The sequence below is a fragment of the Quercus lobata genome, chromosome 8 (assembly GCF_001633185.2).
Source record: "Quercus lobata isolate SW786 chromosome 8, ValleyOak3.0 Primary Assembly, whole genome shotgun sequence".
NCBI classification, from domain to species: Eukaryota; Viridiplantae; Streptophyta; class Magnoliopsida; order Fagales; family Fagaceae; genus Quercus; species Quercus lobata.
In genome coordinates this window covers 57,461,304-57,531,896 of record NC_044911.1, presented here as the reverse complement: position 1 = coordinate 57,531,896, position 70,593 = coordinate 57,461,304, and the positions used below count along the sequence as shown (strand labels likewise).

The window sequence follows — 70,593 nt, the reverse complement described above, 5'->3', positions numbered from 1 at the left end:
TCATTGAGTCATGAACCATAATATTCTCGTGTCAATTTGCGTTATATCATGACATTTGATAGTAAGAATAAACCATATAAATATCATCCAAGTATTTGATAGCAACTCTGTCACTGAAATAATCATAAGCCCAAAAACTAAATTCCAAATTTTCAAAATTGACTACACAGGTGAACTTAAGGCGACAGGAAATGTAGAGCCACCAAACATGAATGAGGTGAAAAGACTACATAAGCGATTAAAATCAACATTCTCCAGTCCTCGAACATCATAAACGGTATAAAAAAAATATTATAGATTGCAACTCAGACAAATAGCAGGACTCACTTGCATGGACAGAGAAAGCAAACAAAATAAAAAACATTCCCTAATATATTTAAAATGTTAAAATTATGGTTAAGTGATTAAATTTTCCATTTTTGAACAACTTAAATTTTGGGGCAATCAATAATTTATCATGATAATAGAGTAACAAATCTTGAGTTTGATCTATGTTTCCACTCTACCTCCTATTTAAAATGTTTAAAATCCACATAATGGGCTCCACCTATTAACACTCCACTTCTTTCAACATTAACATTTTTTTGGAAAATAAATCATTTTTCAAAAAGCATTTCCTGGGAAACTATCTCATTTTCCTATGTTTGATAGCAATCTTAAAATTAGTTGGAATACTATTTTTTTTTATTTCCCTTATTTAGCTTGGCGTGAAATAGAGTTGTTTTCTAGAAAATTTTAGTAGAAACTGGAGAAAAAAAAATATATATATATATATATATATATTTCATGTTAAGCTAAATAAGAGAACTCAAGAAATAGTTTTTCTTTGACTCATATTTTTTTATACCACCAAACACAAGAAAACGTGAAAAACTATCTTTACATAAGGCTTTCCATCAAAACAAGTGGAGCATGAGAGGGAGTTTGGGCCCACATGTGAGGGGACGTGTTAAGATTATGGTTAAGTAATTAAATTCACCATTTTCTAACGACTCAAGTTTTGGGAACAATCAATAATTTATCATAAATAAATTCAAGATGTTGTGTTGATTTTTTTTTTTTTTTTTTTTTTGGATAGTTAAGAAAAATGTATTAAAAAGAAACTACTCCATCAAAGAAATGAAGTAGACAAAGAAGATATGTACAAACAGCGAAGAGAAACAAAACAACTTATGTACAAGAAGAAAAAGAAAGTGAATCTAAAAACAGCAGAATGAATTCCTTGTCATACAATGCCCTCAAAGAATTAGAGTTTAGAAATGTGAACAATTAAACAACAAGATTAGAGTTTTAATTTTAAAATGCCCATCATACAGTGACATCAAATAATATGCCAGAAGAACATACTGCATCCACTATAATAATCCTAATCAATACCTACAAAACCAAAAACCAAAAAAAAAAAAAAAAAAAACCATCAACCCAAAAACTTGCAGCTCCACAGGTTATGGTTCCCCAAACATTGCATTGCAAGACTTATACCTCCAAGGAAAATATACAAGAATCCAGCATTAAGAAAATATACAATGCCTTACTTTAGCAACATTAAAATCTACCCATTTCCTAAAAACATGGCATCACAAGATTTGTACCTCAAAGAAAATTAAACAAGCTTCCAGCATTTGAAAAAAAAAGGAATATATCATGCAATTCCTTATTTTAGCAAATATATCGTTCTATATCTGCTAAATCTTACATTATTTATAATTAGAAAATAAGCAATTGCTAAAAATTACTTCAATTGATGGTAATGGTCAATATCTACAGTTGATCTTGCAAAAGTTCCACAGATAACATTATTGAAAAGGCATCAGTAAAACAAAGCAGGAGTCTCACCTTAAGCATAGAATCAGCAGCATCATTAGACAATACTTTCTCATTTGCCTTTGGCTGTGAAACACTAATATAAGCAGGTTTTACTGCCGCACCAGTTGTAGAGCTATCCTTGTCGGTTTTTGGTAAACCAAAAGTCAAATTTGAAGCAATTCTTGGGTTTGTTGGAATCTGCAGTTTGCTTACCCTTCGTGTATCCGAAGATGGAACAATTTGTGCAGGTGCTTGATAACTTTGGGGCACCTGCTGATTAGCAGGTGATTGATAACTTTGGGGCACCTGATGAGTAGCAGGATATTGTAAATTATGTCCTTGAGAATATGCAGCTTTCTGTTGATCCAGAAAGCTATCATAAGAAGTTTTTGGATCCAAAGGCTTTTGAGATTGTGGTTGCATAGGACTAGTAATGTGAATTTGAGAACTTGGAGCCCCATGTTGCCAGTAAGCATCACTGGCACTGCTAATTCCTGCAGCAGGCTGACAAGAAAAAGCCAGAGAAAGACAACAACATTTTTTACTACCAAGCATTATTGCCAAACAATTAATTAACCCATGAGAAGACTCAGTGTCTCTGTCATGAAAAAATTACAGCACAAGCATCTGAAGTGATGTGATTGCATCGCTTATTATAAGTTTGCACAACCACCCAATAGAAGATATAATGTGTGCGTGTGTGTGTGTGTGTCATGCATCAAAATATCAAACACAGCCAAGTACTGGTGAAATAACATCTTCTAAATCCTATCTATCAAAAAAAAAAAAAAAATCTTCTAAATCCTGTATAGAAGGAAATAAAAACCTGCACTGAAGAGAATTCAGATGAACTAGATTCCGGCATCCAAGATGGGGTGTAGGAAGGTGGTGCCTGGCTAGTTGATGTTGAATATCCACTACTAACACCAGGAATTGGACAACCAACATTAGATTTACTAGCAACTGTCATATTCTCTGTCCCAGGAGCACAGCTGACTTCTGTCTGACTGTAATAGTCCGCCCATTGCTTGTACTGCTGCTGTTGATAATGTGAGGAAGGTGCAGTCACAGTACCAGAACTATAAGCACTGGTACTTGAGTCTGGAGTGTAGTTTGCATATTGATGGGGAGTATAATTTGCATAACTGCCATCGCTCCAAGTGGTAGTCTGATTACTGTAACCGCTACTTGGGTAACCTCCAGCTGTCTGATAATCACCAGGATTGTAGTAAGTGCTTGAATAACTTGCAGACCCAGCATAAGATCCAGTATTCTGAAATGAGGAAAGAGGCTGATAAGGAGCACCTGTGTTTTGATATGCTCCCACAGGTTGTGAATAGGAAGGGTTAGAGTGCTGCTGCTGGTAGCTGGAATTAGGCTGCTGCTGGTAGCTGGAATTAGGCTGCTGCTGATAGCTGGAATTATTAGGCTGCTGCTGATAGCTGGAATGATTAGGCTCCTGCTGATAGCTGGAGTGATTAGGCTGCTGCTGATAGCTGGAGTGATTAGGCTGCTGCTGATAGCTGGAGTGGTTAGGTTCCTGCTGATAGCTGGAGTGATTAGGTTCCTGTTGATAGCTGGAGTGGTTAGGCTGCTGCTGATAGCTAGAATGGTTAGGCTGCTGCTGCTGCTGCTGCGGATAGTTATTATAGTAACCCGGGTATCCTGTAGTTCCATAACCATATGGATCAGTAGAATTAGGGTATGATGCATAGCCATTGTAATCTTGTGATACATTTGTTGCTCCCACACTCGATGAACTAGATGGGAGCGATGCTGCATTTAGGCCATCCTGAACATTTCTCGTGGGTGGCTGTGTCTGGTAATCATATTGGTAAGTGGAAGTGGAACTAGGAAGAATCCCATTCTGGGTGGAGCTGTGATCCACCCGGTGAATGGTCCATGATATGGCTTCAGACCCAGTTGTTGGAGGAAGATAAGATGTTTGTCCTTGGCTTGCATCAACTACGTGTCGATTCTGAAAAAAAAAAAATACAAATTATGTCAACATTTGTAGCAACCAAGAAAATAGATGAATTTAACAAAAGTACTTGATAAAGAGTTAAAATATGCATTGAATAGATTTATCGAAGTATGGGATACTAAAAAATAACCTAGCAATCCAATCCAACATAATCCGTTAACAAGCCATCGACACCAGTCAATTAGACAATCCCTTGTCCAAGATGACTAAATTGCATGTAAAACCCATGCATAGAACATGTAAAGTTCTTATTTCTATTGGTAAATTACCCAAACAGTTGGTGGGTCTTGAACCCATGATCTCTACCTCCATCTTGCTCTTACAAGTAGAGGAAATGCAATTTGAACTATAGCACATAGTTTAAGTAAATTAGAACTGTTTACTCACAATGGACTTGTAATTTTATAAGAGCAACAAAATAAACAACAAATTATCATTCAATTTTGAATATGTGTAGATGTGATTTTGTTGAAATAGGAAGTGGTGACTTCATCAAAAAAAATTTATTAAAATTGGACAATAGAAGCACTCATTTTCATACTGTGATAAAGTGTATCCAGTAATTTGTATACTAGGTTGAAAGATAATGTTACAAATATAATCCAATAAGGCTTCACCTGGGAAACCCAACGATATCAACTAACAAAACAATCAAAGGCAAGCTTCCTCAGTCCCTTTACAATAAAATAAGCTTTAAAAAAAATACACTCAAATAATGTTTCCCTAAAAAAATTTAAAATAAAAATAAAAAACTATTGCAAAGCAACTGAGAAATGTAGCTTGATATAATTAACCCTAGGATATTTATTTCGACACATCAATATGCCATTAATAAGCTAGGATACACGGTTACGGGTACACCACATAAATACGAGTAATTTCTGAAAAAATTATAACATGACACAACAGATACGACACCAGTACAGCAACCCCAAATGAAGTGTCCATGCTTCCTAGTTAATAAGCTCTCAAAAGGAGACACCAAGCTTTAAGCCCTCAAAAGGTTCACTCAATAAAAACCCACTAACAAAATTACTCACAAAAACACAAACAAACCCACTAGCAATAATTCCCAAAAGCATTCATTTGAATGCACACTATCAACACACATATTAATAGAAAGCTATAATAGTTCCTACCAAAAAAACTCACAAAAACACAAACAAACACATAGACAATAATTCCCAAAAGCACTCATTCATTCATTTGAACTCATATACTATCAAACACGGATTAACAGAAAAGCAATAATAGTACCTCGAGGGAATTAGGGTCCGCCGGAGCGATTGTCTCAGTGATACCTACTTGATTCATCATCTCTATTCACATCCTGATTATGCACCAAAAAAGTAATCCAATAAGCAAACACATAGTTTTCACTTAAATCACATACTAAAAATTTAAAAAAAAAAAAAAAAATTATGCAATTAATACAAAACCCTAAATATTGTCCGAAGAAGAATCGGAAACGATTCGAACCTTCAAAACAAAAATGCTTGAATTAACAGAGACTGTGGATCTCGAAGCTGATTCAGGGGATTCAAAGCCAATCGAAGATATGTAGAAGCAAAATTTTATATCAAATATAACCAAAAAAAAAAGCTACGTATAACCCAAAAAAAAATTAAAAATTAAAAATGGTAATAATAATAGAAAGCAATATTGGCCAGAAAACAACGAAATGAAAAATGAATTTGGAGGAGGTAGGAATTCGAAGATTTCACACAGAGAGAGAGCGAGAGAGAGAGAGGTTTGCAGCGATGGTCAAAGTAAGGTCGTGTTTGGGGAGAGAGAAAGAGAATTATGGTTTTGCTATATTATCAGTTATGTCGAGTAGTTTAAGGCCTGTTGTTGCTATTTGTATTATATTTCAACAACGAACTTTATACCCATGTTTTTTGTTCTTACAAAGAGGAGAAATGTTTTTTTTTTTTTTTTTTTTTTGGTTTGTTTGATGAAAGAAGAGCGACAGAGAAACGAACAAAGGAAATTTCAAAATCCTTTTTTTTTTTTTTTTGGATAAAATCCAAAATCTTAATTGGGTAAAGGAAAAGAAAAAAGGAAAAAAAGTCCCGCCTATAAAAGGATTTTCCTATCTTTTCTTTTACAAGAAAAATTTATGCCTACTCAATCTATATTCTTTAAAGGTTTAATAATCAAAGTAATGGCAAGGAGATAACTTTTTTCTTTTTTGATATATTCGCAAAAGATTTTAACTATGATGTTTCTGTTGGAAATACCATGTTAAACAGTTGAGTTACAAGGTTCCTAGCGTGAGACAATATTTTTTCATAATTATTAACATTGTCCATTGATCAAGAGTAACGATATTGTCAACTAGATTACAAGTAACGCTTACAACAAATCTTGTGAACAATATTGTGTCCATGTACTTTTGGATATACACCATTATCAGTTACTTTAAAACATTTTTCCCTCTTTTCGTATGCGTATTAAAAATATGCCGTATTCTAAAATAAAGGTTCATCTATTAAATTCAATCAAATGGTTCTATTTAAAGATGAATCATGTTGTTGGATTTAATGCGCTTATGGAAATATAATGTTGTTGTGGTTTTAATTGAATCATAGATTTTAAATAAAACCTAAACAATTGTGATTGACAACAAGGAGATACTACCAGTGTATCACTTGCTTAAAACTATAGTGTGACCTTTATATTTATATTTATATTTATATATATATATATATATATATATCTATAATTGAAGAAGAGTAACTTTAATCTTGGACGTCTCTGTTAAAAATACTGGAGGTTCTACCAAGGGAGTCAATACCATACCGGTGGCTGTATCGGTTTGATCAGTAGTACGATATATTTTGGATACCAGTCAATACTGATGTACCATTTCGGGTTTATAGCTATTTTTTATATTTATAAATAATATATATATATGTGTGTGTGTGTGTGTGTGTGTGTGTATTATAATAAATATAAAAGTTTACCATAAAACATTTCCTCAATTCAAAACTAATTATTCATGGTTTTAGACTTTAGTATCGATTGAAAGAAAAAGAAAAAAACATGATTTAAAAAATAGAAAGCTTAAAAGTTACCATTGTATACTAAGAAAACAAATAATACTAATAAGTTAATGCAAATAAGTTACCATTATGTCCTAGCAAAAATTCAAAAATTACAAAACTTACAAAAAAAAAAAAAAAAACTTTTTTCTATACCGGCCGGTACGCCCTATATCGGCTGGTATTGCCCGAAATTGGCTAGTATGACTGGTACAGTTGGTATTTAAACCGATACGAAACGTTGATGTTTCGATACCGGTATACATATTGATACGGTACATACCGACCGGTACCGGTACGGTATTGACTACCTTGGGTTCTACTCGTGCATTTTCCATTAAAAAGCTTATTATAATAATTTTATCTTGATTTCGTCTTTAAGGGTGTATTTGGTTGGAGGTGAAATAGGGTGGATGGAAAATAATGAAGATAAAATAAGAGAGAAAATAAGTTTGTATGTTGTTTGGTAAGAAAGGAGGGAAATAAAATTTTTGGGTGGGGCTTAGGTATTTTCCACTAGGGCCCACACAAAATTTGTCTCTCCAAAATGGAGAGAAAACAAGCATGAAAAGTTTGTTGCTTTTTTTTTTTTTTTTTTGGTAAACAGAGGAATATCATTAAAACTAAGAAACAGAGTTCACAGTACAAGGCCTGGAACGATACATCCTACTAGCATCTTCCTCAAGGAAGGTTAAAATGTCCACAGGCGGACTTTGGAAAACAATGAAATCTAACGACTCATTTGCTCCAAGCCTAGCAAGCTTGTCAGCACAAACATTCGCCTCACGATAGCAGTGCTTGAAACAGATTCGGCAAAACCAAGTGGCCAATGTCCTGCAATCATCCAGCAAGGGTGACACAATATGATTTACATAGTCCGGATTAAGTAGAGCATCAAGAATAGCTTTAGCGTCAACCTCTACTTCTAAAGAATCCAAATTTCTGCAGCGGCATAGATGTAAACCATCCTGCAACCCCCACAACTCAGTAATGAAGCTATTCGCTACACCAATCCTCCTAGAGAATCCCGTGATCCACTGCCCATGCTCATCTCTAATGATACCTCCACAGCCCGCCCTATCCACATCTGACCCTGCAGCACCATCAGTATTTAATTTAAACCACCCAACCTGAGGATTTTCCCATCTAACCTGCTTCATAACAATTCTGCTGAGTTTAACACAAGTAGAGGCACAAAAGGTGAACTCCAAGGCTCTGTTCGAAATCTCCGTTGCTATCCTTGGATTTTGAGCTTTTCCATTAAAAACCACCTGATTCCTGCTCTTCCATATGAGCCAGATTGCGAATAAAAATGTTGTTCTCCAAGGGGAAAGACAAGACACACGACAACTCCCCTTATTTCCATTAAGCTCAAGCCACTCATGCAACTCCTCTGTCCAAAACCTTCGATCAACCCATCTTACTCCCAACTGGATCCACACGGGTTTAACACTCTTGCAATCCCTTAACGCATGGATAATTGTTTCAGAAGACCTACCACACAGGGGGTAAAGATCATCTCCAAGCATACCTCTTCTCACTAAACACTCCTTGACCCCTATGCTATTATGGTAACACTGCCAGACAAAAGTTTTAATTCTTGGAAGAATATCCATTTTCCAAATCCATTTCCCAGGAAACTCCTCATCATGCAACTCTCCCATGGCAATTTTATAGGCGTTTCTAAGGTCAAAATTACCTTGAGCCGAGGCAGACCAAGCTAGTCTATCCCTACCCATAGATGTGAGAGCACACGGGGTAGTTTGGATAATATATTTGATATGTTGCGGGACCTCACAGGAGAGACAACCCCAATCCCAGATTCCATCCTTCACAATGTCCCTGATTTTTAGCTGCTGATCTACCAGCGACAAAGGGCCTTGAATCAATTGGCAAACCGGACTTTCAGAAGTCCAATGGTCAAACCAAAACCTGAGATTGGTATTGCGACCAACCACCCATTTGATACCCTTATTGAAAGTATCAGCCCCTTTCTTAACAGCTGACCAAACCCGTGAGCAAGGGAGGTTCCTCACATTTCTAGACTGGAGTCTTTGAGCATTTACAATATTTAGCTCTCAACACCCGAGCCCAGGGAGACTCTCTCTCTGTGTGAAGCCGCCAATTCAGCTTTGCAAGTAAGGCAACATTCCTTCCCTTAGCAGTTTGCAAACCCAAACCTCCTTCGGATTTCGGTTTAGTGACTTTATGCGAACCAACCCAATGCATCTTTTTCACTGTATCAGTTGAACCCCAAAGAAAATTTCTGTTCACTCGATCCACTCCTTGCAAGATCCAGTTCGGAAGATAAGAGCATTGCATAGCATAAGATGGAATGGTTGAAGTCGAAGATTGGACTAACACTGCCCTTCCAGCCAAAGACAACAGATTGGCCTTCCAGCCAGCTAGTTTCCCCTTTACCCTATCCAAGATAAAATTGAACTCTTGAGTTGAAGAATTAGGATGCTTAATAGGAATACCAAGATACGTCCCCAAATTCGGGGTAGACACAAACCCAAGAATGTCGCTCAATGATTCTCTAGAATCTTGATCAACGTTTGGAGAAAAATAAACCTTGGACTTAGAATCACTGATAGTTTGCCCTGACACCGCACAAAACTCATCCAATACATCTCTAATAATGGAACAATTTGAGGAGTCCGCTTTTGCTAAAAGCACTAGATCATCCGCAAACATTAAGTGCAAAAAAGCTGGTCCACTTCTAAACACTTTCACCGGGCTCCATAACTTGTTATGACACTTCTCTTCAATGAGCTGGCTGAGAAAATCCACGAAAAGTTTGTTGCTTGTCTACTTACCATATCGCCCCAAATTAAGTCTCACTTACACTCCTCCAACACGTGAAATACATTTAAGATCTCTCTCCCAATTGCTTCTCTTTGTTTCTTCTGCATAGCCACAACCATGTGAAAGAATCAAAGTACCAAACAACATATGCAGTTCCAGTTTTTTTCTTTTTTTGCAAAAAAATTTTTCAAGCCACTAATATATCATAAATAATATATTATATTATATATAATAATAAAGGAAAATAATACAATGAATAAAAATAATAATAATTAGGGTAAATTCCACAAACCACCCCTGAGGTTTGGGCTAATATCCAACTAGGTCCATGAGATTTCAAAATTGTCCACTTTAGTCCCTAAGGACAATTTTATCCTAACGGAGTTAACTTCTGTTACTTATTTTTCTTTCTTCCTCTCGTCCCTCTGTTTCTCTCTTCTCTCGTTCAACCTCTCCTCTCTTATCCGCCGTCCCTTCACAAATTTTCGAAATTTGTTCAGCCAAGTTAAGTCCTCCACACCACTCTCCACCGAGCCTAACGTCGTAGCGATGTTCTTGAAGGCGATGGTTGGCGATGGTCGGCGATGGTCTCTCCAGAGCGTGGGTATACGGTGGTTTATGGTTTTGGTTTGTGGTTGTGGACTCAAGTAATGGATCCATGGGCTGAGTTTGATTTGCAGTGGGGTTGGTTGTGGGTTCCGATGGAGTGGTGGGTTTACTACAAGTTTTTTGGATTTAAGTTTTGTTGAAGGATATGTGTTTTGTTGCTATGGATTTGGCTGAGTTTTGTGGCCAATGGTGGTTGTGGGTTAAGATATGGTGGTGCCGTGGTGGGTTTGTTGGGTTTTTTTAGATTTGGGTTTTGTTGCTAAGGTGGTGGTTGTGGTTGGCTGAGGTGGTGGTTATGGTAGAGGATGACGATGATTGGACGGGTGCAGAGGATGAAAATGAGACCGCCTCAGGTGAACTCTGCTTCATTTTTTTTTTCTTGTTTCTCTTGCTCTGGTTTTTTTTTTTTTTTTTTGATCAATTTTTATTTAGGGAGAGAGAGAGAGAGGGGTTGATATGTGGTGAGACTTGAGAGGGTAAGGAGATGGAGGCATTGGACATTGAAGGGCCTCCGCTCTCAAAAAAAAGAAAAAAAAGTGAGGGTTTGTTGGGTTTTTTGGATTTGGGTTTGTCATTGCTCAGTTTGCATTTTCACAAAGGGAGAGAGAGAGATGAGCTAACAGAGGCTACCGTGAAGAGAGAGGAGAGAAGCTAACAAAGGCTAACGGTGTTTAGGGACAAAATTGTCTTTAGGGACTAAAGTGGTCAATCTTGAAATCTCATGGACCTGGTTTGTATTAACCCAAACCTCAGGGGTGGTTTGTGGAATTTATCCAAATAATTAATATATTATATTATATATAATGTTATTTTATTAATTTTGATTATTAATAGTTAAAATTCTTTTATTCTTTAACGAGTATAAAGAAATTATATTTTACATATTACGTACTAAAGACATAATAATAAATTTATACAAACTACATTTTCTGTTCTTCCACTTTTCTTTACAACCAAACAAAAAAGATTTTCATTATTACATTTTTCCATCCCTCTAACCAAACACACATTGAGGAAAAACTAAATATTTTATATCCTCGCACTATTTTCTATTATTCCAACTTTCCATCATCTCAATGAACGGACCTTAAAAGACTTGCATAATTCAAGTCCCTATTTCCATGCCCCTTGTCTTATCAAGCATAAAAATATTATTTTATCCATCGTTCAATCCAACTTGCTATATAATTTATTATATACCCTATATCTAACTACCTAGCGTATTAGACATCAATTCCTGCTTCCCTCTTTACCACTTTATACTTTTCATAAGCAATACTTATCTTTATATCTAGCAAGGCTTTTAGGAACGCTTAAATTAACCATTGTCCTCTTTTGATGCAATTTGTCACTAGTAACTACTAAGAGATACCCCAACTTGTATTTGTATTAGATCCATCGCTAACAAAAAAACACAACATGTGATTATATAATTCCAATTTTATTTTTTCTTTCGAAATTTAATATTTATGTGAAAATTAATTTATTGTAGGTTTTTGTATTTTATCTCTTTGAATGAGCTTTTAAAAAAAAGTTTGCCATTCAGAAAAAAAAAAGAAAAAAAGTTTGAATGTACCACTTTACTTTTACTCAATTTATTTTATAACGGAAAATAAGTGGACCACAACTAGCCAGCTAAATCCCCTCTTCACAAAAAAAAAAAAAAAAAAATCGAATAAAAAAAATAATTTAAAAGAGCAAGCATAAATCTTTTCCTTAAAAAAGAAAAAGAAGAAAAAGAGGAATCTACGTTAGTGCAATATATCAAAGGTCATACAATTTAGCGAGAAACGAGGCCCGATAGTAACAATCAGCTAAGCCCAATATCGCTTCACATCTTACCATTAATTTAGTCCAAAAGAATCAGAAATAGTATTGATGCCAATGGACCGTGGCTCACAAAGATCGCAAGCCAGCAATGAGAAACTGGAACCGGATAATAAAATAATAATAAATAAATAAATAAAACTCGGTTAAGTTATTGCAGTATGTTAATACACCATGGCCGACTGAGAATTTTTTTTAAAGAACAATTCTATTTATTTATTAGAAAAAAATAATCTGCATAAATTAATTGAATGAACATTCCAAAGATTCAATTCTCAAACTTTCAAAAGTCAGAAGCCTTTTTTGGCATTTAGAAGAAGCGACGAAATCAGATGATCCCAAACGATGCGTTAATGAATCATGATGTTACCCAGAAATGAGTCCAATTCAGATGTCACCACAAATTAATATTATTCCATATTTTATTGTATTCTATGGCTTCTCTTTATTTATGTGAGAAATATTATATCCACAACATTTTCACAACAAATTCTAAATGCCAAATTGTTACTAGTTGTTATTATCGGGATAAAAAAATAATCTTAATGGTAGGTTCAAATTTGAACTATTAACAACTAATCTCCTATAATTTGTTGTGAAAATATTGTAGACGTAACTCAGACAGATCGAATTCCAAACCGTTCATCTTTAAGATTTATTAACTACTAAGAGCGTCGGTGATATTATTATCAGTTGGGAGTGGGACTAGGCCTATATTTGCTGCGTCTTTTACTTATATAGGTATAGAATTAGAAACCCTACCAGACATCTTTATGCCCCAATTTAATTATTAAAGCTGCTAAAATACCCACGCGAGTCACGCAACTGGCCAGGGCTGCTAGAGGCAAACCAGTCCTTCATTTTCTCGTATAATAAAGTACAACTATACTTTTAAAAGGAACCTAAATTGGGTAAACAGAATTTATGCTAAAAATTAATCTTAATCAAACAGAGGCTTAGGAGAATAGGATTATAGGCGTACAGGTCTATCCGTGTGGCTAGTAACGTAGAAAAATCAAATATCTTAGGGCTTGTTTGGATGCTTTTTTTTCATTACTCAATTTTCGTCACTCATTACTCATCACTTAAAATACCCTATCCGTTTGGCATCATCACTCACTTGTCATCACTCAATATTTTTCACACTATTTATGGGCCCCATACCTGTCACTCGGTGCAGCTATTTATGGGCCCCATACCCGAACCCAGTGATGAAAAAAAGAAAAGAAAAGAAAAAGAAACCCAGAAACTTGAACCCAGTGAAAGGAGAAGGAAAAAAGAAGAAGGAAGAATTGAAGACAGAACCTAGGAAAAAAAAAAAAAGAACCGAAGGTCAAAAGGTATGACTGACCTGACTAGTGGGTTTCTCCATATGTGTTTAATTACAAAAATGTCATTGAAAACAATGTTATGAAAACTGAAAACAGCTAAAATGTGTTTTCAGTTTCCATAACTCATAACTCAAAAATCAGAAAATTGAGTGATGTAAACAAAAAACTGAAACAGAATTATGGGGTGTCAAACAAACTTCTAACTATGGGTCCCACCATTTTTGAGTTATAAGTTATGAAATTGAGTTATGAATTATAAAAATCATCAATCCAAACAGCCTATTACTATTATTATCTCAATCACTCGTACATAAATTTGTTACTAAACAGCTAATTTTTTTAAAAAAATTAAAAATTAAATTAAAGATACCAAGTTCAAATCTTTACTCTCAAATGTAATGAATTATTTTTTTTAAAATGGCATCATTAACTTATTTGCTGTTGCTCAGAAAAATTAACTTATTTGCTACTTGCTACTTGCTACTTGCTACTTGCTACTCATCCATTTGGCTCGGGTGCTTGACTGGACAGCTCTTAGTTTGCTGTCAACGTTTCTAAAGTCTAAAGGGTACATGCGCGTAGCGACCGTGGTCAACAAGATACCAAGTACCGTAAGACTGAATCCACACCATATATATGACATAACGTGTAAAATACTTAGATATCGGTAATATCCGATACTTCTTTCATTTATATAATTCAACGAGTTAACTAGTTGTTATTATAATGAAAAAAATAAAAAGTGAAGATAATAACGAATTTATATTTCATCAATGTCCTCAACAATGCCCCATATGAATTGATTGTGATTCGCTGAAAACTCAACCACTCACAAGTCGGTTACTAAAATGTCACCTGGGCTGTCAGCCATGAATAACGCTAGAATTGGGTTGTCATTAATATTAAAAAGCATCGTGCATAACATAACAATCCAAATTGATAAAAAAATATTAGTGAATTATCAAATCAAGTCCTATTATATAATTAGTTTATTTTATAGGTTAAAGATCAGTCAAATTTTCTTTTTCTTTTTTGGGGAAAAAGATTAGTCAATTTTAATTAGATCAATTTATAACACCCCAAACATTAGTCAATGTCAACATAAAAACTCCTGATCATTATCTCCAAGCTAGCTTGTAGCCGCCTGTAGGTTTGGTCTAACTTGACCTCAAATTCTATCCACCGACTAAAGTCTAATATCACCTCAAAGTCAAACAGTCAGCACCAAATTTACCAAGACTTGCTACCAAGCTAGCAGGGAAGGCTTCGCTTCGGACCACTGTTGCTATGCACTCAACCGGACACAAGCCCACTGTTGCTATGCACTCAACTGGACACAGGACATGACACGACAGTAACACGCAATCATTTTTGAACACGTTCTTTTGAACATGGTTAATGTCCATGTCGCGCACACTGCAATGGCAGCAAGCCAAATCTGCTACGAGCACATGTTCATTTGTCTGATATCTTTACCAGTTTAAAACCACATGTATATAGGTAAAATCATTTCCAGGGGTTGCTCTAGCAGCTGTTATTAACATTGAGGGAAAGTAAAACACATACTTGAAACCATGAGAGATGTCCTTGCCTGCAGTATCCCTCACTTTCTCCAGTCAATTTTTGGCTGTTTTCTCATGGCTTCCTCCACTCAATTTCAAATTTTTGGGTTGGTTTCTATCTATAATTCGTCAACACTTGAAAAATCATCCACATGCATACTCAAACTGGACAGGTACAATAAACCCCCTAATCCCCCAGGCAATGGTCATCAAAATCTGCTGCAGGAAATTCCAAACAAATCCCTGATCATGTGCAAGCTCTAATCTTTAATTGGACCCTGTTTCCCCTGCAACTTCTATAATTATTGTTACAGTTATTTATTACTCTACTGTTATTAGCATCATTGCTACTACTACTACTCTACTACTAGAACAGACGAAGAAGATGACTATAGGTAATAACTTCAACCTGGATGCTGAACCAAAAAAAGGAGCATGATAAGCTTATCTAAGTTCTGGACTTGGATAAAACATAGCACCAGTCCTACATCATCCAAGACTTAATCAAAGGCCATTTGTTCTGCAGATGCACTCAAATCAAATAAATCCATCCTCACTTATTCAAGCAACCCTTGCAAAGAAGGCCAATATAACAATTCGGACATTCAAAGGGTTATTTAAAATCTCCAACCTATTCATTCCAACAGTCTTTTAGTACTGCATGCTATACAAGGTACCAACAAACGTGGAGGATCAAAACAATGTAATACATTGACTGTGTTCTTCAAATTTAACAGATGAAACCCCTAATACTTCCCACCAGCTAACTAACTTTGAAATAGACTCACTGTCCAACAATTGTCAAGTGGAAGCACTCAGCAGGGCACCAACACAAACATAAGGCACTCACCTGTCTTTCCAGTGATAAACAGTCACACATAGGAGCTATAAACGGAGCAGAAACAATGATGAAAAGTGCCCAAGAAGATTCAAGACTCTTTCTTGAGAGCAATCAACATAAAAACAACTAACCTCTAGCTGGAAGATATTAGATAAGACTTGGAATGAGGTAAAAAGTGTGGTAGCTCCATCTCGCCAACCTAGCCAATAAGAACACTTTTTTCATAGACAATGTTTACATGGCCAGCCATCCATTCAAGAATTAGCTGAAGATATCAAAAGAGTCCACTCCAGGACAGAATTAATCATCCAATGTCTTCAATTAAACTCGAACCAGCTATGAGCTTAAAATTATACAGAAGCTGCATAAAAGCCTGCAAATTTCCTTTTTTCTATATTTAAACTGAAGTAGATCGCATAAGGGACTTCATAGAAGCTTCTGTGCCATGGCAGAAACTGCATCAATAGGCCCTTATATTTCTTTAAATGTATACCTCCCTAAAAAATTAAAGGATTTATTATTCACATAACACAGAATGAAGAATGTGAAGCAGCAGATCAAATTATAGGCAATTAGTGACATTATTAATTAGTCCTTGATGGCTAAAACATTAAATTCTAATAGTTCCTTTCTGCATACCTGCTCTTGGCCACCATGCACCGAAGTCAACAGTTGAAGATACTTTATGATATTTAAGGGTAATCTCCACTGAAGAAGTCACAGAAACACTTCCTTGGTTTTTTTATGCAGTAAAAAACTCAGTAAATAAAAACTGACACTGACCCTGGTGCCCAAAACAGTAGGAATCACTAATACAAGTTTCATGATGACTTAGCCACAATGGTGCCAGAAGAACCCAGCTATGTACATGAGGATCCAGTCCTGAACCAAACGTAACCAAAATACAAAGCCAGCGTCATATGTTCCTGCCAGAACTTGATTACATCAGCAAACAGAACAGCAATCTCCTTTGTGCTTTGAGCAAATAAAATGTTCCTGATCACTGTAAATTGCCAACACTAGCTCTGTCTACAAGTCCCTAACTCCACTTAAATTTCACATCTGAAATCCCTCTTTCTCTTTACTCTGGAGATCTCATCAAACCCAGCATCATGCCATGGTTGCCTGAAATTTGCTTCCTGCTCTTCGATACTTCTTGTTCTTCTAGGGGCATTTCCTGGCCGGTTCTTAATCCTGCGGTCAAACTCCCTATCCCTCAAGTTGCCTCTTTCATGAAACTCAGGATTGTCTTCTGGACAGAACCTAAAAGGCCTAGGCCCATCCTCTGAATTAAGATGGAAATTCTCACCATTAGCACCATTGTATGGCTGCCTAAATGAACGGACAGGTCCCCGTCTCTCACCAAACCTTCTTCTCTCATCACCATTTGGATCAACACCAAGCTCATGTCGAGCATGCATGGGCCCCCCGAAGAACTCATCACCATCTGTCCTTTCCTGGGGATCTATAACATCAAATCTCCTGTTTCTGTATAAAATCCGACCAGATGAACTCCTATTGGGAATGACAGATCTTGGATGACCATGGTCCCGTCCAGAATTTATATCCCTCAAATCATTAGATGGTCGGGACATATATGGTGGGGAGCCATTCCTTCTAACCATGATTGGAGGGAAACAGGGGCGATCAGGAGACCTCATCCTCTCCACCCTGTAAATTGGAGATCGTCGATGAGGCAATTCTGGATGTCCACCAAATCCATCTTGGGATCTTCTCCTTGGAGATGGCCATTGAACAGGAGAACGAGATCTGGATCTCATTGGAGATTTTGAATGAATTCGAGGAAGACCCCTTCTCTGAACAGAAGAGAAGTTCCTACCACCTCGGGCAAAATGAGCATCTACTCCCTCATATGCAGGTTGGGGGCGTGTAAACATCGGATCCATGTTATCATCAGGAAAAACGCTCATAAACTTCTCACTATGCCTCAGCCCAACCACTTCAGAACCATCTTCACTCATTCTTGGACCTCTGTGAATCATTTGTGCACCGCCACGTGCAGCAAGCCCATTTCTCCCTCCAGGAGACCGCCCTCTTGAGGACATATGGCGAAACATTGCTCCCTCATCATCTAAATGCTTCCTCCCTCCCCGACCAGTACCAATAAAGGGTCCATCAGGTGCAATATTATAACTGTTATATTCAAGGTCTGCATCAACAACAGCAGATGCATATTTATTTCTTGGGAAACGAAACTCTGATGGGCCGTTATAAAATTCTGAAGCAAAATCACGGTCAGAATCCCAGTCCCTACGTAAAGGGTCTAACCTACCAGTAATCCTCCCTCTGCCACGCACAAAATTTAATCTAGAATTTCTGGGTGACTGATCTTGATGCCTCTCTCTTGAAAATTTGTGGGAACCATCTATGTATAATTCATCTCTGAAAAAAGTTAAAAGGTAGACAGATCAGATGATAATACAACTACCCTTATAAAGGAACTTTCAAAAACAACTAAAACATAGGAAATAGAATAATCACCTCCCTCGGGGATAAAATTTATCTCCCTCTAGCGGTACATCCAGTAATCTCTCTCTTCCAGGTAGTGATGCCAATGACCTGTCTGAAATATATCTTGTATTACCAGGAGGTGATACGTTAGAAGCTCGAGACAAATTAATAATGCGGCTCCGATTACCACCACTATTAACATCTTTAGCAGCATCATCACCACTTGCAGATGCTTCCATCATTGTCATACTATCTTTCTCCTCCACTAAGTCAAAATTGTTAACATTGTCATCTAAACCCTGAGTAAAAGTAGAAGTAGTAGCTTGCATTCCTTCAGTGGTTCGCTCCAATGATAATTCTGCCTCCTGTTCTTCAGGGAAATCTGTACTGCCTGACTGATCAAGTGAATTTCTTCTAATGGCCGTAATGGGCCTCTTAATGTCAGCTCCACTGGCTGGTTTTTCATCTGTCAATGATTCCTGCAAACATGTAAGATTAGTATCACCGTTATCATATACCTCCTTCGATGTGTCAACACAATCACTACTTTCTTTGTTATTTGTTTGCCCAGGATCTTCTTTAGCATCTTTTTCCTCAACATGGGATGAAGATGGATGATCATCACCTTGCTGACCCACAATGTCCATCTTGTTATTATCAGAGTCACCATGATCAACATGTTCAACTTCCTGTTTCTCACATATGGGATCCTCGACTGCAGTTTGCAGTAGAGGTTCTCGGACCTCACCATCTTCATAATCTTCTTCTCCACCTTGTTCTGTATCCATAGCCTTAGGTAAAGGATGATTGCCATCCGAGTCATAATCAGAACCATAAGAATCTTCTTCTAGCATATCAGCTGATATATTGATTTTTTCCTCATCACTTACACAACCTTCGCTTCCTCGCATATCAGGGGGCTGTTCATTTATGGATTTCAATCTGCACTGCTCAGGATCATCAGCATTTCCATCTTCAGCTCTTACAGTACCCATCATACAAGAAGTACTTGATTCTATACCATCATGACCCACAGAGATAGCAGCTGTTTCTGAAGCAACCTGCTGCACCCTTTCACATGCTTCCTGAGGTACAACCTCCCCATTAATATGGGCCTCTTTGGTGTAGGTGGACTGTTCTCCGTGGTTTCCAACATCCATGGCTATAGTCAATTCTGTTGAACAAGAAGGCTCTCCTGCAGGGCAGGACAACAGTGCACTTTTAGGGATTGCCCTGGCAGAAGAATGATCACTCAAACCCAGTAGCACCTGTTTATCTACTTGTCTAGATGTCCCCTCTAATGTATTGGGGGCTTCCACATTACCCCCGTGAAATGGTTCCATTTTTATGGGTGCAGGATCAACTACTCTCATGGCGCTAATATTTGAAACCTTATCAAAACTGAACTGCTCAGCTAATTCACGCTTTACTGTCCTATTATCTAATAATCCAAGATTATTGGCTATAGTTGTTCTATTCACTAATTTGTTGCTCTCGTCAAATGGTTCTGATTTCACAGTCCTATAATTAACCCTGTTCAAATTGCCAGGTGGCACCACTGATCTTTGCAAGATTATATTGGGGAAAATCCTGCCAGAATCTTCTTTGCTAGATAAGGACGGTTCCAGGCTTACCTGTTGCTGAAGACTAGAAGGACTAAGGCCTAAATGAAGAGGGTCTATGCCAAACAATCTTAATTGTTGACTAGGCAGTTTGGACGAGGTCAATTTGGCTATGTTCTCACTGGCTACAAGGCTCTTTTGTTTAGAAGGTATAACAGTGCCAATCGACCCAGTTGTGCATAGCAAAGGTTTGATATCATGTGTACCATCAGTAGTATTAAACCCACCAGCAGACACTTGACCTACTGCAGCTGCCTCACTTGCAGAACCTTCCCATGCATCCATTGTAGTATTCAGATCCCAGTTTGCCCTATTACCACATTGCTGTGCACCATTTTTCGACTCAACCTCATCCTTTTTACACTGAATGCTGTTATTTCCCTTGCTTAAAGACAAATTCAGTGAACCAGGTTCTAAACTATCTTGATTCTGGCCTCTCACATTATGGTTTTGACCTGTTAAAGCTGGAAAAACATGTTCCTTTAATCCTAATGTCAAGTCAGTATTTCCCGCAACAATAGGAATTTCAGCTTTACACTTCCCTTCAGCTTTTTCTTTGCTATATAACTCTTTCCCCAACTTAAGTGCAAGTGCTTCATTTGGTGATGACTGCAACTTTGATTTTCCCAAAGTTACCAGGCTTGCAGATTTTTCGGCCGCGACAAGCTTGTCTTTGCTTTCCATGTCATCCAAGGAACCAGAGTGAGTTTTGCTTGGTTCCTCAACTTTGACTGTAGAGTAGTTGGGATTGCTTTGGGCTACAGTAACACTCATAACATCAGAACTGCCTTTATATTCCTCAGATACAGGTTTGTTGTTTGCATCAGATATACCAGAACTGGTTACAACACTAGCATTTGATATAGCTGACCCCTGAGAGGGGCTAGATTGTTCCTGCTTTCGCGAATCATTCTCTGCAGGAACCGCAGATGGTTCTTCAGGTGGAGGTGAAGGAGGACGGTACATTAGGAACCTCCTCTTCTTGATAGGAACACCTGCAATATAATCACTAGACTGCCGGGAAATAGGTTTAACCCCAGTCTGCGAACAAAAGATTAGTTAATCACATACTCAAAACAAGAAAAATTACATCACTCCCCAGTTTAAGCAGAAACTTAGTACAGAAAATAAACCTCTTTGTCTCCAGAGACAGGCATAGCTACAAGATTGGCGAAATTTATAATCCTTCTCTCTATCTTAACCCAAAAACAATTTCTTGCTTTAAATTGCTAAAGTTGCTTTCAATTCCTGCACGGCAATACACACAATTGCATCTGCCTGAAATTTTCTTTAAGCTATGTAGACTGTTCCTGGACGGGATAACAAGTAGTAATTTACCTGCAAACATAAATGCAAAAGCTACGCTTTCATAAATTGGTCCAGAATGAACACTCTAATGGTCAAATTAAACAAACCCCATTACAACAAGAGGGGTGAAGACATAATTATAGATGTAGTCCATAACTTAATTAATAAACCCAAGTTGTAGTTGTCACAGATAAAAATTCAGTCACAACTTCTCAACCAAAAGCGACTAAATTGTCAGTCAATGATCATAATAAAATCCGAACAGATTTTCTTCTATAAGCAAAGTATTATCACACAATAATTAAGTACAAATCCAGAACCGTCAAATTATTTCAACACATGATCTTATAGCAAAACACCAAGTGACTTGTAATCTAAAGCTATACTCGCAGATCATCTAAAAATGAAAATCAAACACAGATCTACTTTTCAAAGCAAAAAAGAGAAAATAAATCCATAAAACACAAGTAAATTTCTTGGATTAAAAAAGATAGAGAGAGAATATACTTGGATCCATAAGACATGCTACAAGATCCATTCTCTTAGGCCTTAACCTAAAAGCCTAAATAGAACAATTGCATCCAATATTTTAAGAATCGCTTTTCTCCAAAAATTTTCAAAAGAGAGAAAGTACCCCAAAAAAAAAATTTCTGAATTTCTTTGCAAAAAAAACAGATCCACAAATTTTCACCATCCGATTTCACAAATCAAACACCAAAATATTATAAATCATAAATACATATAGAACTACTCATATCAAATATTAAAAAAATACTTTCCCAGGAAAATATAACAAAAAAAAAAAAAAAAACTGAAATTGAAATTATTTCCAGAAAGTACCTGAAACTTAAGAATCGGTTTTTACCTGTAACTAAAATTTCCACAGGAAACCCAAAACTAAGAACTAAAGTTAAAAAAATATTTTCTACACAAACAAACACCATATTTCAAATCTACAAAATTTCTTCACCCGATTTCACAAATCAGGGTCCTAAATCAAGTAATAACAACTCTGACCTACATATTTAAACAAACCAACAATAAACAAAGCAGATCCGAAATATTTTCTAGGAAATACCTGAGATTAGGAAAAATCAACACGCTATCGCTGACCAGAAATAGATTCACAAAACGATACAATCGGAGCTAGCGAGAAATTACCTAGAGATAGAGAGAGAGCGAAAGAGAAGCGATCGAGTTTGGTTTTGGCTTGGTCAAGCTCTGGAAACTACTTTTTGGAGAAGCGGTTGGTGTGAACGCCAAGAAAGAACTAGAAAAGCAAACAGAGAAAAAGGAAGAGAGAATCTAATCGAAAACCTAAAGCCTAGGGTTTGTGCTTTGTGGCCTTTTTGCGTGGTTGCTTCTATCTCTATATTTGATTTCTACCAGTCTACCTATAACTATAATTTCGGTGGCCTTTGTTCTTCTTTCTATTCTATATGGCACTAGTGCGTGGTATTATTGGTTTTTTATATTTTCAATAATATTGACTTTTAAAACGTGGTTGAGGGGGTATGGTGTGTCTTTTTCTACGTCTGGGGCCCACTGACTTTGGTCAAATAGTATTGTGACACGTGTACTGTCTCTCTGTGAGATAAGTTCTGATCTTTTTTAACAATTTTCGTGTTGTCGTGTTCCTCAACTTGGCCACCACCAGCAAGGCCACTTTTAAATTCCTTTCTTGACTTTTGCTTTTTGGGAGTCTTTGGGGGGGTGGTTTCTACGAAGTTTCTGGCTTTCCCTTTCAATCATATTTTTTGCTATTTACCCCTCCCTTTTCTTATGCAATATTGTGATTTAGTCCCTTTAGTTTGTTGTAATTAGTTAATTGCCCATGAATGATGAACCGACACAATTGAATGTTTTGTTCACAGCTCTAGTACCACTCCTCTCACCAGCCACCAACCAAACAAAGTGTCCATTTTAGTTTCTGGCAGGTAGTACCAGTGCAGCACTCCACTGTCCACTCTACCAACCAAACAAAATAGGTGTTTTTTTTTTTTTTTTAACTTATAACGTTACCCTTAACATATTCTTGATGATAGTTCTTTATCAAGGTATTATTTAGTTTTTAATATAAGTAGAGATTGAACCTCAAATCTCTTATTTAATCATCAATTTTTTTTAATTGATCTAACTAAAACCCACAAAGAAATATCTATTTAGTTTCGGTAGATTATTTGATTGAGTGTTTTTATTCCCTAAATTTTCACACGAAGAGAAAGTAGCTTAAAAAAAAAAAAAGGCATAGCTCTAATTTCAACCAAATTTTAGTAGAAATGTGCATGGATAAAGTTAGATCAGATTCGAAGGTTTTTTTGACCTAACCTAAATTTATTGGGTTAAGCTCATCAAAATATATATATATATATATATATTGGGTTAAGAAATTTCTAACCCATTACATACGTAGCAACAAACCAAATTCAACTCATGCAAGTGGGATTGGTTTAGTTTGGGTTAGAGGGTTATACTTGCATGTTTCATGCCATATAAAAAAAAATGGATCTTAATTAATTTTTTAATAAATTATTAAAATTCACATAATATCCTTAAATTACCAAAACGAATAAAGTTGACTAATTAGATTGTGAATTTAGCAAAAATATATTCAAATGATGGGCTTATTAACGAAGTAGAATTATGAATTTCCTCTCACAGTTAGATCGTAAATTATAATCACTAAAATAGTACTCTAGTTGATCTATGTAAAATTCAATAACTTATTATTTCAGTAAATCATAAAAATAAAATTTTTAAAAAAATTATAAAAAGATTTGTTTGTAAAGCATTAGTGCATTACTCCATAAATTTTTTTTGCTGAGATCCAAATGGTTTCATCAATAAATTTCTTTATTTCTAAACGGCATATTCGTATGCTTCAGCCGTGGATAAAGATAAACAAAGATCCAAATTGTTTCATTGAAGTAATGAATTTCCTTGTGACGTGTTCACTTCAACAACCTACCCCACCTGCCGGTCATTTTCACTTTCTTTGTTTTTTCCGTAACTTTCATTTTTTTCGAGGTGGACCTTTGCAAAGTTGGTAGCTTTTCCACAACTAATTTGCTTTTGCCTCCCTTGTATAATGGGATAGTGTGCTTTTCTCCCATGGAGTTTTGTGATAATAAAAGTAAGTACCATACTTAGAATCGGCATCTTCGACATCGAATATACTCCACGTCCACGCTGTACAAAATTATTGTCGGCACATTAACAAAGTGACTCAACAAATAAGAGAAAGGTTTCCAAAAAACTATTGGGCTTTTTAGGAAAAAAGAAATGCTTGGGCCAATGAAAAACAACTTTTGCCGAAGTTTATTAAGAACCCAACAGCACAACGCTACAGAAAGTGATCATACCCTTTTTCCATTCCATTTCTCATTAGTTCAGCATACTTGGACCAGCAGCATGGGCCAGCCCAAGATAGCATTAACATGTCCCGAACAAAATAGTATAAATAAAGCCTAAACCAAAAGCCCAAAGCCAATCTATCACAATGCAGCCTTTACCAACAGATCAGGTACTACGTTGCTAGGCAAGGTATTTGATTCGGGACTTATTCTGAACCAAGTTATTGCAACTATAACATCACATTTCCAGCTCAAATGGATCACTTTCGTACAATCACTGATGGAATAGTAAAAGCATTTTAGGAGCTGGGTTTCCGAGACATTATTATGAAAAGTACCAAACAGCTTGATCGTTCACAATCTCCAAGTCCAAGTTTGATTGCTTAAACACGGTTTTTGGACACCTTTAATCTATCTCAAATTCTCAATCAAACAAAGCTCAGCAACAAATCCAAACTAGTATCTGGCTAGTTTTGCAATTTCCAATCACTTTTTTCAACTTTGGGAGCAAGATTAGTACAAGCTTTTAACTTTTTGAATGACAAAAATACAGAAAACCAAACTATTAACTAGGGATCAAACACCACCACCTCCAATTTTCATTCCAAAGTTCCAACCATTCCCAATACAAAATAGAACTCAACCCAGTACTTACAAACCCATAACATTTTAATACAAGCTAGCAAAACCAAACAAATTCTAAATTTGCCAAATCTACCTTCGATTCCAAAACACCAACTATTCTTGCCAAAACCCTAACCACCAAACCCATACAAGGTCCTGCCCTGCCTCTTGAGAGCGTACACAACATCCATGGCAGTCACAGTCTTGCGACGCGCGTGCTCAGTGTAAGTCACAGCGTCCCTGATCACATTCTCAAGAAAGATCTTGAGCACTCCACGCGTCTCCTCGTAGATGAGACCACTGATACGCTTCACTCCTCCTCTGCGAGCCAAACGACGAATGGCTGGCTTCGTGATTCCCTGGATGTTATCACGGAGAACCTTACGATGTCGTTTCGCTCCTCCTTTTCCAAGTCCCTTGCCTCCCTTTCCTCTTCCAGACATTCTGTTATGTCAATTCAAGATCTGTGAACAAAAATTGACAGAAACTGAATTTAGAAACTAACAATTCGCTTAATTGCTAAGAAATTTGAGCAAAATTAGTACGAGTTTTCGTCGGAATTCAAACATTGCTGAGAAAATTGAGAAATTAACAATTATTGCCGATTAAAAACCCTAGAATTTAAAATTAACTCACGGATTGCTCGTGAATGGAAAATTAACAGGACTGAGAGCTCAGATTACATGAAAATTTAACGAAACGATGAAAATTCGAGCAATAACACAGCAAATTTGGCTATTGTACTATTTTCAAAACCCTAGAAACCCAGGAAGATTCGAAACCCTAAAATCTCATTGCATTCAAAGCATGAATTAGCTAGAACCAAACGAGAAAAAGCCATAAATATTCAAATTTGAAAGAATTGAAGCTATGAAGCGAGAAAACCCTAGAAGAAGACGAACCTGTATCGCACACTCTGATTCAAACAAAAAGGGCGAGAGAGACTGAGAGATTGCTTGTGTTTGTGAAAATGGGGTGATTCCGATTTGTATTTATAGTGGAGAGTTTGATTTTGTTATTTTGAGGTCGATCCGGGACGCCAGACTTGTTGGGTAATCTTGAGCCGTGGATTGTTTAATGTACGGCTTGGATTGTGAGTTCTGTGGTGCTGCGGATAGATGACGTGGCTATGTAATTGAGCGGCACATTTTTCGGTTTTCGCGGTTTTTAACTTTTCAGTTGCTGATGGTGGACGACTCCCCCGCTTTTTAAACGCGGTTAAATTTCAAAGCTATTGTAATCATTCATACTATAATAATATTTTTGTAAAAATTTCCGAACAATGCTGTATGTTTTTTTTTAAGTGATTTTGAGATTTACTTTATTTGAAACTCTAACAACTCAACTTACTTGTTCATTCAATGTATCCATTAGTAAAATCATGTGAGTTTGGATCATTTAGGTCTATTTGATATATAAGTTTAAATACATATTTTCAATTTGTAAACAATATTACAGGAATTTTCACACTTTTTCACCCATACGTATTTTCAAAAAAACTGAAAACTGTTATTTAAATACACGTACCAAACAAGGCCTTACATTACTTAAAATTTTTTCAAGTTTTTTTCTCTTTGTATATATTTTTTTTTAACAAATGCATTTTTTAATCAAAAAATACAATAAATTCATAGAAATAAACTCTTTCAAATCTAAATTGCACCATTTTAATTAGGACTAATTATCAATTTTGTCTTTCAAGTTTCAATTTTATTATATTTGTCTATGCAGTCTACCATTATAACTAAGTTTATCTTTTCATCCATAAATTACCATTAATCATTAAAACATATATTTTAAAATACTGAATTCCCTTTAAATCAAAATTAAAATTGAAAAGCAAACTAGATGAAAGCTTCATAGATGACGAATCTACTATAGAACCTCAATCATTTGAATAAGAGGGCGATTGATTTTCTAGACTATTGAGAAGCTCAAATTCAATTGATCATACCTCCTAGTATTTTACACTAGATCACATGGTAAACCCCTCCCCCCCCCCCCCCCCTCCAAACTGCTATAAGCTTAACTTTGATGCAAATTTCTTCTTGTACCAAGCTAAAACAAGGGATTTGGATCCTCTCCATTTCTCTTTGAAATGGAGAGTGTCCAGTTAAGGGCTGAGATTTAACTAAAATCAATCTATGTCTTGAAATATGCCACGTCATTTAAAAGACACTGACTAAACATTTCAAGGAGACTAAACGGAGCCAAGGAAAACAAACGTGAGTTTCAAAGTGTTCTTTCATTTGACTCTTTGGGGCTCTCTCCTCTCATCTCATCTTAGTTTCTTTCTCACTCTCAACAAAGCCCAGCCATGGCTGACTTCTCCTTGCACGCACATCACCGCAACTGACAGTTCTTATGACCGGAATCACCCCAAAGATTTGATATAAGCTTTCTAAACCCCACCCAAAAAAAATCTTAGTTCAAATTTTGATATCTGATATATGGTTTTGTTCTTTCTTATCTTGTTTTCTTTGTTAAAGAGCATCCTTTTCTTTCATTTATAGCACTAAAGATTATACCTTTCTTTGATTGAAAAATTTTCCTTTCCTTGCTTTAGATCTGTGGTAACTGTAGTAGGTGTATGAGTCTCTCCCATCTCAGTGTCTCTCTTTTTACCCTTGGGTCTCTTTTTCTTTCAATTTTGATCAGTTTGATAACTGTGTTTTCTTGTTAAGTGTAAAGCTTGATGATTTTGCTTTGATTTGAAATTTGGAGTTTATGGGTATGACCCGAATGCCTGTGATTGAACAAGTGACCTGTTTATAGTTGGAGTGTGATGGGTCTCTTCAAATCTATGCTGGTAGTTTGGTTTTGTATTTACAAGAATTGATTATTAAAAAATATGTTCTTTTTTGAGAAACCAGACTACAAGCCTGGGCTTCTATTGAAAAAGAAACCAAAAGTTCAGTGAACATCAAACAACAATAAGGAAACTATGTCCTCGGGAGGGGAATTAAGCCAAACCCGAGCACTCCCAAAGCCTTTTGCTTTTTTTGCTATAGCATCAGCCACACAATTACAAGAACGACTAGAATGAGTAAATGCAAAGGATTGAAAAACCAAAACTTGACTGCAAATGTCTTCAATGACGACACTATGAGATGAAAGGCCAGCATTATTTTGATTTAAAGCAGTGATGACCATTGCTGAATCCCCTTCGAAGATCATCAAGCTTTATACTTTATAATAAAACTCAATCATCAAGCCAATCAAAAGTGAAACAAACAGAGATCCAAGGGGTTGGGTAAACCAAAAAAAAAAAAAAATTTAAAGAAAAAAAAAAAACAGAGACTCCTACACCAACTACAGCTACCCAAATCTATAGCAAAGAATGGAAAAAAAAATTCAATTAAAAAAAAGCATAATATTTCGTGCTATAAATGAAGGAAAGGGATGATCTTGGCAAAGACAACAAGAAAAGAAAAGGAAAAAAAATACATAAATTTGATATCAAAATTTCCTTTAGATACAGAGGTGGATGGTTGAAACACAATTGTTGCACAACTGTGTGTGGGTGCAAGGAGAACTGGAGAAGCTTGACCACCGCTGGGTTTGATGGAAGGGAGAGAGAAACAGAAAGGAGAGGGATAGAGTTACAGAAGAAAACGTTAGTTTAGCTTTTTACTCAGTTAAGTTTACTGTTAGTGTTTTAAATGACGTGACATATTTTAGGTCATGGATTTATTTTAAATCAATCTCAGCCCTTAACTGGACACTCTCCATTTCTAATGAAATGGAGAGGATCCGGATCCTAAAACAAGGCATGGAGTGATTATTCACAATGACATAAGTGAGTTTATGGCATCACATTCTATAAAATGACTACCAACCATAGAGAATGAAAAAGGCAGTATTGTTAGCTTGTAAAAGAGCAATTGAATTTACTATTGATGTAGGATTCAAAGAACTTGTTATCAAGGGTGATATCCATTTGCTACTTATTGAACTTAGTTGGTTCTCCATTACGCATAACATATTTGTTAAATGCTTTTAGAAAAGACAGGTATAAAGCCAATCAAAATAGTTAATTATAGTTCGTGCTATGATTTCTCAAGACTGGTTGTTTTAAGATAGTCTAGATATTTAAATATGGATTCATTCATTGTATTCAAATTATTATTAAATTAAGCTTACTTTTGTACTTCAGGTTTTATCATGGATTAACAAAGGAGAAGATTATTATGGTCATGTGTTTTGATATAATCAACCATGCCAAATTATGTCTTTTATTGAGTTTTGAAATGTCTTAAAATTATAATTAAAGACCAAATTAAAGACATAAAATTTGCTTAAGAAAAATACATTTTCAACATGTACCTCAATAGAAGTCTCAATACCTCTCAATAGAAATTAAAACTTACTGTCTTCTTGATAAATCAAGATTTTGTTATTAATAGAAGTTTCAATAGCAACTCAATAGATCAAGCTTTGCAAATTAGCAAAAATCAACAAGACAAAGAAGCCCATAACTTGTTCATTTAAAACCTAAATTAAGATCCATTTAAATCAGTATTTAAAAGACATCATAAAACCATCTATAACATCGCAAATCCCAACTCAAGTAACCAAGCATGGCCCAATGACTTGTCCACCACCAGATAAGACTCTAGGATTCGACAAAGATTGCTCCCATAGCTACAACCCCTTGTGGCCAACAGCAAACTCCCACCATGAGTAAGAATTAGTCAATCAAACAAAGTTCAGCAACAAATCCAAACTAGTTTCTGGCTAGTTTTGCAATTTCCTATCACTTTTTTCAATTTTGGGTGCAAGATTAATACAAGCTTTTAACTTTATGAATAACAAAAACACAGAAAACCAAACTATTAACAACGGATCAAACACCACCACCTCCAATTTTCATTCCAAAGTTCCGACCATTCCCAATACAAAATAGAACTCAACCCATTACTTACAAACCCATAACATTTTAATACAAGCTAACAAAACCAACCAAATCCTAAATTTGTCAAATCTAACTTCGATTCCAAAACACCAACTATTCTTGCCAAAAACCCTAACCACCGAACCCATACAAGGTCCTGCCCTGCCTCTTGAGAGCATACACAACATCCATAGCAGTCACAGTCTTGCGACGCGCGTGCTCTGTGTAAGTCACAGCGTCCCTGATCACATTCTCAAGAAAGATCTTGAGCACTCCACGTGTCTCCTCGTAGATGAGACCACTGATACGCTTCACTCCTCCTCTGCGAGCCAAACGACGAATGGCTGGCTTTGTGATTCCCTGGATGTTATCACGGAGAACCTTACGATGTCGTTTCGCTCCTCCTTTTCCGAGTCCCTTGCCTCCCTTTCCTCTTCCAGACATTTTGCTAGGTCAATTCAAGATCTGTAAACACAAATTGACAGAAATTGAATTTAGAAACTACTAAGAAATTTTCACCAAATTGCTACGAATTTTCATCGGAATTTAAACATTGCTGAGAAAATTGGGAATCGAACAAATATTGCCGATTAAAAACCCTAGAAATGTAAATTAACTCACAGATTGCTCGTGAATGGAAAATTAACAGGACTGAGAGATCAGATTACACAAACTTTTGAGGAAATTTTAACAAAACAATGGAAAATCGAGCAATAAAGCAGCAAATTTGGGTATTGTACTATTTTAAAACCCTAGAAAGTCAGAACGATTCGAAATCCTAAAATCTCATTGCATTCAGAGCATGAACTAGCTAGAACCAGACGAGTAAAAGCCATAAATATTCAAATTTGAAAGGAATTGAGGCTGTGAAGCGAGAAAGCCCTAGAAGAAGACGAACCTGTATCGCACACTCTGTTCCAAACGAAAAGGGCGAGAGAGACTGAGAGAGATTGCTTGTGTTTGTGAAAATGAGGGTGATTCCGATTTGTATTTATAGTCGAGAGTTTGATTTTGTTATTTTGAGGTCGATCCGCGACGCCAGACTTGTTGGGTAATCTTGAGCCGTGGATCTTTTAATGTACGGCTTGGATTGTGAGTTCTGTTGTGTTGCGGATCGATGACGTGGCTATGTAATTGAGCGGTATATTTTTCGGTTTTCGCGGTTTTTAACTTTGCAGTCGCTGATGGTGGACGATCCCCCCGCTTTTTAAACGCGGTAAATTTCAAAGCTTTTGTGATCATTCATACTATAATAATATTTTTGTAAAAATTTCCGAATAATACTGTATTTTTTAAAGTAATTTTGAGATGGTACTTTATTTGAATTTCTAACAACTCAACTTACTTGTTCATTCAATGTATCTATTAATCAAATCATGTGAGTTTGGATCACTTACATTACTTACGATTTTTTCAAGTTTTTTTTCTCTTGTATAATTGTTTTTTTTTTCATAACAAATACTTTTTTTAATCAAAAAATATAATAAATTTATAGAAATAAACTCTTTCAAACCTAAATTGCACCATTTAAATTTGGACTAATCATCAATTTTGTCTTTCAAGTTTCAATTTTATTGTATTTGTCTATAAAGTATACCGTTATAACTAAGTTTATATTTTCATCCATAAATTACCATTAATCATTAAAACATATGTTTTAAAATGATACATTCCCTTTTAAATCAAAATTAAAATTGAAAAACAAACTAGATGAAAGCTTCATAAAGGACAAATCTACTATAGAACCACAATTGTTTAAATAAGAGGGCGATTGATTTTCTGGAGGACTATTGAGAAGCTCAAATTCAATTGATCATATCTCCTAGTATTTTACATTAGATCACATGGTACACCCCTCCACCCTCCAAACTGCTATAAGCTTTACTTTGATGCAACTTTCTTCTTTTACCAAGCTGAAACAAGGTATGGAGTGATTATTCGCAATGATGTAGGTGAGTTTATGGCATCACATCCTATAAAAGACTACTAACTGTAGAGAATGAAAAATGCAACATTGTTAACTTGTAGAAGAGCAATTGAATTTACTGTTGAGGTAGAATTCAAAGAACTTGTTATCAAGGGTGATAATTACATTGTCATGAAGGCAATCAAGGGTTGGGTCCCTATCTTTGTTGCTTTGGCCATATTGTATGCGATATCCATTTGCTACTTATTGAACTTAGTTGGTTCTCTGTTACGCATGTTAAACGTGAAGCAAACTATGTTGCTCACTCGTTAGCTCGCTATGTTAGGCATATTTTGGAGGATGACTTGGATTGAGAACCCCCCTTCTCTAACCCTTGAGGCTTTGTACTTTAACTTGGTCCATATTCAACATTGAATGGAATTTGAGTTCATTTTCCAATAAATACAAAATAAACTAACACAATATATGTGATATATATATATATATATATCTTTATTTATAAAATAATAATAATAAGAGAGAAGTTAACAGGTATCCTAAAAGAATTTGTTTATGAAATATTTTAAGAACTTTTTTATGGGGGAAAAGAAAACTGATTTTTTTTTTTTTTACAACTTTTTAGTTTTTATATATATTATGAAAGTGGTATTGAAACTTTTCTAGTGATCATCTATTGAATGGGAGGCTGTCACTTTTATTATATAAAATGATAAATACAAAATCCATCTTAATACTCGAAAATGTGATCAAACAAGTAAATTGTTTATTTATTTTTATAAAAAAATGCATTTCACTAGAAAGATGTGAAATACATTTGAATGGGGATGTTAGACACGAGCTTATCGTTGGGGTGAGCAAAGATTGATGATGAATGGTTATGAACTATAACCAATGAAAAATTATTACGATACAACACAAGGAACAATTAAGTTTGTTAGGTTCATATTTTTATGTAATTGACATATCTTATAACAAAACGCAATTTAATTGGTTAATATCCATCATTGTTTCCATATGATGCGCATAACATATTTGTTAAGTGCTTTCAAGAAATACAAGTATGAAACTAATCAAAATAATCAATCCTAGTTCGTGCTATGGTTTCTTAGGACTGATTGTTTTTAGATAGGCTAGTATATTTGAATATGGGTTCATTCATTGTATTCGGATTATTATTGTATTGAGCTTATTTTTGTACATGAGATTTTGTCATGGATTGACAAAATGGGAGATTGTTAGGGTCATGTGTTTTGATATTGTCAACCATGCCAAATTATGTGTCTTTTATTGAGTTTTAATGTGTCTTAAAGTTGTAATTGAATACCAAGTTGAAGACACAAAGTTTGCTCAAGAAAATATATATTTTCAGCACTTTTTCAGCATGTACCTCGATAGAAGTCTCGATACCTCTTGATAGAAGCTGAAACTTACTGTCTCCTCGATATTAGCTCAATAGATCAAGATTTTGTTATTGATAGAACTCTTGATAGCATCTCGCTAGATCGAGCTTTGTGAATCAGCAAAAATCACTAACGCGAAAAAGCCCATAACTCATTCATTTGAAGCCTGAATTGAGATCCGTTTCAACCGGTATTTAAAGGACATTATAAGCCATCTATTATAAAGTTTTTTAGATAGGGAAACACTCCGTTTATGCAGCTAGGGTTTTGTAACCAAGTTTTATCTATTTCACCCAACCCTAAAAAAAAAAAAGCTTCATAAGGTTTTCTTTTTGAAACCTTAGCTTCTTCCTATAGAAGAAAGAGTTCTTGCTGCGTTTCTTGTATGTCTTTGGGTTTTGTAACAAAGTAAATTTTCTAGCACCAACATTGAAGATTTTATTGGTGTTTTTATGTGAAACTGTTGCAAATCAACTACAACAATCAAAGAGTTGTTGTGGAGTTAGTCACGTACTGGGATCCGTGCAAAAGGATTAGTCACCGATTAGAGGTTTGTGCATCAAGGGAAAGAAGGCTATCACAAGATCAAGTCCAATTGGGTATTGGAGCAAAAGTTCAACTGTAGGTTGGTATTTCGAGATAGGCCAGGGTAATTGGTAATATACCTTATACTTGTAACCAATTGATTGTTGCTTAGTGGATTATTGGGAGTGGTAACTTTAAAATTACTCGGTGGGGTTTTTGCCTTGCGAGATTTTTCCCATTTGTCAACAAATTAATCAAATTGGGTAATTGAACTAATTAACTGGGGTCAAGCTATTTTAACCAACAAAGTTGACGTTGAAATGCATTTTGAGTAGATATGCCAAATACCGATTGATTTACCAATTTTATTTCATTTAATTATTTTAGGAACTCCCAAACAAAGTGTTAATGTTGAGCAAGCAAGGGATCATGACAAGTGGTTAAGAAATGTACCAAACAAAAATGATTATGATGCAACACGAGGCATAACTTAGCTAACCTTGTAGCTTGTTTTGCTAACTCCTAATAAAGCAATAATAAATAAGAACAACAATAACACCAATAAAAACCAGAATAAGAAAAAAAAAAAAAAACACAAAGAGCATTCGCACTAGCTCATGCAAATATGTTTGTTTATTTTAGTATAAGAACCTGCTTGTTTTCTCAATTTTCAAAACACCTCACGTCAAAGTATTTATTTTACACTACATTTCTTTAAAACATCAATTTTTCTTGATTTTTTAATTGTTTATTTTTATTCACTTACAACAACCACCACATACTCTCTTCCTTCATCATTATAATACTTAAAGAGAAAAAAAAAAAAAAAAAAAAAAAAAAACTAAGTGCAAAACGCGAGTGCTTTTACTTTTAGTACCTAAACTTTAGTCCATGACCAATTTTGAAATGATGGTTTTTATTTTATTTTATACTATTTTGGAGAAAGATGAAATGAAGGTTTTTAGTTATTTAGATAATGTGGTAAATTAAAATTGACTGCATTAAAAACTAAAATTGATCATGATTAAAGTTTAGGGATATATAAAATCGTTGGTTGGTTTCAATCAGTTTAACTTGTAAAATCTCTAATAGTTGAATAAAAGATTTGAGATTTAATATCCGTTTACATCAAAAATTGATTAATATTTTAATATGATGATAAAAAGTTATCATCATGAGCGGGCTCTATAAATTAAAACTCACTATAAAAAGTTGTTAATAATTAGGGATAATGAGATTTGAACGAGTAACTCTTACGTATTTATGGAGCACAAAGAATGAAAGTCTTTCATCTCGTATTCATATTCGGAGAGTACATAAGAATTTTTCGATTTTAACAACTAATTAAAATGTTTTCAAACACTACGAGTTGACTTAAAAAAAAAGAAAAGAAAAAAAACCTCGAGGTGATAAAAAAAAAAAAAATTTCACCCAAGCAAAATAAACAGCCAATTTTGTTTTCACGCTTGATAATACTCTATCCTCTGCTCCTTTAACCAAAGTCCAGAAGCCATAATACACTGCCTCTGTAGGCAGCCACACCGGTCTCAGACTCTCAGTCTCAACTCTCAACTCTCAACTCTCAAGTATAAACTATAAAACCTGCAACTGCCACATTTCGCGGAGACCAAATCGTCGCTTGCGAAACCGTCAGAAACGACGACGTTTTCAGCACTCTAAACCTTCCTGCAATGCTATGGGCAACACGAATCTCGAACATCCGGTTCTATCAGTATCACCGTCCACTCCTCTTCACTGCCCCTCACAATTTCCGAACTAAGCTCAACTTCTCATCTTTTTCACAACCTCAGGTTTTTCTCCGAACATAGCAAAAGCAAACATTATCGAATTTGTAACCCTTAAATTCAACTATTTCAATGCAAAGTTTGTGTTTCGCATTTTAATATGCTTCCATACGTTAGCTTAGCTAAACTAATCACGGTTGGACTTGTTTAATTTTTACATAATTGCCACATTGTTTGTGTTAGGGGTTCTGCTATTTGGACGAGGACTGTGACGATTTTTTGCCGTGGTTGGAGCAAAAGGCTGGGGCTAAGATTTCATCAGTACTTTCGATCGGGAAATCCGCCTTCGGCAGGTTTTTCTTTGATTTTAAAACGATATTTTGCATTTTTGTTTTTCCCTTCAGCTAGTTGATTAATTAGTTACAATGCGTACAAATTGCAAAGGAAAGAAGAAAAAGATGAATGAGTTGGTTTTATTAGAAACAAGAAACACAGACAGGTTCGATAGTAAAGCAATTACAGTTTAAAAACTAAACTTGTGGAAATATATTGATAAATGGTGAATTTAATCACGAGACTGGGTCCGAACTCAAGACCACTTGCTTCAATACAGTTAACCAATTGTTCCAACTTCCGAAAGCTTAAGTTGTAAGGAAACTGGTGAATTTAATCGTTTAGCCATTATTCCTTTTTTCGATTATTAATCGTTTAACCATTATTCGAGCAGATAGCATAAATTTGTCAAGCAGAACTTTACTCCTCCATGCTGGCCTTCTTGCTTAGCACCGGTATTTTCCTCAGTGTTCACTTGGGCTTCGTGAATCCTTATGTTCCTTAGCCCCATACTTGACATACTGTAGCCCCCCATACAAGTTTACAGATGACAGCCTTTAATCCTCCACATTTCAGTTTATTTAGACCCCGTTCAACAAGTTTTCCCCCACCCAACCTCTACAAAAAAACTGCACTCAAAGAGCAAATGATCTCTAGTTTCCACAACCTCTACAAAAAACACGAACAAAAATCTCCTTTCTATCTCCATTGCCATATAGCCTATCCCTTGTTGCCAACTTGTCTCTAATTGCCAGCTAAAGTATAAAAGCATGTCTTGGAATGGCAGCTGAGTGCCGCACTGATATCCACCAACTAAACAATTGGGAGTTTGCTTTGAATAGCATTCCGGGTCTCAATTCTCTACACATGTATATTTGAGCGACTAGGAAAGCATCCAAATAGGTGATCTTCCTCCCCAATTTCAACTAGATGGGGAAATTAAAGAGAAGCTCTAATTGAGACGCTACCAGCTGCCTTATCCATCAAAAGAGTCTTGAGTTTGCTTCTAAAACTGGAGGGCTTTACATTTTGTGGAAATTTTGAAAATTGGCACAATCCATTTTGTTTACTGGGCATATTGATAGTTCCTGAGCATTCTTTCGTTTTTCATGTCAGTAATTGTTTTGGATGGTATTGACTACGAGCAAGTGTTCATTCCTTCCTCCTTTATGTCATCCTGTCAAAGAGGAGTTATAGTTTTTGACATGGAAAATGTTTACTCTTTGTTATAATAACCCAAAATCATCTTTAACGGAAATTGTATAAATTTGGTCATGGAAAAACATTGTATCATTTGTTGGTGTGTGTTGTGTTGTAAATATGGGCCTCATTAGGCATTGGTTTTAATTTTATTTTTAGTATTAGTTATAGTTAGATTTGTTTCCTGCATGCAGATCTTTGTTCGCTTCTAAAAGCATACAAACTGGAGATTGCATTTTGAAGGTTCCTTACAGTGTGGTATTTACTTCATAAACTTTACTGTACTGTACTCTTCTAAGGCACTTTCAATAGTGAGCAATTCAATTGGTACTTTGTGATTTCTTTACTTTATTTGCAGCAAATAACACTGGATAATCTTCTTCCGGAAATCAAATCCTTGTTAGGTGATGAAGTTGGGAATATTGCCAAGCTTGCCATCGTAATTCTTTGTGAGCAGAAAATCGGGCAGGTAAGAATATTTTTCTTGTTGTAATCTTTATATGAAAGTTTATATTTAGTGGTTGTGAATATTTAAGAAAATTTTATTTTGTTTGTGTGTGTGTATATATCTATATATCTGTATATATCTGTTTCATTGCAGAAATCTGAATGGGCCCCTTACATCAGCCGCCTTCCCCAGCCTGGGGAGATGCACAATACAGTAAGTGATTCCTTTGATCTTGTTGCAGTAAATATATCTACTCTGTATAAAGTCGTAGAGTCATTTATCCATTAAAAAAAAGGTCGTTGAGTCAAGTTCTGCAAGTCAAGGTAGGACTTTTGGAAATTGCAGGCAATAATACTTTTAGCAGCATCTTTCTAGGTACACACATGTATTACAATCAGTATTTGGCCACCCCTTTTTATTTGGTTTCTAATAGAGAAGTGGCTGGAACTTGATGTCTGCATTGGATGCCATGCCATTATCTTTTTATTTGAATAAGTTATTATTCCATGACAACATTTAAATTTTTTTTTTTTTTGGATTAGTAACCATTTTTCTCTTCTCAATTACAACACCACCCTTGGTCTTGAAGCCTTAGTGGTAAGTCCTTCAATAGTTCAGTAAGGTCGAGGCCTTGGGTTCAACCTATCAAGGGGGGAGAGTTTTTATAATAAAATCAGAGAAAAGAACCCTGGTTTTATTTTCATATTATGATAAGTTGATAACCTTTATACTCTTAACTTATGTATATCTGGTACATGTGGTTTTTAATCTTTTTAGATATTCTGGAGCCAAGATGAGTTGGAGATGATTCGGCAAAGCTCAGTATACCAAGAAACAATTAATCAAAAATGCCAAACTGAAAATGATTTTTTGGCAATCAAGCGTGTAAGTGCCTCATTCTATTTGTATTTGGTTTGTAATGATTTTATATATACTGAAAAGAATCGGTTTAGACCCCAAAACAATTATGCAGCAGATTAACAGATTATTTACCAATTAATCCAGTCATGTGATTACAATTATATTGATTTAATCAATGAAACCAACAAGTCACCAAAGCAATAAACAAAAGGCAGTGCTACGGTGATGAAGTGGAAAGCTGTTGGAGAACGACTCTGAAGGAAAAATCACTATGGGGGTGCCCTTACCCCAAAAGGAATTTCCTAATAGAATTGAAGTTTATGATCTTATTCAAACCCTTGAAAAGAAGACCCTACTCGGTAGGTTGCGTATTGACGTGACCCCACAATCAGCTTCATCACCTTTGGACTCTTCTATCATTAGCACCTTTCATGTACTGCGTTCGTGATCACAGTCAGACCTTTTGACTGACTCCAAGGATCAACTTGAAGGTCTAAGCTCCGCAGCAACAACTGGGATTGGCTCTGTTGCTTCAGCTTCTTGATTACCAATTAGCAACACCATTGTAGATATCGTCTTCTAAACACATGGTTTGGTGAAAACTAGGTTTAGGTTTTCTCTATTTGAAGTGCAAGGCACTACCTACATAAACCTCTATTGAGTCATGCTATAACATGGTCTTTTGTGTGTTTGGATGTAGGACATGAATACCAAGTCAATAGCCAACTTATTAAAACACGTCAAATTCTTAATTCCCAATTCTTGATTGATTGAGCTGCTATTGAGTGACTTTTATGAATCTACTTTTGATCAATCGAGACATGATTGAAGGGCTGACAAAAACACTTTTTTCAATCGAAGAGCAGTTGAAAGTTGGACTTGTAATCTTGAACTTTGATAAACACATTATAGACACAATTAAGATTTCATTGTCATGGAATTTGCCAATCTAAAACCTAACATATATGTTTCTGATTTTGCGTGCATGTATGCTGTGTGCTTGTATGTGCATGTTTAACCTTTTGTACTCTGTTAGTGGTTGTACTAAAAGTGCAAATACTCTGATAATTTCATATTTGTTTTTCTAGTTGTTAGCTTTGTGCTTCTCCCCTCTCTACTCTTTTGAGATTTGGTTATTTGATTATCAAAATGATCAACAAATCAGAATAACGTTGCAATATAAAATAGCAGGGCATATTTTCAATTTAATGTTTGTCAAGTTTTACTTATGTCATATTTTACTACATATTGACCATTTGTGATTATATTTTTGATAAATAATATATGGTCTATTTCTGATTATGGCAAGACGTGTTTATGAATTTATGATTTCAGGCTTTTCGACATGATCCTGAAATTCTTGGAGATATCACGTATGAGGGTTTCATGCATGCATGTTCATTAGGTAAGTAACTTCATTTGGAATTACATACTTCCCATAATCTGTTCTTTTCTTCATGAATTATGTGCTGGATTTATAATTAATTTTTGCTTTCAGAAAAAAAAGCTTATCCTATAAGTCCTTGCGGTCTAAAATTTCACGAGTTTATTCTCTAATATTATGTGGTATAATATCGAACAAAATCACTTATCAAAAAAACAAAAAAAATATTGAACAAAATTGAAATTCTGATCATCATAAAGTTGTCTGGACTTGGCCATGCTTTGAGTAGTAAAATATAGTAATGTTGATGCATTGAGTATTTGAGTTTATGATTGAGTCATTCTAGTGTAAATGGAACTCAGAATGCTTCTTATTGCACTCTTATTAATTTCACATATCATTTTTTTTGCACAGAAACCATCATCTTTCTAAAATTAAATGAAATTTCAAAGGGTTAAAGTTTCATAATACATGATATATATTGTGATTTTTCTCTTATTTGGTATGAAAGTTTCCACAATGAGTTACAATATAGATTTAGTTGGTAGGTCAATGTGAATGACCCATTCTGTGCAAGACCCTATTGAAATTATTGATACTTTTTAACATTTTGATCATCTTGACTATTCTTAAAGTTTCATTTGTTGTTCATTAGAGTCTGTGATGATGTTGCCGAGTATTTAATTCTGTATTTATATTATGCTAAGGTGGTGTGCTATGTCATAAACTTTTAGAGATAGTCCATGACCTATTTTGTATTTTATGCTGTAATTGTGATAAACCCATCGTTTTACGTATCTGTTTGTCTTCACTTCCTATGTACTAATGTGTGTGAGGCTCTATTATATCTTGTTGTGGTAGTTGCATGGGTTTATATTCTTTAAGTTAAACTGAAAATTTATTCTGGATCTGACAGTTGGTTCTCGAGCATGGGGAAGCACAAAGGGATTATCTATGGTATCAAATTTATAATGACGATGATGTCTGTATATTGTTCTGAAGGATTATGAATAATTACTCCTTATTCTCTTTTTATTTAATTGCTCTTTGAATTATTAAATTATTTTATAGATTCCATTTGCAGACTTTTTAAACCATGATGGAGCTACAGAAGCAATTGTCTTGAGCGATGAAGACAAACAAGACTCAGAGGTAATCTCTCTCTCGTTTATTTAGTTGCAAATTTTTAATGGTCATCATTCAATACTAGGTGTCATTTTCCACAAAAAAAGTGACCAATTCCACCCCCCCCCCAGTAATATTTAAACTAAGGGTTCGTTTGGAATCCGTTTATTTTGCTGAAACTAAAAACTTTTTGCTGAAAATATTGTAGATAAAGGTAAAAGTTAGTTAAAATAGTATAGTGAGACCCATTAACAGTACTAAAAAGTGCAGTGGGACCCATGAATAGTAGCAACAATAAGTTAGCAAAAATAATCTTTGTCAAACGGACACTAAAATGTCATGTTATGTTTACTTCTTTATGTACGTGCAGGTCATTGCTGACCGTGATTATGGTCCTGGTGAAGAGGTGAGATTCTGGGAATTCTTCTTTTATTTATTTATTTGTTTTAGTTTTACTGGGCTATGCAAGAGTAGGTAGGTATCATCTAGAGTTGAAATTTGACAACCATGTGATGCTTTCTGTCACTGCCTTCTTCATATTTATGTTTTTGTGGTGGATTTACACTATTCATGCCGTGGACCCCCTTTCCTTTCTTTTAGTGTTGAAGCTTCTTTCAGTGCTTCTTTCTTTCTAATATCAATTTTCGGGTCTGGTGTGATTTTCCTTTAGTTGCTAACATGTTTGGCAAGAAGTTTTTCTATTAACATAACCTGAATCAGTTTTGTCCTAGTTAATTCTGGTGTTCACATGAAACATTTGTATAGGTTTTAATAAGATATGGAAAATTTCCGAATGCTACCCTGATGTTGGACTTTGGCTTTTCTCTTCCATACAACATACATGACCAGGTTTGGCCTATATTTTGAATTTGCAAAAGGTCTATTGGTGTACTTTGTTATGATGGGATGATTTCCATATATTGCAGATTCATGCTTTCTAAATGGTGTAGCTGTCAATTGTTATCATGATCTCTAACAAATGAGTTTGACTACTCTCAGGTTCAAGTCCATTTTAACATACCTCATCATGATCTTCTTCGTGAAATGAAGATTGATCTTTTGCAAAGACATTGTACCCCACCCATTAAAGATGTCAATGGTTTCAACTCTTCTTTGGAATCTTTCACAATCAAGTTGGTACTGATACTTGTTTCATAAACATCAAATGCCATATGATGTTGAATGATAGTGTAATTTTGTGAGCATTAGTGGATTTATTAGAATGAAAGGTAAAATGATTTGCGGAAAGCTTGAGTAATGAATAATAACAATGTTTTTTAATTTAATTTAAAAAGAGTCTGAATTGATGAAGAATTGGTGCCATCCCAAATGATTACCTTTTAAACTAATAATAGCTAGAAAACTTGTAACCTATTAGAAACAGTGCCAATATCTGTAAGTACTGATTTTCTGATATTGTGAACATCTTGTATTTCTGCCTTTTTATGTGGGGCTGGCACAGTAATTGGCTTGAACAATTGCTCCTGTGGGCACTTTGTGAGGTTCACTCAAACAATTGTTACTGTCCTTGCATTTTCAAAGCTTTCTGTTTGCTGCAATATAAATTTTAAGATCAATATACTTTGTTACCATGACTCGGAGTAAGTTACTTGGTTTTGACTCTGTTGTTGTGTGGGTTGTGAATGTTAATATGTATTCTTGCTTTTCCTGCATCTGCCATCATCAATGTTTGGTTCTACTTACCCCAAAAAGACTCATCCATTAATAATGTTGTCTGTATCTGTTTCACATTCTGATGATTTCTTCCTGTTAAGTAACTGCTTATGATAACTTCATAATCATTTAGTGAAGTGAGGTCTGCTAAAGGGAAAGGGAAGGGTCTCCCACAGTCACTTCGTGCATTTGCTCGTGTTCTATCTTGCACCACTCCTGAAGGTCTGCTTTAAATCACTTGTTCTTTTATGTAGTTACTTTATTTACAGGCTAGTACTACCTTAACTATGCTGACTACTGCAATTGTTGTCTTGATTGTGACTAAATATTCAGAACTCAGTGATTTGGCCAAGGAAGCTGCCCAAAATGATGGCAGGCTGGCTAGACGCCCTTTAAGCAACAGAAGCAAGGAAATTTGGGCACATGAGAAGCTGTTATTACTAATCACTCAATTAATTGAGAAATATGATGCAACTATTAAGGTAAAGACCTGATAAATTTTACCTTATTTTTCAGTTGGATCATAATAAAGTTCCACTCATGGTTAGCCATTAAAATTTATAAATCAAGTGAAGCATCAAGTTTTATTTTGTAATTGCACAGAAGTATGATGGTTTTCTTAGATGAATTAGCTTAAGCAAAGATGGACGCTGAGTCTTCATCGTATCTTTTATTATATTGTATCATTCATGGCACTGTGGGTCATTTTTGTTATTCTTACTCAAAATTTAAAGTTCCGGATAAGTTACTCAAACTTATGGCACTATGCCACTCTCTGTGGGTCAGCATATACATATCTGATTCTCACAAAACCATTGAGCAAATACTGAGAGGAAAATCATAGAGAGCAGTGGGTTGTAGACGAAAATGGAGATTATACTGCCTATCTTTGGTTTTAAAGTGAGTCTGCATTTGAACCTGACGGTAATAATGTCCTTGCTCTTAGAATGAAGAGAAAAACCTGCACTAATATCAATAGTAATATTAACAATACTTTACCATGACATAAATTTTTTCCATCTGTTCCTACATTTTGCAATGATTGCCTGAGAGGGTCTTCTGTTGCTTTGCTCTTCTTGCATGTGTGCAGTCTTTGGTGCCTGTCAACTCTCCCCCAATGTGTGGAAGACTTGCTGTCAGAATGCAAATGGCTCGAGATCTTCTCAGTGGTGAACTTCGCATACTCAAATCTGCTTCCATGTGGCTGAAGAGCTACTGTACAACCTTAAATACAACAGCCTACCATTGCGAAGATGTTGATGATTACAGAGCCATTCCAGGATGAACAAGAGAGCTCTCAGATACTGGAGTTAGTCATGAATTACATGGGAAATCGGCATAAAAGCAGATTTGTGAAAGTAGGCTATTTTTAGAGGTGACAACGATCACATATGGTGCTATAGCAATCCTGCATTACTGCAACCATGAATTTTTGTCATTGGTTGCACTAAAATTTTGTAGAAGTACATGGGGACTATGTTTTCTATTTAGAAACTGTATGATTGTACCTTGTACGCTTCTGTAGCATCGTCTATGTTGTTTGGAATAGCTTGTAGCCTTGTATTAACATTTAATGGTGTATGTTATTTGATATAAATATCAGTTGATTTGATTAGAAATAGTAACATAGAAATTTTAAGACAACAATTTTCTTGTATCGGTCCTTATATCTTGTGAATATGGAGAAGAGATCCTAGCAAAAGAATAATATATTTTATACATAAGATACATGTATCCTCCTTCTCACATTGTGTGGAGCTTACTAATTGTGAGAAAAAGCGTGTGTATATTGTACGCATGAGATAACTTTTGTTACTAAAAATTTGACCCAGCCTTTAAGATTTCATGGATCGGCATCTATTGATTGCTTGCCACTGAATCTTTCATTTGCCTTTCTTTTTCAATGTTTGGAAGAGGAGATTAGTCAATATTTTATGGTTGAGGTGGGCTTACTAAAAGCCAGACAAAGGTTGTTAAGTTTGAAAAAATATACAAAATTAAGAAAAGCAAATTATTTTGTTAGATTTCACAAAACATTTTATTCCTTTATTTGTTGAAGTGGGACCTACTGAAATCCAATAAAAGTTTTCTAATTTAAAAAAGAAAAAAAAGGAAAAAGATTCAATGTTGTGGATGTAAAAAAAAAAAAAACTGATTCAAAATTATTGGATGAAGTAGGACCTACTAAAATTATTGGATGAAGTTTGAAAAAAAAAAAAAAAAAAAAACTTAAAAAGAAAAGAGAAATTTATTTTTATGCCCTTATGGTTGGAGTAGGACCTACTAAAAGCCCAAAAGAGCTTTACTACATCGATTTAAAAAATTAATTAAAAAAAAAGATAATCATTTGCGGTGAGCGTGGATCGAACACGCGACCTTCAGATCTTCAGTCTGACGCTCTCCCAACTGAGCTATCCCCGCTATGCGTACAGGCATTGAATTTAATCAATTTATTCATAAACTATTTCTCATTCCAAAACAACAGGTAGCTACAGCCGACAGTACACTCAGACTTATCCACAGAAACAGCACAAGTACAACGTTCCTTTCCCTCTATAAATACAAGAAGAGAAAATCTCGGCCTCCCTCTCTCTTTCTCTCTCTCTCTCTCTCTGTACGAAACAAATCTAGGGTTTTGAATCTTCGTTTTCTTCAGGTACGCGCTCTCTCTCTCAGCTATTCCTTAAGCTTTTACCTCTTCTTCTTAGCTGATCCTCAAAAAAAGAAAAAAGAAAAAAAAACCTCTTCTTCTAAGCTCATTTCTTTACATAACCAATTGAATATTTTAGATCTGATTTTCCTCTATCCCAAAATTTTTACAATTTTATATATATATATGTGTGTGTGTGTGTGAAATTTTTGCTCATTTATGTACGAAAATTATACTTCTTTCATCGAGTGAGCTTCTTCGAAGTTTTTATTTCACGTTTTGCTGCAATTGTGAATTGTGAATTTTGTTTTTTGGTTTGGTTTGGTGTGTATTGAATTTGTACATGTATGTATTTGTGTGTGTGAACATGCAGCTATGAGTTAATTGACAAAATTATTATCGAGAAAGTAGTATATATGTGTGTAAATGTGTATTATGTATATTTTACTGTAGGTGAAAATGCCTCGGTATGATGACCGCTACGGTGGTTCGCGTCTCTATGTCGGGCGCTTGTCTTCGCGGACAAGGTCACGCGATCTTGACGATATTTTTAGCAGATATGGAAGGTATATCCCCAATGTTTTGCCTTCTATTTATTTTTAATATAATTTTGTGGAAATCATGTTTATTTAATGTTGTTTATTTTAACATGTTAAATTTTTGCGAGAACCTTGTATGCGTTATGTGCTTGGGTTTCTTTACTTTTAGTTCTTGAAGATTATAACTTATATTACATTTACACCTTATGTTGAAAATTTTAGAATTTGTGGGACGAATGTGACTGTTTGTATTTCTTACCTTTTTTTTTTGGATAAGTGTTTTAATTCATTCCTCATTGCCGTATATTATGAAGAAATGTAAATTTTTTTTTTCTTGGTGGCCGTGTGCGGTTTTATATTTAGGGTAAAAATTAGGTATAGTTGCTTAAGTGCTAAACCTTAGTTTCCCTAACTAAATTCAACCATGTGACTGACTCATAAATGCAGCACTGCCATGTGGCTTATTGGTTTTATTGGCCAAATGCATTTACTTGGGGAACTTATGGAACAAAACTTAAAGTACCCTTATATTTAAATTTTGTGTGGGTTTTTTTTTTTTTTTAATAGGTAATAAGACTTTTATTGAAAAAAATTGAACATCATGTTCACGATGGTGAACACTCTGAACAAGAAACAAATACAATATAATCAGGAACTAAAGGAAATAGAGACTAAGAATTCAGATAAAGAAATTCAATTTGTACAACCCATATACGAGCCCAATGAAACAGATTACCAAAGAGGAGATATTTTTGTGGGTTAATGGGGGATATGGGCATGGGGACTAGGGTGGCTGGGTGTGTGTGTGTGTGGGGGGGGGGGGGGGGGGAGAAAAATGAGGAGTTTGCCAAGCACGAAAAGCCCTTTTGTGCTTGACATTTAAATGTTCAATTTTTAAATATCTGCGTGAGAACGTTGTAGCCCTCCACGTGTCTTTGTATGGTTTAACTCAAATGATCTTCTTGAAGGTTTCTTGGCTTTTGCCTAACCTGGAGGTCTATGGTGAGAGGGTGAATCTTGGTGGATTTGGCGAGTCTTTCTATATTGTTATTGCGTGTTTTTATGGAAATGGCAACAATCTCAAAGTGGTGTTTAGTTCATCTGTGAGGGGCGGAAGTGTCTACCCTTCGATACTTGTGTCTTGATGGCCTTACTGTTTCTGGCACCCGTTTACGCAGAGTACGCGATGTGGATATGAAGCGCGACTTCGCCTTTGTTGTATGTACTCCAATTCTTTGTTTTTCCCTCTGTCATGCAATTTGGTTTGTTTCATGTCTGTGCTATATTATACATGTTTTGCAGATATGATCTTCTCTTTTCCATTGCTTTTGATCACAGGAATTTAGTGATCCTCGAGATGCTGAAGATGCAATATATAATCTTAATAATCGGGATGTTGATGGGAGTCGCATCATTGTAGAATTTGCTAAAGGGGTAAGTTAGTGCAATTTCTCTCATGGTATTTTGTATATGTTCCTTGGGTATATTTTCTGTTTTTCTTGTTGCAAGTTTTTTTTTTTTTTTTTGTTGGTGGTTTTAGTTATTAAAAAAAAGTTTTTATTTTATTTTAATATTATTATAATTTTTTGCTCTGTCATTATCATGGTTTAATCCCTTTTGGTAAGTATTTTGAATGATTATGTCACATGGAAGTTTATTTTCCTGCAATTTGTTTTCATGATCCATGTAAAGTGCAGCATCCAACTTTCTGCTAGCTTATTGAAAATATTTAAATTATTTTCTGTTTCTGCATATGTATGTGTGTGTGTGTGTGTGTGTTTGTTAATTACTCATTGAAATTGTTGTAAAGGTCATTTATGTTTGATGGTGGTTCCAACTATTGATTCCTGTAACTAGTTTACAAATTCAAAAAGCTGAAGAAAAATTTCAATTAATAAATGATTTTAGAAGAAAATTGAAAATGTATTAATTTAGAATATTTTTTCTTTTAAAATTGATGGCCTAATCAGCCAGAACATTTTAGCATGTTTCTGCTTTTTACCATCTTACCTGCCTGTCTGGATATTTTAAAAACTACTGTTCATAGTTTTTGATGTTTGCTATCCTTCCTTCATGATTTCTAAAGGAGATTGTTAAAGGTATATTTTATCACAATTCTAAGGGTATTCTGATTTGCATTTAGGGGCCACGTGGTCCTGGTGGATCTCGTGAGTATCTTGGGAGAGGTCCTCCTCCAGGATCAGGACGCTGTTTTAATTGTGGAATTGATGGTCATTGGGCTCGTGATTGCAAAGCTGGGGACTGGAAGAATAAGTGTTATCGGTGTGGGGAACGGGGCCACATAGAAAGAAATTGTAAGAATAGTCCTAAAAAACTTAGGTACCGCCCCTCTCTCTCTCTCTCTCTCTGTGTTGCAGGCTTTCTTCCTTTTTCGGTATTATATTTCTTGAGTTGTTTGTTGAGCTTTAGTTTTTTGGTGCAGACGTGGGCGGAGCTACTCAAGGTCACCAAGTCCTCGTCGTGGCAGAAGTAGAAGTCATAGTTACAGCAGGGACCGTAGTTATAGGTTTGTTTTTCGTAATCCTTTTTACTTGTTATGAGTTTCTGACTTTAACGTGCAGAGTACCACTTATGTTGCATCGTGTCAACTATCATGACAAATGAAAATTCTCTGCTGTTGTGTTTATATGTGTATCTGTAGATTCTTTTTTCATATTTTGGTATAGTTTGCAAGAACCTGGAAACATAATATTCAGCATTTGCCTTACATTTTAAATGTGCTTCCTTGCTTGTTTCATTTATTAATCATGTTTTTTTCTTCTTTTTTCTCAGTCGATCTCCCTTGAAGAGAGAACGAAGCCTTGAACAAGTTGATAGAAGATCAAGAAGCCCCCATGACAGCCGTAGCCCGAAACGACACAGGGGTTCACCACCACCATCTAAAGGTAGGAGGCGTAGTCCTACACCTGATGATAGGAGCCCACAAAAGAGAGGCAGCCCATCGCCAAGGGATGGCAGGCAGGCCAATGGGTCTGACTACAGTGGGAGCCCCAGGGGAAAGAGCAAAAGTCCTATTGATGATGCTGATGGAGAAAGCCCCCGGGGTAGGAGCTATAGGAGTCTTGCTGAAGAAAATGGCCGCAGTGGCAGCCCTAGTCCTATCCATCGGGACAACAGGAGCCCCGTTGATGATAACGACAATCATGGTTCTCCAAGAGGCAGTGAGTCAACTTAAAAGCAGTTTTTAAGTGACAAAAACCAACTTAAAACCTGAGGTTAGTCCACGTAGAACAGAACGTTTTAAGTAACAGAAATCTACTTAAAACCTTGACGTCTTTGAAAACGTTTCTTCTACGCTGTATGGATAATTATTATCCCAAATTCTTTATAGCTGTTTGAAAATTTCTGAACTTTTACCGGACATAAGTGCTATTTGGAACAGAACCAGTGATCTAAACTGTACCTTGTGTTAATTTATATTATTTCTCGTGCAACTTAAGACATGGCTTTCTTGTAGGCGCAGTTTTGTCATTTTGAAAGAGTCAAATACTCTCTTCTGAGGTTTAACTGTGAATAAGGGTTGTAAATGAACCAAGCCGATCGTGAACAACTTGGACTCGGTTCGATAAAAGCCTTGTTCATGTTTGTTTATTTATAAATAAGCCAAGCTTGAACCTTAGTTTTAAGCTTGTTTAATTAACAAGTCAAGCCCAAGCAAAAAAATTTGTTCACGAACAAGTTCCTGAGCTATAAGGCATGATATAAAACAATTCAAGTATAGACTTATTTATAAGTTTATAATTGTTAGTTAAATATACTTATTATACGAATCTTAATAATGATATGGCCAACATGGGACCATCATTCATTACTTTAATTTTTTTTCCTTCCCTATAGACTCACCAAAAACCATTTTAGACTTTAGTTACATTTAAAAATAAATAAATAAATAAATGAAGTGTTCCACTTATGATTTTTCCCTATCAATCGTCTAATGTAAAGTCATGAAATATGTTAGTATTTTTTCACTCATAATAGTTATAATCCAGTATTTTTCTAATTCTTCATCATCGAAAGTGAATGTAAAAATTGTATTTTAAACAATTGTTAAAGCTATAGACAAAGAAGGATGAATAGATGAATTTAATTATGTAAAATTTTAATTTGAATAATGGCTAATTATAAGTAGGATTAGACACATGATAAAATGAGTATACTATTTTTTTTTTATTTTAGATATTTAAGCATTTGATAATGTAATTTTCTTAGATCTTAAGCTCAAAAGCTTGCCCTGAGCTTGAGTTTGAGCTTAATATTAAGCTTGAGCTTCTGATACCATAAAGGGGGAGGGTGACGCATAACTGAAGGGAAGAGATGGAAGCACAGTGTAATATAGTGAATGTAAGTAAATAACTTAAAAAGTAAAAATAATAGTAAGGCAGTAGAACCAGCCAAACAGTATATATGAAAATAATTCAAAGTAAATAAAAGCAATTTAAAACCGCCTGTTATGGCGGTAATCCGTCCAAGGTGGCGGTAGCAACAAGTAGAATAATGAATATAAAATTGAAACTTGTTATTGAAAGTAGAATAAACACTTACAGTAGTAGTGAATACATGATTTCAACAGTACATGTTAACAATTACAAAACTTGAACTAGTTCTAGTTACAAGGTTTTGTAAGGAAATAGTGATAGTAGGAGCAAGGTAATAGGAGCAAGGAATTCTCTCTAGAGAAAGGCTTCTAAGAGGAAGAAGTTTCAAAGAGAAAATCCTAAGTAGAATTCTGTTTTAAACTTAAGGGACAACCCCCCTTAAATAGGCAAAATATCTGAGTGAATAGTATAATGAATAGTAAAAGTGAATAGTGAACAGTGCAGTGAACAGTAAATGCTTGCCAAAGTGATTTTGGTGTGACCGAAAGCCTTGGAATAATGGAGAATCTTCTTTTCAGCAGGAAACATGGGGAATCTTCTTTTTAGAACATCATCATCAGAGGTGGAAAACAATAGTGGAATTTGACCAGTAAGTAAACATTGTAGCATTTTTGGCCTTTGTGCAGACCAAACAAATAAGATCAATTTTCTTGAAGATCTGGAGTGTTATCCTCATCATGTCCGAACAGTTCCTGGCCATAAGGGAAATAAGGGTTGTGGGCAACAGATTCTTCAGAGGAGGCTTTGGATTCTCCTTGATTGTCAATAGCTTCTTCTGCCCATTTGAGTAAAGCCATAAGAGCATCAGGATTTTTTCTTAAATCGTCAATGGGGGAGCTCTTATTCTTTGCTGGAGGCTTAGCATTCTTGATGGAAGAAGAAGAGGGAACATCAACATGGACAGGGGTTTGAACTGGGGAATGATCCTTAGCCATGGGGAGAGCAGCAGTAGATGAAAATTCTTTGGAAATAGTAGCAATAATACGTTGAGTGTGAGGAAATTTGCCCCACCATTTTACATACCAATGTCTTGAGAGAACATCATATTCTTTTTCATATTGCCATTTTAATATCCAAGGTATTTTATAGTGCTTAACAAAGTGAAGCAAAGCAGGAAATTTAGCTCTATGAGCATCGCACCGATAAAATTTCTTGAAACATTCGAAAGCATCAAGCAATGGCTCAAGAAATATTTCAGCAATAGGGCCAAACTGGGTCCACCAACGATTGAACCAAAGAGGTAAACAACCAGTGAAACTTTTATCAAAGTTAACAAACTAGGAATGAGACATTTTTTTTTCATTCTGGTGTAGCATGAATCTAGACCAAGCAGTGATATAATCATAATATGAATAGGGAATGGGGGAAGTGGACATTGTTTTGGTAGAATTAGGGGAAGAGCCCCATTTTTCTTCAGAAATAAAAATGACCATGTAAACACTATGGTAAATAATTTTGGAGGTGTCAACCTTGTCAAAAATGGTGTTAATAATAACAGATTTTTCATGATGCAGAAGATTAGAATAATACTGTAAATTCTTTTCTCTGTGCTCAGGAATCCAGTGAAACATTGGAGGGAAATAACTTTTAGCAAGTCTAAGAGGATAAAAAATGGAGACTTTGTTGGGTTCAATATAAAACAAGTTTTGGAAATATTGTTTTTTGATGCATTGAGGGTTATAGGAATTTCTGGGAAAAGCAGTTCTAATAGTTTGGTTAACAGGGGTTATGGCATAAGGGTCATAGGACGAGGCAAGAACAGTGGAGTAATTAGGCCTAGGGATGGTTCCTAGGGTGGTGAAACGATTAGTAATTATTAGAGGAGAAGCAGGTTCTTTTTTAACAATTTGTTTGGAGGTTTCAGCAGGATGATTATCTTTGGGTCTTCTACTTGCCATTGTGACATAGGTAAGGAAATCAGGGATAGTATTTTGGGATCCTTTAATATATTCAATATCGAAATAAAAAACGCTTAAAATAGCTTGCTATCTAGCAAAAATATGTTTTGAAGCAATATTTTCAACATCTTTTTCAATAACATATTTAGCACTTTTGCAATCAATACGTCACAAAAACTTTTGGTTTAACAAATCACTTTGAAATTTTGAAATGCATGGTACTATAGATAAAATCTCTTTTTTAATAGTACTATAATTTAACTGTGCATTATTTCAAATCCCAGAATAGAAACGAACAATTTGTTCAAGTGACCTAGGAGAAACTCTTTGTTTTAGAATACCACCATAACCAATGTCAGAGGCATCGGTTTCAACAATTTTGAAAGCACCAACAGTAAGAATACCAAGACAAGGCAATGTCTTAACATGAGATTTGATTTGCATAACAAGGGAAGTATGAATATCATACCAAGGAGATGGATTACTTTTTAACCTGTCAAACAAGGGTTTGCATTGTTTCCTCATATCCTTGTAGAAATCAGCAACATAATTTAATGACCCAAGAAATCTTTGGAGCTGTGTTTTATCAGTGATAACATCAGGAAACTTATCAGCAAATTGGATGGCTCTATCAATAGGACGAATCTGTCCTTCAAAGATGTCATAGCCAAGGAAACGAACTTTTGTTTGAAACAATTTAATTTTCTTTGCAGAGACAACAAGACCATTTCTTTTGATAGTATCCAGAAACGAATACAAATGTTTCCAGTGCTCATTAATAGAACTAGAGTAAACAAGAACATCATCAATATAAACAATGGTGAAATGACTGAAGGAGTTAAAAATATCATTCATGATATTTTGAAACTCACTAGGGGCATTCTTAAGACCAAATGGCATAACATTCCACTCATAATATCCAAAGGAGTGGTAAAAGCAGTTTTGTACCTGTCATTCTCACTAATTTGGATTTGCCAGAACCCAGATTTCATGTTAAATTTGGAAAATACCACAACTTCACTCAACCTATGGACCAGGTCATTCTTATTGGGAATAGGATACCTAATCCACTCCGAACAGTGTCAGTGAATAGTAATCCATGAACAGTAATCTGTGAATAGTAATCCGTGAACAGTAATCTGTGAACAATAAAAGTGAACAGTGTTTTTCCCACTTTTTGACTTAAAATCAACTGAAAATTTTTGTCCTTTTCTTCAACTTATAATGTTCAGACTTTGTCGGAAGAAACATGGCAAGACCAAAGTAATCATGACAAGATCAAAGTATGAGGATTCCTTTCTTTTTCTTTTGCTTTTCAAGAATCCCAATATGAATCCAAAGGACATGTCAGGAGAATATGAGACGTATGCCTAAGGAAATTCTTTATTCCAAAGGGCATGGGACACATCAAGCCAAGCTTAGCTCAAGCTTTTTTGGCTATCTTACGAGCTTAAGCTCAAACATTATTTTTAGGCTTGTCGCGAGCTCGAGCCAAGCTTAAACATGCATTACTTGAAAAAGCTTGGCTCATTTACAGCCCTCTGAGAATTCAGAACTGTGATGGTTACGCCTGTCATAGCAATGCTGGGTTTATCTGTGACAGAAGATACTTTCTGGAACTAGCTTTCTGGAATGGGAGCTTTTTATAGTGCAAATGTGTTGTTCTCGTCCAGATCATGGTCGTTGGAGTTGAGTTGCAGTGTAGCGATACTTGCTATGCAGTTTTCATATGAACGTTACAATTGTCCTCTCCTCAATGAAAGAAGCCATCTTTATAAACCATAACCCCGACTATCATCAGTAAATACACCGTCACAAAATGTCACCAGCAAACTGTGACATTAAAATCAGCTTCAGATCATACTGATTTATAGTATGCTAACCATGTAAGGTTCAGTGCTCTGAAAGGATATGTATACATGAGAGTAATGGATTTGGGCATATGGCTTTTCAAATGCAAATTCATAGGACTGTGGTTTCAAGTTTAAACGTAATCAGTTAAAATTTAAAATCCCAAGACTAGCCTCGAATGGGTGAAAAATTGTTGGCAACTTGGCATATCATTCCCAAGTTCTGTTCTGTTCTTTGCAAGAGATGAGTAATATGGAATTGAGCATATCAGGATTTTATGTTTTGGGAAAGTTCAAAAGAAGAGTATATTTTTGGGGTCCAGATTATGCACATCTTGCTTTCAATTAAACTAATGGCCGTCACCTATACCCATGCGAACCAACATTATTATGAGGCAAAGCTCATTAATTGCTACCAATTTAAGAAATAATGATATTGTTGATTAGTGCCTTAAGAATATAGGTTAAGAAATAATAAATATTTATTTCATGCAGATTTAAAACATTCGAACTGAAACTGTTAAGCATTTTTGCATATGTACATGTCCCCAACACCAGACCCAAATATAGGCATAGGAAATGTTCATGAGGAACTTTGCTGTGTTCTTTCAGGAAGGAGCCCTATCTACAGAAGATGAATTAAAACTGCATACAGCCACAGGCACTGAGGCACCATGCAGTCTTATGATATATATGCCTTAACCAGATCTGTGTAGTTGCAGATCAAACCTGTCCTTGGACAGGTGATTTTACCGTTATTCTTCCTAGACATTTCTTCAAGAGCCTGCCAAGCCAAAGGAAAAAAGAAAGTCAGAATAATAATAATAATATAAAGTTGTACTACTTGCTTAATACAAGAATAACAGGAACCTTAGTGCTGTAGACATAGCCATTAGGCAAAACTTGGGGAGGGTTTTCTGTGTCCATCAGCTCTTTAGTTATGTAGCAAACAAGCTTCGAGTGATGCTGCTTAGAGTATGGTAATGGCAATGCTAGTTTCCGGAAACTATCCTGTGACAAAGGGTCTTCTTTGGTACAATCATCTTCATAACAGTATCTGGATTAGGGATTAGGTCAAGGCAAAAGAACATTCTAAATACAACAGCAGCTCTTCTACGCAGACCTGCAGAAAGGTGAAAGAGAAGTACCCGAATGCCAGATGGTAGAAAACCTTCATTATTGGTTAATCAGATTACTTTATTTATTTTGGATAAAATTCTATACATGTCTTAAGTTAACATGAGAAATAGCAGAGATCCATTTTAAGACCACCTCAGAGCTTGATTTGCCAACTGCATAATTGTTATCATTGAAGTTCTACAATTCACCCTTGAGTTCTAAATGTAAATAAAAATGAAGTACGGATACTAAACCATCAAATGGTCAGATTTTGTATCTTTATTTTTTCTGCTAAACTTCATTTAAAAAAAAAACTAAAAATAAAAGCAAAAACAACAAAACCTTAGTTCCAAAATTTTGGGATCAACTACCGATCCTAATAGATTAGTTAAGGTCGGCCACATGTGTTCTTTTCCTCCTTTCTATTCTATCTAAAGTCATACATTGTGTTACTTCCTTAATTGACATGTCATTTTTTATTACTTCTACTAAAGATTTTTGGTCTTCCTCTACCTTTTTTCGTTTCTTTAACTTGGATAAACTCACTCTTTCTTACCGGTGTATTAGTCACTCCTTTTGAACATAACCAAACCATCTCAATCGACTTTCCCTCATCTTTTCATCAATAGGAGCTACCCTTATCTTTAAGCAAATTTCCTCATTTCAAATCCAAATCCTATCTTTCTGTGTATTTTTTTTTTTTGATAAGTAAGAATATTATATATACGAAAGGCTACTCTATGCACGAAGAACATAGAGCACACCCAGAAAATACAATAAGGAAAAACAAAGAAAAAACAAAAAAGAAAACCAATCCACAGATTAATTACAAAGAGAAAGAGAGCTAATGAAAGAAGGGAGAGAATCACTAGGCGTGAGTCCCCAAGCCCGAGACCAATCAAAAAGAAGCCCACTAAAAGAAGCAAGAAACTGATCACCGGAACTATCCAAATCCTCAAAAGTCCGCTGATTCCGTTCCTTCCAAATATACCAAAAGATGCACAACAGAACTAAATTCCATATCTGAGACGAGTGCTTCCCCAACCAATTCTACCAGCCAAAAAGCAAATCTGGGATCGATCTAGGTACAACCCAAGACAAGCCAAAAATTATAAAGACAAAGCTCCATAACCGATACGCCATCTCACAATGCAGAAGTAAGTGGTCTACTGTCTCTCCACAATGTCGACACATAATACACCAGTCCACAAAAACCAATCTCCTCAATCTCAGATTATCACCCGTTAGGATCTTATTCCAGGCTACACACCAAACAAAAAAGAAACTCGCCTAGGGGCCTTTACTTTCCAAATAGCTTTCCAAGGAAAGACATTTGAAGGAGAATTCCTTAATTTGTTACAATAAGACCGGATATCAAAATCCCCATTAAGCTTCAACTTCCATCTCATTCGATCTCCCACATCCATTGGAGGAGTATTAGCTCCCAATATACGAAGAAAATGCAGCCCTTCATCCATCTCCCAATCATTAAATTCTCGAATAAAACGAACATCCCAAATTCTTCTATCCTCCGCCCCTTGCCTTGACAAAGAAGCTTCAATAGATACCCCCTTATCAATGGCAATACCATACAACCTTGGGAAAGCCAATTGAAATGGTTGATCCCCACACCACCTATCCTGCCAAAACCTCACTCTATTCCCCAACCCAACAACAAACTGACAATTTTTGCTAAAATCCTCCCATCCCATACGAATACCTCTCCACAAACCATGCCCATGAACTCCCCTACATAGTATTGAGGTCCAACCACCCCCCCCCCCCCCCCCAAATTTTTCCCCATATTTTGAAGCTACCACCTTCCTCCATAACCGATCCTCTTCCTTCCCAAACCGCCACAACCATTTCCCCAATAAGGCCTTATTGAAAGTAGTAAGTTTCCTTTTTGTGTATTTTCACTTATCCATCTTAACATTTTCATTTCAATTATACTCATTTTATGAATATGTTGCTTCTTAAAAATTAATACCATAGAGCATAGCTGGTTGTATAGCAATCTTATAATATTTTTTATTTAACTTAATAGGTATTTTAAGTTTGCACAATACTCTTGATGCACCATTCCACCTCATCCACTCTACTCTTATCCTATGATTCACATCCTCTTCAATCTCTCCATCTTTATGACCCAAGATATAGAAAGTTGTTGCTCTTTAGTATCTCTTAACCATCATGTCTTACCCCTCCTTCATTTATGTTTCTACTTTTACTAAACTTACATTCCATGTACTCTATTTTAGTCTTAATCGAAAGCCTTTAAATTCTAGTGCGCCTAGCCAAATTTCTAACTTAGCATTAACTTCACTTCTAGTTTCATCTGCTAAAACTATATCATCCGCAAAAAGCTTACATTTAGGGACTTCCTCTTGGATCAATTTAGTGAGTCCATCCATCATTTCATTAGTAATAAGAGATGTAGATTTAATGCTAAGCCTCCATTGGGTTACCCAAATTGCTCCAATTTTTTATATTGTTTCCATTAAAAAGTTCATCAAAATAACTTTTCCATCTCTCTGTAACCTGCTCTACTTTTACTCACACTCTATTATAAAAATTTAAAATAAAACAAAATAAAAGAGGCAAAACAAAAATGATCTGCATGTTGGATCTGCTAATGACAAGATTTTTAATATATATATAACACATGAACCTAATGCATCTAGGAATTAGGTGCTAATTGAGCTAGAGTTCATTGGTTGCCAATGACAAGATTACAACTAAATGCTTTTAGAGCGTTTTACAATATATTTTTGTCTTTTTAATATATCTATGAAATGAAGGAACATATAAATGTGAAATTATTCAGTCTACCCAATGTACTACACCTTCCTTTCACATAAATGTGGATTATATACTTGAATCCCATACATGGGACCCACATTTATGTGAGAGAGAGGTGTAATACACCGAGTGTATAAAATAATATCTCCACATTAGGAATAGTGTGTGAATGTAAAACATCTATTAAATTAAAGTGAAAGTTTACAAGACTACTGTAAGACCAACTATGCTATACAACATTGAAATGAGAATGTTATTAGATGGATAAGTGGCAATACAAAAAATAGGCACGACACAAAATGAGGAAACTCGGTTTAAAGATATGCTCCAGTAAGGAAAAGTGATTCAATTCCAAGTCAGGTGCATGAAAAGAGGTAGATGAAGACCTTAAATAACACTAGTAGAAGTACCAAAAGATGACATGTTAAGAAGTGATAAACAATATGGTTTTAGATAGGATAAAATGACAGAAAAATACATGTGGCTGACCTGATTAGTTGTCTAGTTGTCTATACCCATATAAAGAACAAGTTAATAAGATGGAAATGTTCAAGATTATCTCATGATCCTTTTACCATAAACAAGTCTGAGTAAATGTGCTTGCTATTTAATCCTTGTTCCTTTTTTTTTTTTTTTTTTTTTTTTTTTTAATTATTATTATAGGTAATCAAAGTTTTATTGACTAAAGAACACATCATGTTCACGATGGTGAACACGCTGTGCTTCAAATCCTTGTTCTTGATGTTTACAGTGCAATTCACTTAAAAAACCCCATGGGGTGTCTATGCAGATCGGACCATCAGAGAAGTCAATCTTAAGGTTTATGTTCTAAGTTTGATGATAATTAAGTTACTAGATGCTTGGTAGGTAGATGCATACAAAAAAAAAATATATTAGATGGCACATTGTGTAAGGATACGGAGTTTTTAGGGCGGACAAGCCTGCTTGCAGATAAATAGTCAGCAAAGGTTCAAGTGTCATGCCATATAATTTGCAGAATTCCTGTTTAAATTGGTCCACCAGGATATCCCATTGCTTTGGTTCAAATAAAACCTGGAGAGAGAGAGAGAGAATCAAATGAGTAAGTGCACCCTATATCAGCTCCAAATATCAAAACAATACCACTCAAACAGCCATCAAAGAACGTAACATAGAGGTGTAGGCCAAAAAGTTCATGCAGAGGGGGTATAGTACTGTAATTGTTTAGGCTTGCCTTATGACTACACCCTGTGTACATTGTGCTCCTCTTTCCAATAAAATAAAGTACCACTTAACAATGGCTTTCTGGAGGGGGGAGGCAGGGTTGTTAATAAAACTTTCAACCAAAAAGAAAGCAGATAAAGGAAAATAATAGTGCTGCCAACCTGCTGATTTACAAAGTATCAGAGAAGAAAAACCATTACAGTAAAGCACAAATCATTGTTCAGACCAAAAGAGACTAGGTTCACCTTGTATCTAGCACAGTCAGTAGTACTTTTGAAAGCCAGTGTTGCAGTGTACTTCTGCAATTTTTGCATATCGGTGGGACCCCATGGTGCAAGGTACTTTCGGGCATATGTTATAGCTCGCAACTCGTTTCCAGCTCGTACCAACTCTATGAACTCTTGAAGTCTCAACTGGAATTCAAACTTGCTCTGTCATCAATAAAAGCCTTCATTATTTAAGAAGCTGACAAAAATTTCGTTGTAATAACTGCAGTTTTAATCAGAACCATCATAACTTATAACAATGAAACTACTCCTTTCACCTAAATTCAGAGACAATGTATCATAGAAACCTACCCTAATAATGAATTTCAACCACCAGGCATCAAATTAGACATGGTTATTGAGAGCCTTATGTAGTCACTTTTTATGTAATTAGAACTATCCCAGAAATGGAAGTCCACTCTTGTTTGCACTCAAAACTATTTGTATTAGTCAGTAGCCAATTGAGCCTGTTTTCCATTTTAAGCTTATTTAGCTTATGTACAACTTTTTAAAACTTCACTTTTTTTAGGCACAACTATACTTTTGCCCAACTTAATTTTTTAAGCCAAATAAACAAATGAAAATAAGCTATCCCAAATGAGCACTAGCTCAACTGGTACTTTCTCCTTCCATAATAATGGCATGGAGGGTGAAGTCATGGGTTGGAGATCCATTGGTTGCATGTGTAACTTACCAATATAATAAAAAATATAAAAAAAATAAAAAGGTTTGTAAACAACAAAATGAGTAGACTTGATGAGAGGTAAAGGTGCAATTTAACAATATAATGGTACTTGTAGAAGCACCGGACTTGCACAACAAAGCATTCAAATCTTCAAAATGAATTTGATTGAGATAGTTTAGAGTTTTCATTACTAGTTGATATTGGAAACGTCTATTCATACCAGTTACATTGTTTAAACTAATTCATCAATGGAAATCTTTCTCCTTTACACATTCTCTCCTTCCAATTTCTCAAGTAAAATTTCACTCACTATATTCGAGGAAATGCATGTTTAAGATGTCATGGTAAAATGAATGGACACATCTCAAGCCATAGGCCTCTCAAAAGTCATACCATTTACCTTTTTTGTAAGTCATTTATTAATGACAATCTTTCTCCTTTACATATTGTCTCCCTCCAATTTTTCAAGCAAAGTTTCACTCACTATATTCAAATAAATGCATGTTTAAGATGTCATAGTGATATTAACACACATATCTCAAACTATCGGCCCCCCAAAAGTGATACCATTTACTTATTTCAAACTTGTTCACTAACAAAAACTTTTCTCTTGATACATTCTCTCCTCCAGTTTCCCAAGCAAAAATTCCCTCACTATGTATACATGTTTAAGATGTCATGGTGAATAAATGAACATATCTCAAGCTAAAATCCTTTCAAAAGTCCAAACAAGATTTTACATGAGAAAGTATATCAGAGAAGGTTTGGTATGACATGCAAAGAACAGAATGATGAAATAAATGAAAATGCCATGCATGAAAATAAGCTGAGATTCAAACTAGATCCATCCATAGAAAAGCATGACTCATTATGCTGAAACAGCAGCCTTCAACAGAGCAAACAGAACCATCTCAAGTACAGGAACAACAAGTGGAAACTGACAGAGTAGAAAATTAAAGATTTGTGCTACAGTGAATAAAAGGAAGAATTATGAAAGACAAAGCAACTCGGAGAGACAGAAGTTACACAATTTCTATTAAGAATACATTTCAATGTTTAGCAATCCAATTAACTGACAGACTTTTTCTTAGCAAGCAGAGAAAGTAACAAACAGTCTTAGCAAACTCATTAATCCACCAGTCATTAAAGAAAGCTACCAATGAGTTTAACTCAACTAGCACCTCCTTCCCTTATAAGTGCTGGGTGGAGGGTGAAGTTGTCAATTCAAGACCCATTGAATGCGTAACTTACCAATAATAATAAAATTTAAAAATAAATATATATATATACACACACATATAAAGCCAATAGAATAGCACCTACCTTGGACTTCTTCAACCTTGACCTGTTGTCACCACACCAAGCTAATGCAGGAGCTACCTCCTTATTCTCAAGAGCATCAATTACCTTTTTTGCTTCTTGGAATACATCAATATCCACAAGATCCTGAGAGATAAAAATCAATCAAGTATTCAAGTTAGCAGCAGATATAACAGTAGTGACATTACCATGGAAATGACAATGCATGCACTGAAACCCTGAAAATACAATTTACTTAGAATATTAAATCAAGCACTTGTTTCGTCCAGATGAACCTTGATAGTCCTGAAGAATGTGAAAGTGAAATAGAGAATAGGGTGTTGCAGCATGCGAACATTGATTTTTTTTTTTTTCCCTCTTTATTGTGATACATACAATGCGTGTGTGTTGAGCCTGATTCAAGCTCAGATGACTCATCAAACAATGTTAAGAGTGGAAAGGTTTCTTCTGCTTGACTCTTATACAAAGGAAATGAGTCTCCACTTATCCTAAGATGAAATCATAAGCATGTGATATACTCATCAACTTGTGTTCCTCGTATCAATGAATAGGGCTTTTCGTTTTCTCTTTCACTTTCTCAAACTTCATGGGTAGAGAAATATGTTTCTATACACAGGAGATATAAACATTTTCCTTCATGAACATTAACATGAAACAGCCCGTCCATTATCATCAAAATGTAATGACAACTCTAACCTTCCAAATTATAAAAAGAACTACGCATTTTCAGATAATAATATTCTTTTTCCCAGTCCTTCAAGCCCAAATCATAGAAACACTCCTAAATAAGCATTGTGTAGTGACCATAGATTACCATTATATTGCTGCTATCCGCCAGCTTCACTGCGGTGTCATAATATGACATTCTCAACATGTAGTCCACAAGGATCCGCTTCAAGCGCGTGTTATTCCAATCTGCCAAATTCTCAGCATCTGCAGACTCCAAATGATCGAGCCGTGTCCGGCACCTCTGAGCTTGCAAATTCTCCACTCGACTTCCCTCTTCCAACTTCACAATCAAATTCACAACAACAATCACTACACGCGAACTCATAAAATTGAAATTAATAATAGTAATAATTGCTAAATTTTGCATACACAATTAATAACCAACTTCTTATCTCTCAAACCAGTGGTATTCAATTCAAGGAGCATTCTAGAATTTGAGACCAATCACAGTTATGAATAATCGAAATGACCGAATTTGCTAATTGGAGAAATTGAAAAAAAAAAATCACGAAATTAGAGTATATAAATTACGCTCAGCTGATTAAGAATTTACAATATCTGACAGTAGCGAACCACCAAGAGAGAGAGAGAGGGGTTAGGGTTACGAATCGCGAACCTTCCTTTTGAGGCCTTGGAGGCGAGATACGAGGGAGGTGAGGCGGTTAACGGCGTCGTCCTTAGAACCGTCAGAGTCAACGGCGTCAGAGACGCCGGAGATAACGGCGGAGACTTCCTTCTCGACGACGCGGTGGTTGGCACGGATCGTCTTCTTGTAGTGCTCGAACGGGACCCGCAGAAACTGGTGCTCCAGCTTGAGCGACTCGGTGAGGTGTGCCAGCTTGGAGGGCGGCGGAGCTGGCGAAGCGGCGGCGGTGGGGATCGCGGCGGCTGTGGCGGCGGAGGTGGCGGTGGAGGAGGTAGTAGTTGTGGAGGTTGGCGTGCCGTTGGGGAGAGAATCCATGAGAACTGGAGAGAGAGAGCGCGAGCTGTAGTTGGTAAAGAACCTTGGGAAAAGACGGCGCGAACGATCAGAATCCATTTCCACTGTGAGGGGTTCATCAAGATCATGATCAAGATCCATTTGATCCATTACGAAAACGACGGCGTTTCTATTCGGTGTTTTTAATTTTTCCCACTGGGACGAGAAGGGTGTTTTTTTTTTTTTTTTTGGTAAACTAGAAGGGTGTTTATACTTTATAACTTATCCTCTAGTTTCCGACGTCTGATGTTTCATTTCACCTTTTATTTATTTATTATTATTATAATAAAGTTTGATGTTTTACTTTTTTGAGTTTTTATTTTATTTTATATATTTTTTTATAGGAAACTTTTTTTTTTCACTTGAATTTTAAGCTTGTCAAGCTGCCCTGTCTGGTTGGGTTAGTATATTCTATATATGGCAATATGGCATTCTCTCCATTAGAATAATTTATTGTAAGGTGAGAAAGAAAAAAAAAAGTTATTGTGTTCTCATTCAGTTTACTTATTATAATTATCGCATTATTTAAAAAAAATGTTAATTTTATATTATGTTAAAAAATGTTAAAGTTATAATTTTTTTTTTTTTTTTTTATAAAAGGAGGAGTGTTATTTAATTATATATAATGTCAAACAACAGTAGGCATTACAGCCTTTATATTACACGTTCTAGTAGTTCCTATATGTTCCATATCCCATACAAAAGTTGCATATACAAAAGCGAGACAGGTATCATAGGTTTCCAAAAGACACTGTTGTTGATTTCCCCTCTTCACTAAAGCATCCGTGCAGTCATTAGCTTCATAAAATATGTGATACACTTGGACGGTCTAGTTGCACTCCATAAGGTTCCTGCAATCACACATTATTGGGTTAATAATTGGTGGGATATCATTATTATTAGTTAACCAGGAAAGAACTATCATAGAATCTATTTCAAGATGAATAAATCTGAAACCTAAGTTCCATGCCAAACGAAGTCCTTGGCGAACTGCACCCAGCTCAGCGATATTATTGGAAGTAATACCCATATGTAGTGAAAAACCTGAAATCGATTCTCCTAACCTATTACATAACAATTCGTCTGCACCAGCTAAACCAGGATTATCCAATGAGCTGCCATCAGTGTTTAATTATATCTTCTAGTTTTAACATGTTTTAAATTTAGTTATTTTAGAATTATTAATTTTTGATATTTTTCACTTTCTAAAATTTCACCATTTTGATGGATTTAATCATGCTTACACAGAAAGAAAGGATTACTATGTCTATAATATCTTCATAATATTTTCACAACAAATCATAGGTGGTAAGTTTTTATTAGTTCTAATTTAAAAAATTTACTTTTTCCCTCATTAGTAACAATCAATAACAACCTATCACTTAAAATTTGTTGTGAAAATGTTATAGATATATTATTTTTTGTGACCATATTAGAAACGAAAGGAAGTTAATTGATTTTTTTTTAAAAAAAAGAGTCAAACTAGAGATATAATAATATTTTTGCTAGAATAAGTAATTTATAATCAAAAAGTACCAAATGGACTAGCCCATTTGATTCCTTAACAAAGACCCAGTTTAAAATGGAGGAGATAGGGTTGGCCCCCTGAGTCACTAGAGGAAGCCCAACAAATTAAGTTATGGACTAGTGCAGTAGCGTTCTGTAAAGAATGAAAATCTCAAGCAATGAGAGGACAACAAAAAAATTATGAAAATCATTAACAGTGTTTATGTATCTCATACGCATCAATATCATATTATATTATATATAATAAAAATTGGACTTAGACATCATGATTGCGCCAAATAGCGACACCAAATTGCAAAAAATTTCTTAAATTTTTAAATTTTAAGAAAAAATATAAATAAGTTTTCTTCGACTATAATTTCTAAGTGAATATAATTTTTTTTCAACCATAATTTCTAAGTGGATAAAAATCTTAATTTGATTAAAGTTGAATTACACTTGCTGTATTTCTAAGTGGATAAATACAAAAATCATAACAATTAAAAGCCATGCATGAAGTGGTTAAGTACTTCACATGGTGTTAAACCAAATCAAAACTTAATTAATAGTTGGCATATCCAAAACTTAATAATAGTTTAATTAGCTTTAGACTTTTTGTTCATATAAAATTCTTCGATGTGGAGTGTGTGTGTATATATATCAAATAATTCATAATTAATACCAATTGCAGAAATTTTAATCAATTTATAGATTTTAAGAATAAATATATAAATATTTTTTGGATAAATATAACGAATTAAGTAATGAAATAAAGTAGTATTTGATTTACAACTATAACAGTTGTGTCTATCTAGATCAAGAAACTTGAGGATAAACTGGAAAAGGTATGGGAAAGACATTGTTCACTTGAACTGAACATGGTTATCATTAACTTTTTGGCTTCCCATTTCAGGATTCAACAAAGATTAAAAACTTAGAAAAGGAGTGTGAAGACTCAAAAAATCTGATTCCGGAACTTGAGGAAAATATTCCAAAATTGCAAAAGCTGTTGCTGGACGAGGAGAAAGTCTTAGAGGAAATTAAAGAGAATTCTAAAGGTGATTTAATTTTTTTTCTTTAATTTTATTATTATTATTTTATCTTTTTGGTTATGAACAATAGGAAAATGTTAGTAGTCATGTTGCAAATCACACTTAAAGGAATTAAGTGCAGAAGTAAAAAAGAGAGATAAAAAAATGTAAAAGAAAAAAAAGATCGAATTTGCATTTTTTTTCCCCTACGTTTCTTTAAAAAACGTAAAAAGAAAAAAAGATAGAACTTGCATTTTTTTTTTTTTTGGTGGATAAATTTTCATCTTATGTCACATTTCTCCTAATAATAAAGTAAAAAAAAAAAAAAATTATTTGAGTTTCACCTAAACTATTTCTTTTTGTTCATATCATCTTCTTCACAACCTAAAATTCCCACTATATATACACAAAGTTTTTTGGTGTTTCATTATTTCTATTACATATTTTACAATTATTTGCTATATTCTTCCTTTCTCCTCTCTGCCCTACCTACAACCTTACAGGTAATTTTTTTTTTCTTTCATCAAATTGAATAGATTTTGTGTATTTGTTGCCTTTTTATTATATATAATATGATTTTTATCAACAAGTTTTATAGATAGGCTGAAATTCTATGTTTGATCACACCTTTTAGTATTTTTTTTAAAAGTCAATACAGCAAGAAATATATTTGTATTTTTTAATTTCTTATTACATGATTATTTGTTGTTGACATCAATATTTTATAATGGATTTAATTTTTATGGCTTTTGTTTGGTGCTTTGTTCCATGTAATCTATGTTCTTTAATTAAATGCAAAATTTGCTGTCAAACATGAAATTGGATACGAGAGAATCCATCTGTCCAAATTTCTATGTAAGTTCATCTTTACTTAACTCCCTTTTTTTTTTTTAAGTTCAAAAATTTGGATATTTTTTCATTAATGAATTGAGGTTTTGACTTAATTTTGTTTTCAACCATTTCAATTATTGAATTCATTATTTTTTCATGTGTAATATTAATATCTATGTTTTTTTTTATGATAAAAATAATAATATATGTGTTCTTAAAGGCTAAAACACAATACAATTACAAACATTACTTTAAGTTAGGGTGTTATATTTATGGGATAATTACACTTTACCCACCTGTGGTTTGCCTCTAATTCTAGTGCCTACCCGTGGTTTCAATTTTGACACTTTACCCACCTGTGATTTCCTCTGTTAGTAATCCGTAACCCACTTCTGTTAAAATTAAGAGTAAATAGGTATTTTTACACCCGTTTTATGTCTCTCTCCTCCCAAAACAAAAAAAAAAAAAAAAAAAAAAAAAAAAAAGAGAAAAACAAGATTAAAATATAGTAATGGTTTCTCATTATTCACAAACATGAAGAACATAAACCTAGAAAACTAATACAAATCAAATGAAGCAAAACCATGAGAGAAGAACAAACTAATACAAATCAAATGAAGCAAAACCATGAGAGAAAGAGAGTTCTTCATCTTCTTCCTCATACTTATTTTTTGTGCTTGTACTAAGAAATTTATTAAAATCAAAACATAACACAATTTACAACATGAAGAACATAGACCCAGAAAAATCAAACTCAAATCAACCTCCACAAATATATATTTGCCTTGTTGTCTCTCTTTCACCACAATGGTTACTAATTTGTTCAAAGAAAAAAAAATCAAATGGCCGACCACAACAAACCCAGCCATGGCCGACCACTCCAAACCCCAAACCCAGCCATGGCCGACCATTCCAAAGCCAAACCCAGCCATCCATGGCCGACCACTCCAAAGCCAAACCCAGCCATGGCCGACCACCCCACAACAAACCCAGCCATGGCCGACCACTCCAAAGCCAAACCTAGCCATGGCTGACCACTCCAAACCCTCCCAGATCTGGCTTTTCTCTTGCTTTTCTAGCGTTCTTTTCACCCACTACGAAGCCATGGCCGAAGCAATCCTTTATGGCGCTGCACAAAAAATCATCAAAAATTTGGGATCCCAGATTTTCCAAGAGATTGGATTACTCTGGGGTGTCGAGACGAGCTTGAAAAATTGAAGAACACAGTTTCCACAATCCAAGCTGTTCTTCAGGATGCAACGGAGAAGCAAAGTTGGTGGGTTTTCTGAGATTATTGCTTTGAAAGCAAAATGATGTTGCGGGTGAGAATAATTGGTGATGCGTTTTAGGGTGAGTGGAGCCCATACCTTTAAAATGGAGAGATTAATTTTAGATGTGGTGTGGGAAGACAACGAAATTTCCTAAGCTTTTCGTTTGGTTTAACACTATATCCATGGTAACAAAATTCAAAAGGTTTGCACTTTTGTTCATTAACCCATAATTTTGTTGCACAGACCACAGCCTTCCTTCAAGAGGTCTAAAACTAGTTGGCTATAGGAAAGGGATTGGGTTTCAGATCTGAAACGTAAGCTCCTTCATTGTGCTACTCAAGCGCTACCTAGACCATACAGCTCCACCACTCCGGCGAAAGACCTCCTTAATTGAAAGCGCCTCCAAGTTTAAAAAGGGTTCACATCTAAGTTTTTTATTTATTTTTTAAAAAAAAAACCCAGATGACCAAACTAAAATAAAATAAAAATCTGATGTGTCAATTTTAAAGAGTTGTGACATGCTAATCTTACAGTTTAATGATTTTTTGAAGATGTTTCATTAAGTTAGTGATAGGTTGATCTGGGTTTTTTTTTTTTGGGTATGTTCATCATGTTCAAGATTTGTGTGAAGGGAAACAGAAACAAATACCACTTTTTGATCTTCTTTCTCTTGTATTTTTGTGCTATTTTTTGTTTTGGGAGGAGAGAGACATAAAACTTGTACAAAAATACCTATTTACCCTTAATTTTAACAGAGGTGGGTTACGGATTACTAACGGAGGAAATCACAGGTGGGTAAAGTGTTAAAATTGAAACCACGGGTAGGCACATAGAATTAGAGGCAAACCACAGGTGGGCAAAGTATAATTATCCCCATATTTATTTATTAGTAAGTTAGAATGTTACATCAAGTTGGAGTATTATATTTTTATTTATTATTAATTTAGAATGTTACATATGGATACATATGCTGATTTAGGGTTGATATAACTTATAACCATTTGAATGAAATCAACACTAAAACAAATGATTTAAATATCAAAATAAGAAATAAAAATTAAATTTCTTTTGAGTGTATAAGTACAATTTATTTTTTAATCTTAAATTCTGAATTAATTCTTTTTTCATTTTATTTGTTATTAAATTTAATTATATTATCAAAATATTTTTTATTAAGCCGTGCATCGCATGGACATAATACTAGTCTATATATATATATATATATATATAAAACCGAAGTTTTTGAAACTCCCACAGATTTCCACGTCAACATAATATTTAAAAAAAAAAAAAAACGTAATAAAACTTTTTTAAATCCCGACTCTGCCTTTCCCTTTCACGAAACTATGCCAAAGGCCAAACCAGCTCCCTAAATCCTAGATCTCCACCTTTGACAAACAAAATGTAGACCCTTTCTCTTTCCTCCACCGTTTCCCTTCTCCTTCCTCCAAAACAAAGATCCACCCCATCTCCTTCCTCCAAAACAAAAAACCAAAATCCCGACTATTAGCGAACTGAAAACTAGCGTAAGAAACCTCCTCCTCTCCCATTCCGGTCTCTATCTCCAATGATCCAAAAAACCCAATCATTGCTTTGAGGTACGCTTCTTTTCATCTTTTTTCATCTTCTTAATTGTTTTTCCCTCAGTCTCAGGCCTTAAATCTCTCTCTCAATTGAAGTTTTCTGTTTTCAACTTTTTCGATCCCAGAAACCTCCTCACCAAACCCATTTTCCCATTTTATCTCTTTCAAAGCATTTGATAGAAGAAGAGGAGATTGCTTTGAGGTACGCTTCTTTTCATCTTTTTTCATCTTCTTAATTGTTTTTCCCTCAGTCTCAGGCCTTAAATCTCTCTCTCAATTGAAGTTTTCTGTTTTCAACTTTTTCGATCCCAGCTCCACCAAACCCGTTTCCCATTTTTCAACTTTTAAAGCATTTGATAGAAGAAGAGGAGAATAAGGCAGTGGATCTTATTGTGGGCAAAAGAAAAGAAAAATAAAGAGAAGATGAAAGAGATGACAGAGAGATACGGAGGTCACTGTGAGACTTTATATTTGTAGCTTTGGGTGATACCAACGATGGCAGAAATATTGCTTCAGCATCGGCGTTGAAATTCGAAGACTTTCAAGAAAAGAGTTTGGAACATTACACCTGGTGCTTAACATGGAATGCATGGAGGGATAGGAATGGGAGTACATTTGAAGAGTAAGAACCATACAAAGAGATTTCAATCTCAATTTCTATTACTATAAGAGAAGTTACAGTGAAGAAAAGAAAGAGGAGAAAAAAGAAGAAGAAGAAAGAGACGAAAAAGAGTTACAGTGAGAGGAGATAATAATGTAGAGAGGGGTAGATTTTAGCAAAAGTGAAAAAGGAAGCTTCGTAGAAGGTGCATGATATATAAACACCCTTCTATATTTACTAAATTACAAAAAATACCTTAACCAAAAAAATAAAATTACAAAAATACCAATTTGATATATAAACTTCTGGTTTGCTTTTAAGATATCCTTTTACTGTGCATTAGATTAATATTACTAATAATAATTGTAAGGACTCAATTTGTAACGACCAATAATAATGTTGGGTTCGCACGTAAAAAGGCCCAAACAATATCACTTATAGAGCGTGGGTTTGAAAGGTTAGGTCTTGGTCACTGGGCGGTAGTTCGGGTTAGCTCTGGTCAGTAAATCTCATCCAGGGAGTCTGGGGAGCTCCATGCTCTTCTTATTCTCCTTGCTTCTAGGACACCATGGCTGGGAGGACAGGTTGTCCCCCCCCCCCCCTACCCCTCTCACACTGCCTCTCTT

General features: G+C 35.1%; 7 protein-coding genes and 1 non-coding gene across 16 annotated transcripts in view; 2 read left to right on the top strand and 6 right to left on the bottom strand.

The window, feature by feature from the left end:
• Positions 1-5,646, bottom strand: part of LOC115954828 (SAC3 family protein A) — a 14,927-nt gene extending 9,281 nt beyond the window's left edge. For 3 of the 4 annotated variants that reach the window (XM_031072778.1, XM_031072779.1, XM_031072780.1), the window contains exons 1-4: positions 5,270-5,646; positions 5,048-5,120; positions 2,633-3,784; positions 1,837-2,310 (exon numbers count right to left, since the gene is read on the bottom strand). In XM_031072778.1, the coding sequence (XP_030928638.1) occupies positions 1,837-2,310; positions 2,633-3,784; positions 5,048-5,107 (1,686 nt within the window). In that variant the 5' untranslated portion in view covers positions 5,108-5,120; positions 5,270-5,646. Of the gene's footprint in view, positions 1-1,836; positions 2,311-2,632; positions 3,785-5,047; positions 5,121-5,269 lie in introns of those variants that run through there. The other variant, XM_031072781.1, reaches the window with a different exon arrangement.
• Positions 5,647-15,508: 9,862 nt separating this feature from the next.
• LOC115956031 lies at positions 15,509-22,655 on the bottom strand. 4 transcript variants are annotated; one of them, XM_031074484.1, is made up of 6 exons: positions 22,376-22,655; positions 21,040-21,244; positions 18,315-20,947; positions 18,106-18,215; positions 16,452-17,982; positions 15,509-16,309 (listed from the first exon to the last, which is right to left on the bottom strand). In XM_031074484.1, exons 2-5 carry the CDS (start codon positions 21,061-21,063, stop codon positions 16,862-16,864), a joined length of 3,888 nt encoding a protein of 1,295 aa, XP_030930344.1. In that variant the 5' UTR covers positions 21,064-21,244; positions 22,376-22,655; the 3' UTR covers positions 15,509-16,309; positions 16,452-16,861. The 4 variants fall into 4 exon arrangements, with proteins under 4 accessions (XP_030930344.1, XP_030930342.1, XP_030930341.1 ...); XM_031074482.1 differs by having other exon boundaries at positions 16,452-18,215; positions 22,293-22,655; XM_031074481.1 differs by having other exon boundaries at positions 16,452-18,215.
• A 2,360-nt stretch (positions 22,656-25,015) lies between these two features.
• LOC115955227 (histone H4) lies at positions 25,016-26,201 on the bottom strand. The gene is made up of 2 exons (XM_031073293.1): positions 26,094-26,201; positions 25,016-25,655 (listed from the first exon to the last, which is right to left on the bottom strand). The coding sequence occupies exon 2, from the start codon at positions 25,632-25,634 to the stop codon at positions 25,323-25,325; it is 312 nt and encodes a 103-aa protein (XP_030929153.1). The 5' UTR covers positions 25,635-25,655; positions 26,094-26,201; the 3' UTR covers positions 25,016-25,322.
• Positions 26,202-30,024: 3,823 nt separating this feature from the next.
• On the bottom strand, positions 30,025-31,077 carry LOC115955228 (histone H4). The gene is made up of 2 exons (XM_031073294.1): positions 30,984-31,077; positions 30,025-30,550 (listed from the first exon to the last, which is right to left on the bottom strand). The coding sequence occupies exon 2, from the start codon at positions 30,527-30,529 to the stop codon at positions 30,218-30,220; it is 312 nt and encodes a 103-aa protein (XP_030929154.1). The 5' UTR covers positions 30,530-30,550; positions 30,984-31,077; the 3' UTR covers positions 30,025-30,217.
• Positions 31,078-35,396: 4,319 nt separating this feature from the next.
• LOC115958532 (actin-histidine N-methyltransferase) lies at positions 35,397-44,354 on the top strand. 2 transcript variants are annotated; one of them, XM_031076943.1, is made up of 15 exons: positions 35,397-35,748; positions 35,926-36,035; positions 37,410-37,473; positions 37,574-37,684; positions 37,817-37,876; positions 38,441-38,548; positions 39,860-39,929; positions 40,825-40,865; positions 40,980-41,060; positions 41,404-41,439; positions 41,799-41,882; positions 42,033-42,166; positions 42,841-42,929; positions 43,041-43,189; positions 43,798-44,354. In XM_031076943.1, the coding sequence occupies exons 1-15, from the start codon at positions 35,629-35,631 to the stop codon at positions 43,990-43,992; spliced, it is 1,452 nt and encodes a 483-aa protein (XP_030932803.1). In that variant the 5' UTR covers positions 35,397-35,628; the 3' UTR covers positions 43,993-44,354. The 2 variants fall into 2 exon arrangements, with proteins under 2 accessions (XP_030932803.1, XP_030932804.1); XM_031076944.1 differs by lacking the exon at positions 41,799-41,882.
• A 701-nt stretch (positions 44,355-45,055) lies between these two features.
• TRNAF-GAA lies at positions 45,056-45,128 on the bottom strand. Its single transcript has one exon. It is a non-coding gene; the product is annotated as a tRNA-Phe (tRNA).
• A 128-nt stretch (positions 45,129-45,256) lies between these two features.
• Positions 45,257-49,360, top strand: LOC115958533 (serine/arginine-rich splicing factor RS2Z33-like). Of its 2 annotated transcripts, none has more exons than XM_031076945.1 (7): positions 45,257-45,363; positions 45,811-45,923; positions 47,075-47,114; positions 47,235-47,330; positions 48,040-48,236; positions 48,340-48,423; positions 48,690-49,360. In XM_031076945.1, exons 2-7 carry the CDS (start codon positions 45,817-45,819, stop codon positions 49,090-49,092), a joined length of 927 nt encoding a protein of 308 aa, XP_030932805.1. In that variant the 5' UTR covers positions 45,257-45,363; positions 45,811-45,816; the 3' UTR covers positions 49,093-49,360. The 2 variants fall into 2 exon arrangements, with proteins under 2 accessions (XP_030932805.1, XP_030932806.1); XM_031076946.1 differs by having other exon boundaries at positions 45,304-45,363; positions 46,865-47,114.
• Positions 49,361-54,501: 5,141 nt separating this feature from the next.
• LOC115955511 (protein MAEA homolog) lies at positions 54,502-63,336 on the bottom strand. The gene is made up of 7 exons (XM_031073642.1): positions 62,782-63,336; positions 62,251-62,445; positions 61,440-61,562; positions 59,411-59,596; positions 58,882-59,015; positions 54,912-55,098; positions 54,502-54,825 (listed from the first exon to the last, which is right to left on the bottom strand). The coding sequence occupies exons 1-7, from the start codon at positions 63,253-63,255 to the stop codon at positions 54,724-54,726; spliced, it is 1,401 nt and encodes a 466-aa protein (XP_030929502.1). The 5' UTR covers positions 63,256-63,336; the 3' UTR covers positions 54,502-54,723.
• Positions 63,337-70,593: the final 7,257 nt, after the last annotated feature.

Coding starts and splice junctions, on each gene's coding strand:
- LOC115956031 (XM_031074482.1), bottom strand. CDS start 21,063: ATGCCTGTCTCTGGAGACAAAGAG. Junction 20,948..21,039: donor CTGTCTCTGGAGACAAAGAG/GTTTATTTTCTG, acceptor TTTTGTTCGCAG/ACTGGGGTTAAACCTATTTC. Junction 18,216..18,314: donor AAATTTTATCCCCGAGGGAG/GTGATTATTCTA, acceptor AACTTTTTTCAG/AGATGAATTATACATAGATG.
- LOC115955227 (XM_031073293.1), bottom strand. CDS start 25,634: ATGTCTGGAAGAGGAAAGGGAGGCAAGGGACTTGGAAAAGGAGGAGCG.
- LOC115955228 (XM_031073294.1), bottom strand. CDS start 30,529: ATGTCTGGAAGAGGAAAGGGAGGCAAGGGACTCGGAAAAGGAGGAGCG.
- LOC115958532 (XM_031076943.1), top strand. CDS start 35,629: ATGCTATGGGCAACACGAATCTCGAACATCCGGTTCTATCAGTATCAC. Junction 41,440..41,798: donor ATTATGGTCCTGGTGAAGAG/GTGAGATTCTGG, acceptor ACATTTGTATAG/GTTTTAATAAGATATGGAAA. Junction 41,883..42,032: donor CATACAACATACATGACCAG/GTTTGGCCTATA, acceptor GACTACTCTCAG/GTTCAAGTCCATTTTAACAT.
- LOC115958533 (XM_031076945.1), top strand. CDS start 45,817: ATGCCTCGGTATGATGACCGCTACGGTGGTTCGCGTCTCTATGTCGGG. Junction 48,237..48,339: donor AATAGTCCTAAAAAACTTAG/GTACCGCCCCTC, acceptor TTTTTGGTGCAG/ACGTGGGCGGAGCTACTCAA. Junction 48,424..48,689: donor AGCAGGGACCGTAGTTATAG/GTTTGTTTTTCG, acceptor CTTTTTTCTCAG/TCGATCTCCCTTGAAGAGAG.
- LOC115955511 (XM_031073642.1), bottom strand. CDS start 63,255: ATGGATCAAATGGATCTTGATCATGATCTTGATGAACCCCTCACAGTG. Junction 61,563..62,250: donor CGGATAGCAGCAATATAATG/GTAATCTATGGT, acceptor TTTATCTCTCAG/GATCTTGTGGATATTGATGT. Junction 59,016..59,410: donor CTGACTGTGCTAGATACAAG/GTGAACCTAGTC, acceptor CTCTCTCTCCAG/GTTTTATTTGAACCAAAGCA.